Here is a 70,493-nt window from a genome sequence, read left to right on the forward strand (position 1 = left end):
CCCTTGTTCCTTCATTGAATTGACCTCTTGCCCTTTTCCTTGAATGGACCTCGATCGGTTTATTTAGTGGAAGTATATGGATGTGTTGATTTACTGCGTGCGGCGGGTTGTTTTTTAAAGGGTTTATTGTTTTTTCTTCCATCAGGCTGACCTGGATGGATGATGGGTTTTTAAAATATGTTTTAATTTTTAATTTTTCAACTGTGTAGTTAATTTATTTGGGGGCTGTTATTTAATTCTTTTTTTTTTAATTTTTGTATTGTTGTTTTGTATTGTTGTTAGCCGCCCTGAGTCCTTCGGGGAGATAGGGCGGCATATAAGTCCCCAAAATAAATAAATAAATAAATAAATAAATATTGTGAAAATGTGTCGGTGAGATTACTAGGCGATGAGATCGATGATCCACCAGCTGTATCCTTATTCAATCCCGGCCATCCCAAACACAGCAACCTGCGCCCCAAACAGGCAAACCTCCCCATGAAAACAAATACAAATTCTCCCTTCGGGAGAAGGGCAGTATACAAATTAAATTATTATTAAATACAAAAAATCAACTGCCTCTTTTAGCCTGAAAACTAAACAGGATGAGGCTCTAGTTAAGGCGCAGAAAAGAGACCACCAGGGAATTGTCCTGCTATAGATTGCATCTTTGGCTGATCGAAAAGAGAGCCAGATCGGGGGTGATTAGTGATGGGGTGAGATGCACCAGATACAGCACACACACACACACACACACACACACACACAGAGTATTAACACTGTGTGGTTTCTAGAACCCTCCATCTTTTGCAATTTTATAATGATGTTTTACATTTTTAAAATTGTTAATCTTATTTGGTTTTTTTAATGTTTTACTATACAGTTAGTCCTCGGTTTGCAACGGCAACTGAGCCCAGCTTTTTTTGTTGCTAAGTGAGACATTTGTTAAGCGAGCTTTGCCCCATTTAGCCACCTTTCTTGCCACAGTTGTTAAGTGAATCACTGCAGTTGTGAAATTAATAACACGTTGGTTAAATGAATCTGGCTTCTCCATTGACTTCGGGAAAGGTGATCACATCACACACACACACACACACACACACACGGGACACTGCAACTGTTGTAAGTGTGAACCAGTTGCCAAGCATCTGAATTTTGATCACAGGATCACGAGGATGCTGCAATGGTTGTAAATGTAAAAAAAATGGTCACATCACTTTTTTCCAGTGACATAACTTTGAACGGTCACTAAATGAATTGTAAGTCAAGGACTACCTGTCTCCTGCTTGGGTGGGTGGGGGTTGGACTAGATGACCCAAAAGGTCCCTTCCAACTCTGTTATTCTAATTCTAATTCGATTGTACCATTGCCCAGAGCCATCTGTGTGAGAGATGGGCGATTAAGAAATTTGATATATAAACAAACAAATAAATAAAGTCTTTACCTTGGTTTCTCCTGTGATCTGCTAGAGCAGCGTTTCCCAACCTTAGGAACTTGAAGATGCGTGGACTTCAACTCCCAGAATTCCCCAGCCTTCTGGGAGTTGAAGTCCACGCATCTTCAAGTTCCTAAGGTTGGAAAACGCTGTACTAGACCAGTATTTCGCAATCTCAGCATTCTCATGCAGGCTGGGGAATTCTGGGAGTTGAAGTCCACGCATCTTCAAGTTCCTAAGGTTGGGAAACGCTGTGCTAGACCAGTATTTCGCAATCTCAGCATTCTCATGCAGGCTGGGGAATTCTGGGAGTTGAAGTCCACGCATCTTCAAGTTCCTAAGGTTGGGAAACGCTGTGCTAGACCAGTATTTCGCAATCTCAGCATTCTCATGCAGGCTGGGGAATTCTGGGAGTTGAAGTCCACGCATCTTCAAGTTCCTAAGGTTGGAAAACGCTGTACTAGACCAGTATTTCGCAATCTCAGCATTCTCATGCAGGCTGGGGAATTCTGGGAGTTGAAGTCCACGCATCTTCAAGTTCCTAAGGTTGGGAAACGCTGTGCTAGAGAGCTGCAAATCTTGGCTGATCTCAGAGAACCAACCCCTGGTTGAACTTGGTTAGTAGGTGACAGGGCAGGCGGGAGAATAAATAAAAACAAAGGGAAAGGGAAAACATCAGAAAAGGGAAAAAAAGAAACCTCAGAAAAGGGAGAAGGCAGAACGGACACCCCCCCCCTTCATAGTCTTCGGCCCTTGCATGCACCTTTCAGTTAAGTTAATGGGTGGCACTTGATTCAAAGGTGTCTTTAGTAATTTTGTTGCTACTGACATTTTAATTGAGTATATGCCATCAGGTCAGTGCTGACTCTTCACCTAGACCAGTGATGGCGAACCTTTTAGAGACCGAGTGCCCAAACTGCAACCCAAAACCCACTTATGTATCATCAGGGGCCAGGTGGGCGTGGCCCATTGGGTGGGCGTGGCCCATTGGGTGGGCGTGGCCCATTGGGTGGGCGTGGCTGCGGTGGTAACGGCAGACTGGGTGGGACTAAAAAGTTCAATCAATCAATTCCAACTTTGTGAGATCTTTTTTCCCCCCCGCAAGAAGTTGAAATTGATTGATTGAACCTTTTTGTTTTTGCACATGGCGGCGGAGGCCTAAAGCGAAAAGGGTTTATAAAACCCAGCTGAAGGCCTAGGACTGGGGCAATGGTGCGCGTGCCCACAGAGAGGGCTCTAAGTGCCACCTGTGGCACCCGTGCCATAGGTTCACCACCACGGACCTAGATAGATTTTTCTCCAGGAGGATCTGTCCTTGACTGGATCCTTCAGGTCTTCCAACTGTGTCCCTGTCACTGCTGTAAATCTGAGTCCATCCACCTTGCTGTCATCCTCCTCCTCCTCCTCTCTTTCCTTCCTCCTTTCCCAGCATTATAGACTTCTCAACAGAGCTAGGTCTTTGCATAATGTGTTCCAGGGAGGATAAGAAAAGCCAGTAATGGCAGAAAGCATAAGGGCAAGCATAGAAAGTCTCCTGATGCCTTCCATCTCGAATCTCACCAGCTCAAGGTTGACTTGGTCTTCTGTCCTTGCGCGGGTCGGTAAAACGAGGAGCCAGATTGTTTGGGGGCAAGAGGCCGACACTGTAAACCACGCAGAGAGGGCTGTAAAGCATTATGAAGCGGTATATAAGTTTAAGAGCTATTGCTATTGCTGACCCTGCTTAGCTTAGACAAGGTGAACCCAATGCTGCCACCTGCTGAGGCTTTTCTGCTAAAAAGCCCTTCTCCATAGCCTACTACAGTTTCTGCAAGGCCGTTTCAATTATTGGGTCATTCGTGTGATTTTTGCCGGTTCAGCAAAGCGACAACCTGTCATGCTGGTACCTCCATCACCGTGGTGGGCATATGCATCTTACAAACAAGGTGACTGACGGCAATCATCCAATTAGTAGGCTTCCTCTCTCTCCGTGTCTCTGACTCATCTGTCATTCCGTGCCAGGTTTCTAAAAAGCTAGCAGCTGATGGGTGTATTTATAACACCCTTTATGAATAAAGAGATAAAGCAATGGGCGCAGGTGGGTGGAAGGCATCCATGACACCAAGGAGATCAGATCCAAAGGTGAACAAAGTGATACTAGTAAAGGGGATTTCCAGAGTTTGTCTTGAAGCAGGATGGCTTCATTCCCCAAATGTACAATCACCATTCTGGTACAACTGGAACCTTGCCCTATCGTTAGCTTCCTCTGCATTTTCTCTCTGATGTTTTTCCAAAATGAATGTTGTCTTGCAAAAGCTAATTACTGTAGCTTTTTTAAAAAATAAATTGATTATTTCTATTATTTTAATAGAAGCAGATGTGGAGACTCTGGAAAAAGTGTAGAAAAGAGCAACAAAGATGGTTAGGGGAATGGAGACTTAAGATATACGAAGGACGGTTGCCAGAATTATATGTCTGGTCTAGTGAAAAGAAGGACTAGGGGTGATATAATAGCAGTGTTCCCATATTTGAGGAGCTCCTACAAAGACAAGGGGGCAACTTATTTTCCAAAGCACCAGAAGGCGAGGCAAGAAACAATGGTTGCAAACTAGCCAAAGAGAGAAGCAACTTAGAACTAAGTAGAAATTTCCTAACAGTGAGAGCAATCAGCCATGGAATAGCTTGCCTTCAGAAGTTGTGGGTGCTCCATCCCTTTCACAAAGAAACTGGACAGCCACTTGTCTGAATGGTATAGATAGACTTTCATGTTTGTGCAGGGAGTTGGACTAGATGACCTCCAGGGTCCCTTCCAAGTCTGTTATTCTATGTTCTAAGTCAGAGAGAGGTCATAAGCAGGGGAGAACAAAACATGCTGACGACAAATCTGAATGACTTGTGCCAAAGGGAGCTACCCTCTCACTGTTTCTTGTGTGTGTGTGTGTGTGTGTGTGTGTGTGTGTGTGTGTGTGTGTGTTTTGCTGGAGTCAATACACTTGGATTTTCTAGAGACTTTTACCCAACCATTGTAAAGAGCCCTGATAATCTTAGCAACCATGGAACCGAGCAAAAATCCTATTATGAATCAGTAATGTATTTTTGGTCTCATTCCCACAATCTAAGTGCATCATCAAGGAGGTTAAAGTATTGTGGGAACATCATAAAGAGGCCAAAACAGGCTTTGACGTGCACAAGGCTAGTTCCACCAGTTAATGATGTTATATATAGCCCAGTCAATTGCCCCATTTTAATCTATTTGTTGTTAAGTTGCTGGATTAGAAACCAGGAGACGGTGAGTTCTAGACCCAATTTAGGCATGAAAGCTGGCTGGGTGACTTAGGGCCGGCTACTCTCTCAGCCCAACCCACCTCAGAGGGTGGAGATTCTGGAGAAAATAGGAGGAAGAATTATTAGAACAGAGAATTATAGGGCATAGAATTATAGACCTTGGAGGTCTTCTAGTCTAACACTCTGCTCAAGGCAAGAGACTTTATGTCTTATATATCTTATAGGTGTGTTTGCCATCTTGAATGGACCAAATATATATATTTTAAAAAATTGTCTTCATACAACACTAAGCCACGGACAAGTAATCAGTTCTTTATTAAGTCAATTCACTTCCTTGAGTTAACTTAATCCAGGGGTGTCAAACTCAATTTCATTGAGGGCCGCATCAGCATTTCGGTTGCCCTCAAGGGGCCGGATGGGTGTGGCCAGGGTAGGCGTGGCCTACTGGGTGGGCGTGGCTAGAGTGCGTATGGCCTACTGGGTGGGCGTGGCTCTACATCGTTCGCATCAAGGTTGCCTATGGGGGCCTGGGCAGGAGTGGGACAGATCTGAGGGTCTCTGGCAGAAGGAGGGTCTCAGGGCCAAGGCAGTGGGGGCTGTTCCCTCACTGTTTCCAGGATGGCTTCGCGGGCCACATGAAACCACTTCGTGGGCTGGATCCGGCCCCCGGCCTTGTGTTTAACATGTCTGACTTAATCCCTTTAACTAGAAAGTCAGTCTATCAGCTGAGTTAATAGAACACCAAGTCCACAAACTAGCCAACTCTAGTTTAACTTAGAGCGTCAAACAAATCCAGCCCTAGACTTAATGCATGCATTCTGAACTAGGGTTTGTTTGGGGGGGGTAGCACTAAAAATTCTGTACCATCAAAGAGCCACTTATTGCAAAGAATTAGAATAGTAGAGGGAACTAGAACTTTTTCCCCCAAATCTGTATTGGCTGCAAGTCTTGAGCATAGCACAGCCTAAGGGAACAGTTCTCTTGGCTGGGATAAATATTCAAATATTCTTATCAGGCACAAATAAGCAGGTGCATCCACTGAGCTCAAAGCAAGAGTTTATTATTACTACGTCTAATACAGGGGTCTTCAAACTTGGCCCCTTGATGACTTGTGGACTTCAACTCCCAGAATTCCTCAGCCAGGCACAATTCTGGGAGTTGAAGTCCACAAGTCATCAAAGGGCCAAGTTTGAAGACCCCTGCTCTGGGTTTTTATTACTTTTAATGTGTTTTAACCTATTGTAAGAGTTGTGGGCATTTTGTTTAATCTCTTTTAATTTTTGTATTTTGTCTTTTAACATGTATTGCCCTGTTCACCGCCCTGAGTCCTTCGGGAGAAGGGCGGTATACAAATAAAATTAATAAATAAATAAATAATAAATAAATAATACAAGAAGCTAGTCGGTCAAAGCTAAATTTATGCTAGATAAGGGTCAAAGGAATTCATGGGAGGGGAGATGAGTTAGTTCTCTTGTGGCAACACAATAACTCTAAACTGAGGATCTCTTTAACCCTGTTCTCCAACTCAGTTTTGCTCTTCTACACCTCTTCCCCAACGAGCTGGGAGAACTAATCCTAATATAGAAGAGTTGGCAAAAAAAAAAGCATAGTCAGGAACTCCAGGGATATTTTATTTCAGGACTAGCCCTGATGATGTTACCTAGTTTGGGCAATGAAACATCTGCAAGGAAACAAGCCAGCCCAGAGAGCATCAAGGACCCCCCTCATCCCAACCCTGAGCTACAAATATTCTCCTTTATTGACATTTTACTTCATCTCAGCACCACTTAGTTGCAGCTTTTGGTTTCTATCTTCCTGTCTGGTTTTTGTTCGTTAGCAAATTAAATGATTCCTTGCTAGAGGATGATAATGATGATGATGATAACTTTATTGTCGCTTTGAATGTACACCAATCGGCACACATCAAAATGAAATTTCATTGCCTACAGCTCTCAAAGGGTCACCGCCTCCGATATATACTCCTTGTTCGGGGCCCGCTCAAATTTCACATTGTCCATTTTAGTCTCTAGGAATGATGGCAAACAGGACAGATGGAAATGGGGCTCCATGTGGATTAGCCCTCAAGTTAGCTTGTATTCTGACAACCTCGCCTTCTTTCCTTTTTCTGATCCTGACTCTTCCACCTTTTTCTTAAAGAGGCCTTGCTTCTTTTCGCCCCTGGAGCACGCTGCCACCGCCACCAACTCCTCCTAAAGCCTCTCTCTCTTCCTCTGGGCCTGCCGACAGCCTCATCCAGTTCCTTCGCTCCATAAGCTCCAGGTCCTCTCCTCCTCTGCCTCCTCTGGAAACAGCCCTGATTTGCAATACAATCCATCACTGGGCCAGCAGTCAGATCTTGCTGCTGGTAGAACAAATTCAAACAGTGCCAACGACTTTTAACGGTCTCACCAACAGTTCCAAAACAACTAGAAACTCGCCAGGCCAGCAAAGATTGTCGGTCGTATGTCGTATGTTACCTTAGTTGTCCCATAGGATGCTTGTCTCTCCACATTGCTATGTTTCTTGACACAAAGCCCTTCGGTTCCTTGTTCCTTCAGTAAATATTCATGGAGATTCTCAGCCATCCAGGTCAGGATTGTCCCAAAGGCTTTTTCCAAAAGACTTTCTTGGGTTGTTTTTTTTTCCTTCAAGATGTTATGCTCCCCCCCCCCCACTGCAGAAGCTTCAGTTCTAACTGAACATGGGAATGGAAAGATTTATATTCTTTGCAGTCATCTCGTCAGCACTCTGAGGATCCATCATTAGCATTCTGAGAGTCATTGAGCCTTCAGTACAGATAGTCCTCGACTTACAACAGTTCATTTAGTGACCATTCAAAGTTACAATGGCATAGAGAAAAGTGACCTACGACTGTTGTTCACGCGGCATTGCAGCATCCCCACGGTCACGTGATCAATATTTGGCCACTTGGCAAACTTGACTCACGTTTATGACAGGGGTGGGGATCGTGGGATCACCTTTTGCTGCCTTCTGACAAGCCAAGTCAATGGGGAAGCCAGACTCACTTTACAACCGTATTACTAACTTAACAACTGCAGAGATTCACTTAACATCGGTGGCAAGAAAGGTCATAAAATAGGGGGGGACATTCACTTAACAACCGTCTCACTTAGCAACAGACATGTTGGGCTCGCTTGTGGTCATAAGTCAAGGACGACCTGTGTTGCGTTTGTGCTAACAGCCATGCATTGGGCCTGGTCACCTGCCTAAACAAAGAGCGGGAGGGAGGGATGGAATTCTCTTGTTTAAAAGCTCAGTCCTAGAAAGAGGATTTTTCTGCTTTTGTCCACTCTAGTTAGCAGCTTAGCTTCCTGACTTAAACAAAGCAGCCACACCCTACTGGGAACTTGGGTAAAGTGTGGAAGGCTTCTGTGTGATAGGTGATTACATCTGTTTTGTGTAGAGTTACTGTTTTGCATCTGATTTCCCCAGCAGGCAAACCAATACTTTGCTCTCAGTTCTGGCTGACGTTGTAACAGTAATCATGCTAATAGACAGGCGCAGGGCCTCTTTAGGGGCAGCACCTTAGTTTTGAAATGCTCTTGCAAGAGAAGGACCGCTGACTCCCACGCAGTTTTATTGAAAGTGGCAAGTGAAGACACGCCAGTTTATAAAAACACTTACTGTATAAAAAGCTGTTGCCCTAGGACAGGGGTAGGCAACCCTCGGCTCTTTTATGACTCACGGACTTCAACTCCCAGAATTCCTGAGTCAGCATAGCTGCCTGGCTGAGGAATTCTGGGAGTTGAAGTCCACAAGTCATAAAAGGGCCAAGTTTGAAGACCCCTGGCTTAGACCGACATGAAGATGCTAATGAGGTGTAGAAGTTGGTGAGATCCCTTCACTGCACTGCAGAAGACATTGGCCACATCATACATGTCAAGGGTGAACAAGGACAGCTTCTACAAAAGCGGGCAGAAATTCTCAAATGTTGGCGTGATCACTTTGATGGAATATGCAACGAAGAGTTTCCACACACCCTGATCCCTGTAGGCAATGTAATCCAGCGTCCAGTCCAGTCCATCACTTCCACCGAAGTTGCGGCTGCCATTCACACCATGAAAAATGGCAAAGAGACTGGACCAGATAACATCCCAGCCCAAATCTGGAAGAAGATGGGACATCAGGGTGCGGAATTCCTGGCAAGGCTTTTTAACAAGTGCATAGAATGAGATCCCAACTGCCTGGCAGACTAGTGTCACAGTACCCATTTGGAAAGGCAAAGCCGATGTTACTGTTTGTGCCAATTACCGACCAATTTGCCTCCGATGCCACACAATGAAAATCTTTGAACGTGTGCTTGATGACCACCTGTGGAGCATCATCACCATTTCACCAAGCCATTGTGGGTTTGCAAAAGGTCACAGAAGGATGGATGCGATCCATGCTGTCCGGCTGCTGATAAAAGAGGCATAGGGAAAAAAAAGGAAAACAGTCCACATGGTCTTTCTAGACCTAGAGAAGGCATTTGATCAGGTTCTGCATGATCTCATCTGGTACTCGCTACACTCTCATGGCGTCCCAGAGACCTACGTCCGCTGGGTGTAGCTCCTCTACAGCAATGCCACCAGCTCCATCCGCCATGCTGCTGGCATCACTGAACCATTTTCCATCCAAGTGGGTGTCCGCCCAGAGTCCACCCTGTTGCCACTTCTGTTCACGGACATGGTGACTGCAGACCTGCAAATGCCACACCTGTGGACCTTGCTCTATGCCAACAATGTTACGCTGGCTTGCAAGACCCAAGATGCAATTGAGCTACTGGTAAACCAATGGAAGACATGGCTCGACATATTTGGAGTGCGACTTAATTTGGAGAAAATTAAATACCTGGAATGTGGTGTCCAGACAGATGGTACGATCGTAGTCGATGGCACCCCTCTTGTAAAGGCCTCTTATTTTTGTTACCTCGGATCTGTATAACAACTGATGGTGACATGATTCTGGATATCTGGGCATGAGTCAACGCCACCTCGATAAAGTGGCAACAGGTTATTGGTGTCCTCTGTGACTGGAAGATCCTGTTGTACCTTAAATTGAAGATCTACTGCATGATTATCCGCCCAGTGTCAGCCTATGGGGCAGAATGCTGGCCAACAACGAAAAAACACGAACAGGTCCTGCACACAATGCAAATGCGAATGATTGGATGGTCATTGGAGACCACGCGGCTGGATCATATTCCAAACAAAAATATCCAGAAGGCCTTCAAAGTCGCCCCAGTTCCAGACAAAATGAGAGAAGCCAGGCTGCAGTGGTATGGACAGAGCTAGTGTGGAAACCATCATGGGGCAGACACTTGCACTCAGCCGAGAGGGCCAGCGGCCCCAAAGGCGACCAAAAAAGTGATGGATGGACTGCCTGAATGAAGATATGCGAGCCATAGGCTTATTCTCTGCCGATGCTGCAGACCCGATGACGTGGCGGACGAAAGACAAAACTGCAGACCCCGCGATATGACGGGAATAGCACAAAGAACAAATGTCTGTGGAGTAGTTGAGGCTACTTGGGGGTTTGTCTGTGCCCTCAGGGTGACCTGAATCAGAGTGCAAATGGTTGTGGAATCTTTCAGCAGTTCCAGGAAGATTCCACAAGTGGAATTTGCAATCTGATTCAGGGGACCTTGAGGGCACAGATAAGGTTGAAAGTCCACAAGTCTTAAAGTTGTCAAGGTTGGACACCCCTGGTTTACAACATCACAACCACTTGGAGTCACGCAATGTGCTAAGCCAGAGTTCCCCAACCTTTCCGGCTTTGAGGACTGGCCGGGAAGGGGAGGAGAGGATGGTTCTGTGCCAGCAGCAGGCACACGTACATGTCCATTTGCACGAGCAGCAGGCATGTGCAACCACCACTCACCCAAATGGAGTATGCACGCAATTGCCCATTTTTTCGCGCAAGTGGGGATGCGGGTTCATACTTCCCTGCCACTTCTGCAGCCTGGTTCCAAACCACTCAAGGCCTGGTAATGGGCCACGGCCCGGGGGTTGGAGATCTCTGTGCTAAGCTTTCAAAACAAGGAAACTACACTAAGGCAACCAATAGAAACCAGGATGGCATCACACCAGTGGTAGGATTCAGCCAGTTCTCACTAATTTGGCAGAACCAGTAGCTAATTTTTTGTTGCCCAAGCGCAGAATGGACTTCCGGACGCGGCATCCACACAGAGAACCGGTTGTTCACATATTTGAATCCCACCACTGTGTCACACCTACCAGGATAACCTCAGGCATATGGAGTAGATAATGTACTTTACTTCATTAGCCTAATGAGATCGTGATAAGGTGCTTCCTCCCTTGTCATTGCTGCAGACATCCATGAAACTATGCTATTTCCTGCCTAGAGTTATCCCAATTTTTTTTATCTTGATGCAACCATGCTGAAAACAGGGTTTGCATCACTTCAGTAATGGTAATGAAAAGAGCAGAGGCTGTAAACCTCAGGTGGGACAGTAGCCTCCATTGGGGGTCAAAGTCAGCAGCCAAATTCCTTAAAATCTTAACCTGAGTCTTAGATTTAAAAAAGAAGTCAAGTAATGCATATTTAAGGATACTTCTCTGCAGGAAGGGACTGTTTCTGTTCTCCCAGCCTTTGCCAAGTGCTGCCGAGACAGCTCGGGGGAAAAAACCAAGATGGCAGCCACGTTAATGTGTAACGACCTCCCCTTTTTTTATACAGGTACTCCCCGACTTACAACAGTTTGCTCTGGGACCTTTTGAAGTTACAACGACCCTGGAGAAAGTGACTAGTGACCTTTTTTCACACTTAACAACAGTTTGCCGCATTCCCCGTGGTCACATGATCAAAATCCAGATGCTTATACATGTATTTATGAGAGTTGCCAGGTCACGGGATCACATCTGCAACCTTCTGTCAAGCAAAGCCAGTGGGGAAGCCAGTTTCACTTAACCACCATGTTGCCATATTAACAACTGCAGGTATTCACTTAATAACTGTGGCAAGAAAGGTCGTATAGTGGGGCCCAATTCACTTCACAACTATCTCACTTAGCAACAGAAATTTTGGGCTCAATTGTCGTACGTTGAGGGCTACGTGTATTTCTTTTGATTTCATTTCTTTTAACATTTACATAGTCTTAGTATGCTTTAATATGCCCATGATGTTTGATACCACTGTTTCTAGGTTGCTTATTTCTTATGTAAAACATTACATTTCATCATTCCTTGTAAAAAAAATAATAATTCACTACCTTGCATTGCCATAAGAAAGATTTTATCAGCTCCTTTTTCAGGTAAAGAGGTAGATCAGATCTTACAGTATCGTTCCAATTATCCCAGATTGTTTTTATTCCTTTGTGCAGTGCTCTGGGCCATTTGGGAGGTGTAATAATATTTATTAAATATTATTAATATTAATCATCCATCTCTCTACTTGTCTTCCAAAATCTGATCACACTTGAATCACACTATAGGTTTTATGTTCAACACAGATGGTTTTTTTTACTGGGCACTGCCAAGCAGTTTCTTAAAACCAACTAAACTTGTTCTGCACACAAGTTCCGTCTTCCCGATAATAGTAGCGTAAACTATAACAGCAGCATAAAGAGCAGAGCAGAAGAGGTCAAAAAATTCAAGATGGTGGCCACGATGGGAGCAAAGCTAGGCACTTTTGGCACATGTAAAAAAGGGTGAGGCTTCGTTTTCACGGTTGCAGCTGCCATCTTGATGTTTTTCCTTTCCTTTTTCTTGTTTAATTTATTTATAAACTGCAAACCCCAAACTGCAAACCCCAAGCAGAACATTGCATTATTTGAGTACAGTGGTATTGATACAATATCAACTAGAGATTAAAGTATTAATGCTCTAATGCTTAGATAAACCTTTAAAGATAAATGAAATTTATATCAATATGATTTCTAAAATGTCATTGTGGATAACCATAACATGGTTCAAATTGTGTATCCAAAAGTAAATGTGGCATTAATAAACAATATCACACTATTTTTTTATACAATAAAGGGTTCAGTTTTAAGCTTCAAACTTAACACTAAGATCTCCTTTGTGTTGTTCCTTATTGTCTGTGCAAATCAGAGATAAAAAGACCAAGACACCAAAACAAAACAACTTTTTCTTATTAATATCTTTGGCATTCACAACACCCAACTCATTTCATATCAGTTTTAGCCTTTTCTCTTAGTTTTCCAAGCTTTTCACTTCCATCCTCCACCGATCTATTTGCAAACCCAGAAGTACTTTTATTGTCATTCTATGGTTCCAAAAAAGGATGTTAAATTATCGTACCATTTTAAGAACTCCGTGACATTATTTTCCAGTGCCTATTTAATACCAAAAGGAAATTAGGCAATCAAATCAAATTGGCTTAATTGTGTACTTCTTCTATACTTAGTGAGTTAAAACTGGATCCACACTACATACAGTCATAAAGAGCAAATGCTAACTTCACTGCAAGTAAATGCTTAGAATTTGGAAGAAACGTTTTCCAAAAACCAGAGGAATACAGTATTAGTTTCATATTCAAAGCCTTCAAGGTTGGGCACCAGCTGTCAAAGGACAAGAGTTAGCAATCTTGCACCAATTAAAAAAGGCAATAAAAACAGGCACACTAAAATCAGTTTTTTTTAATGTAAAACATTGAAGGCAGAGCGGGGGAAAAACCCCTTTGTTTCCAAGTACTTCAAAAAATCTCAGCAGCGACAATGCGAGCAAAAAATGTTTCTTTTTAAATGATCTTGATCAATATTGGAAAAACTAGGCACAATTACATTGAATAATGGAGGGTTAAGAACAAATCCTGATCTGTAAGCTACATTGGAAACTGGAAAAATATTCAGAAAGCAGCAGAGTAAATAATTATCAAGAGGACTAGATGGACAGCTTCATGAAATCAAGTGGAACCTGGAGGATCCATTTACTTTTGGCAACCGCAGGTCCAGATTCACTGACCAATACAGGAAGTCCTTGACTTACAACTTAAAAGTGGCCATACAAAGTTACCGTAGCACTGAAAGAAGGATCTTAACAAAAAGGACCTCACACTTGACAACGGTCACAGCTTTCCTACGCTCACGTGATCGAAATTGGGGTGCTTGGCAACTGGTGTATTTGTGATGGGGGCAGAATCCTGGGGTCACGTGATCAGCATTTGAGACTTGCTTCTCTCAAGCAGTGGGCAAAGGCGGATTCACTTAAGAACTGTGTGATTTACTTAACAGCAGCATGGATTCGCTTAACAACTATGGCAAAAGGGTGTGAAATCTGGCACGACTCATTGAACAACCTCCTTGCTTAGCAATGGAAATTCTGGCCCTACGCGTGGTCGTAAGTTGGGACTACCTGAAATGCAAAATTCCCCTTTTCTCCAAAGAGAAGCTGGATCACCCTAGCTATCTCCTCCTCCTCCTCCTCCTCCTCCTCCTCCTCCTCCTCCTCCTCCTCCTCCTCCTCCTCCTCCTCCTCCGTATCTTGCTCTCCTTTGATTAAATGTGGAATCTGCTTTAACTTTGATCCTACTGTTTACATTTCCTTCCACCATATAGCAGAAGAATTAGCCTCACCCACTCGCTCTGCTCTTTAAAAAGCATATTAAGTCCTTCTCTGTTGTTAAAACAAGAACAAGAACAAGAACAACAAGAACAACAACAACAAAACAACAATATGCTTTGCAAAATTGGCTGCACTGCAGACCGGACAGCAAACTCCTGCTATTAAGGCTCTGTGCAGCTTTAAAAATAAACGCTGGTCAAGAGGTAAAATGGACTGTATTAAAACAAGATATTTATAGCTTACCTAGGATGAATCTCCAGGGGGATGCATCATATAGACGGGACAAGTTTACTTATCACATTTCTGTACCATTCATTGTACTTGCGTGACCTTCCTTCCTTCCTCCTTTCTTTCCTTTCTTTCTCTGTCTCTTTTTCTCTCTTTTTCTCTTTCTTCCTCTCTCATTTCCTTTCTTTTTCTTTGTCTTTCTTTTGAGCTCTGTCTTTCTTTCCTTTGAGCTCTCTCTCTCTCTCTCCCTTCTTTCTTTCTCTTCCTTCCTTCCTTCCTTCCTTCCTTCCTTCCTTCCTTCCTTCCTTCCTTCCTTCCTTCCTTCCTTCCTTCCTCCAAGCTGCAAACTCAAACAAGAGGCATGAAAAGTCATAAAGCTGAAGATTCACCTTTTGTGTTTCAATCAAGTGACTCTACTATAATTATCCTTAAAAGGTAAAGGTTCCCCCGCACATGCGTGCTAGTCGTTTCCGACTCTAGGGGGCGGTGCTCATCTCCGTTTTAAAGCCAAAGAGCCAGCGCTTGTCCGAGGACGTCTCCATGGTCATGTGGCCGGCATGACTAGACGCCAAAGGCGCATGGAACGCTGTTACCTTCCCACGGTAGTGGTCCCTATTTTTCTACTTGCATTTTTACGTGCTTTCGAACTGCTAGGTTGGCAGAAGCTGGGACGAGTAACAGGCGCTCACTCTGTTACGCGGCACTCGGGATTCGACCTGCCAAACTGCCGACCTTCTGATCGACAAGCTCAGCATCCTAACCCACTGAGCCACCACATCCCTTATCTTTAGAATCATTTAATTGGAAAGAGCCATTCAGTTTATGGAGCCCTATTCTCTGCTCATGCAGAAATCCCACTTAAAGCATCCGTTTTCATTTTTCCTCCCCAGAACTGAAGAATTTTGCATTAATCTTGGTTACATTTCATTAATTTAAGGCTTCTACTGTTCTCGATACATTTTTTTGCAATGGGCTTTTAGGAATTCTCAACCACACAGAGCATCTCTTCTCCACTTTCTTCCCATTGGTCCAAATTCATCAAAATCTGCTTTTTAAAAAAATCAGGATACAAGTATAGTTAGTTTTAGTTGGATTTAATTTCAGGATCATATGCACCCTTTCTCTCAGTTTTCCTGGTGTTTCCCATTCGGGGAAGTTCTCCCTTTTGGTTCAGATCTTGTCAAAGATTGCCGAACCTTGGGAAGAGAAATTTCTCCGTAGGGTTTTAGAATTTCCCAGAACCATGTTTGGTGGGATTAATTTGCATAAGGTCCCTATCATGGAAGGGACGTGGTGGCCCAGTGGGTTAGGATGCTGAGCTTTTCGATGAGAAGGTCGGCAGTTTGGCGGGTCGAATCCCGAGGGCCGCGTAGCAGAGTGAGCGCCTGTTACTCGTCCCAGCTTTTGCCAACCTAGCAGTTCCAAAGCACGTAAAAAATGCAAGTAGAAAAATAGGGACCAGTACGGTGGGAAGGTAACAGCGTTCCGTGCGCCTTTGGCGTCTAGTCATGCCGGCCACATGACCATGGAGACGTCCTCGGACAAGCTCTGGCTCTTCGGCTTTGAAACGGAGATGAGCACCGGCCCCTAGAGTTGGAAACGACTAGCACGCATGATGACCCTATCATGATGACTCCATTCCTTTTAGAAAAAGCTCCAATTGATTTTGGAATCAATGTGGTGCCAGGTAGTCTGGACTCCCAGGAGGGAGGGGCTGCATTCCAGAGACAGTTGGGAGAAAAAGGGTTAAGTATATCTTTAATGAAGCAGTTAGAATAGAATAACAGAGTTGGAAGAGAGTTTGGAGGTCTTCTAGTCCAACCGCCTGCTCAGGCAGGAAACCCTAAACCATTCCAGACAAATGTCCAATCTCTTCTTAAAAACTTCCAGTGTTGGAGCACCCACAACTTCTGGATGCAAGTTGTGCCACTGGTTGATTGTCCTCACTGTTAGGAACTTTCTCCTTAATTCCAGGTTGCTTCTCTCCTTGATGAGTTTCCATCCGTTGCTTCTTGTCCTGCCTTCAGGTGCTTTGGAGAATAGCTTGACTCCCTCTTCTTTGGGGCAGCCCCTGAGATATTGGAATGCTGCTATCATGTCCTTCTTTTCATTAAACTAGACATACCCAATTCCAGCAGCCGTTCCTTATATGTTTTAGCCTCCAGACCTCTAATCATCTTTGTTACTCTTCTAGCTTGCTCCCAGAAATTGTGGATGCTCCATCACTGGAGATTTTTAAAGAGGATAGCCCAGGGGTAGGCAACCTTGGCTCTTTTATGACTCGCGGACTTCAACTCCCAGAATTCCTGAGCCAGCTTTCAGGAATTCTGAAAGTTGAAGTCCACGAGTAATAAAAGAGCCAAGGTTGCCTACCCCTGGGCTAGACAGTCACTTGTCTGAGATGGTATAGGTTCTCCTGTTTGAGCAAGGGGCTGGACTATTTATTTATTTATTTTATTTTATTTATTTATTTATTTTAATTCCATTTATATCCCGCCCTTCTCCGAAGACTCAGGGCGGCTTACAAGCTTAGCAGTAGCCTTCATTCTATGTATATGCCTGCTTATTAGGGCTTTCGCCCCCACCCCAAGCGGCATTATTACAAAGTCAGCTTAATTGCCCCCAACAATCTGGGTCCTCATTTTACCTACCTCGGCAGGATGGAAGGCTGAGTCAACCTTGAGCGTGGTGGGACTCGAACCTGCACTAATTGCAGGCAGCTGGTGTTAAACTAGAAGACATCCAAGGTCCCTTTCTATTCTATTCTATTCTATTCTATTCTATTCTATTCTATTCTATTCTATTCTATTCTATTCTATTCTATTCTATTCTATTCTATTCTATTCTATTCTCTGCACATCTTCTGGAGTCTCAACATCTTTTTTGCATCATGGTGACCAAAATTGTTGCTTTAGTTGATTACAAATTTTGGTGATTGCAACTGTTTTGTGTATTATTGCTACTTTGGTAATTCACTTTATGTCATTTTATTTTATGTCTGCTTTAAAATTTTATCACTTATAGATGTATGTACAGGTAGTCCTTGACATACGACTACAACTGAGCCCAAAATTTATGTTGTTAAGTGAGATATGTGTTAAGTGAATTTTGCCCCATTTTACGACCTCTCTTGCCAGAGTTAAGTGAATGACTGCAGTTGATAAGTTAGCAACCGGTTGTTAAATGAATCTGGCTTCCCCCTTGACTTGGTCAAAAGATTGCAAAAGGGGATCACAGGACCTTGGGACACAGGAACCGGTCGTAAGTACGAACCAGTTGCCAAGCATCTGAATTTTGATCACATGATCATGGGGATGCTACAAGGATCGTAAATGTGAAAAATGGCCAAGTCACTTTTTTCTTGCTGTTGTAACTTTGAATGGTCACTAAATGAACTGTTGTAAGTTGAGGACTACTTATATATTTGTTGTAGGGTTCCTTGGCCTAAAGGCATAGCAAAGCTTTTTCATTTCTTTTATTTGATTTGAACCTAGTGCTCTTGACCTCACTGCCCAATTCAGTCTCTGGAATTTCTGAGCAGCCACGGGCATCTTTAACATGCAGCATAATTCCTCCTTTAGGATGGGTGCTTTTCCTTAGAAGAAACTGGGTCCTTCAGCTGCCATGATGATTTCCTCAAGTTCAGGCAATACGCCAAAATGAAATTAAGGTTAATTGAGCCATGCTTTATTCAGCTGACCATGTTCTGCCCTCAAACACTTGTTCGTTTGCAGTTGGCTTCTTAAACCTCTAATCCAGTGGTTCTCAACCATGGATCACCTTTAAATACCTTTTGGGGCCATGGACCGTGGCCACAGTTCCCCAAGACTTAACTCAAGATTTAGATCATAACATTTCTTCAAGCCTTTGCAGACCCCCTATGATTACATCAATCCCCCCCACCCCCGGGGGTCCATGGACCATAGATTGAGAACATTGCTCTAATCCAATGTTTCTCAATGTTGACAAACTGAAGATGTGTGTATTTCAACTGCCAGAATTCTGGGAGTTGAAATCCACACATCTAGAGGTTGCGTCATTGAGAAATACTGCTTTCTTCTAATCGATCCCACGAAGCAGGGACCATCCTATGCAAATAATGGCTGTAGCCCATCTATCCACATCAAAATGATGAAAATCCTAAAATACCTGGCGGTTAACACAGACTGGATGGGATCTGATCCAAAAAGCTCCCCGGGTCTCCTGTATGCACTAAATGTCCTAAAATCCACCATTACTGAGAAGAGACTGCCAGAGATCAATAACTATCCGAGCCAGCTAAGAGGTGATCTCTTTTTTCCCCTTATCACTTCTTGCTATCTGACCATCTCTTGACAGTAGCTGTGGACTGAACCATTTGAATTTCTAATGTATTATGAAACAATGTCTTTCCTTTGGTCTTTCTTGTAACTGCAGACCCATTTATCCTGAACATTAAAAAAAAGCCTTGGAACTATTTAAGTTTAGTGCAGTCTGATAAAGGAGAAAATTTGTAGCTCAGGGTTGAAATGAGGGGTCCTCGCTGGTCTCTGAGCGTGGTTGTTTTCTTGCAGACGTTTTATTACCTAACCTAAGTAACATCATCAGTGCTAGAAGGGAGTAGTGTTTGTGGGGGGTGGAGGAGGAGGAGGAGGAGGAGGAGGAGGAGGAGGAGGAGGAGGAGGAGGAGGAGGAACATTGGAGTCCTTGGTGGTCTCTGATCTTGGATGTTTGCTTGCAGATATTTCATTACCTAACCTAAGTAACATCAACAGTGCTAGAAGGGAGTGGTGTTTGTGGGGGTGTGTGTGGAGGAGGAGGAGGAGGAACACTGGAATTCTTGGTGCTTTGTGAGCTTGGTTATTTTCTTGCAGACCTTTCATTACCTAAACTAGGTAACATCATCGGTGCTAGAAGGGTGTGTGTTTGTGTTTTGGTCTAAGAGAAGGTAAACGAAACCCCACTTGTAGACAAAACCCCGTTTCCTTCTAACACTGATGATGTTACCTAGTTTAGGTAATGAAACATCTACAAGAAGCAACCAAGCTCAGAGAGCACCAAGGACAGAATTTCAGATCCATATGCTCATGAGATCAGAAAGGTCCCAATTTTTTGGCTTTGCATGGTATCCTGAAGCCTTGTTGCTGCAAACAGCATTTCCTCAACCTGCTGAGATAAATCAGAGATTACCAGTTTACAGTCAATGCGCTTTTCCTCACTGTAGCCTTCAGCTGTTTTTCCCTCATGTGTAGACCCATTGGAAATGAGCTTAAGAAATCTCTATAGCAGCGGTCCCCAACCCCTGGTCCGTGGACTGGCACTGGTCTGCAGCATGCAAGCAAGCGGGTGTACAAACAAGCAAAGTTCCATCCTCGGGATGCAGGCATTATTCAACACCACACTCCCTCTGGTCTGCAGAAAAATCTTTCTCCATGGCACCGGTTGGGGACCTCTGCTCTACAGTATATGGATTTCACTGTCTTCCTTTGCTTAATGGTCTGACATTGTGTCCAGAAGTACAAGAAGTGATGGATGGAAGCTTATTAAAGCGAGATCTAACCTAGAATTAAGAGAAATTTCCTATCAGAGATAGTAATTAATCATGGGAATTATTTGCTTCCAGAAGTTGTGGGTGCTTCAATCACTGAAGGTTTTCAAAAAGAGATTGGACAGCCATTTGTACAGAATGACATAGGGTCTCCTGCTTGAGTAGGGGCCTGGACTAGAAGACCACCAATATTCCTTCCAATTCTGTTATTCTGTATTGTAGGATGTTAACCATTGCCCCTCAATGGCTCGGCTGGGGTATTCTGGGATTTGAACTCCACAAATCGTGAAGTTGCCGAGGTTGGACTCCTTTGTTCTAAACCCTTAGTTTGATGGTGAACTCAATCACAGCAAGAGTCCAACATCCTGAAATCTGAGAAGAAAACTCATTACAATGAATACAATCATTAACCAAAGTTGCTGCTTCTAATTCCATTTAAGGATTAGTTCTAGTACTGAACGTACCAGGATTCAGGTGAGAACACAGCTGTCTTACGCTGTATTGCAACAAAAACAACAACGTACTTTGTGATTCCTTCAAACAATCCCAGCTGTATTAAATGGTTTATTCCAGAGGTCCCCAACCTTTTGGGCATCAGGGACCCGTTCCGTGGAGAAAGGTTTTTCCATGGACCAGAGAGTGTGTGGTTTTGTGTGGTGCCTGCATCCCACAGATGGGGCTTTGCTTGTTTGTGCAGACAGATTGTTGACATGCTGTGACCCGGTACCGGTCCACGGACTGTGGGTTGGAGACCCCTGGTTTATTCCATTGCAGATATATACACAAACTGAGGAAGGAGAGAACCAGATGGAGTTACATAGGAAGAAAGAAACTTCAATGAACAGAATGAAACATAGTATACTAAGCAGTCTGTGCTTAACCAAGGTTAACTGAATAAATCACAATTGGCTGGATTTACCTTGTTCGGTAAGCTGTGGTTTAAAACCACCCAGAGAGAGTTCATACAACTCTCTAAATATAAACGTAAGAATCATTATTGGGGGTCGGCATGTTCTGTGAATACAGAATAATAGAATAGCAAAGTTGGAAGGGACCTTGGAGGTCTTCTAGTCCAGCCCTCTGCTCAATCAGGAGACCCTATACCATTTCAGACAGGTGGCCATCCACTCTCTTCTTAAAAGCCTCCAGTGATCAAACACCAACAACTTCTGAAGGCAAGCCGTTGATTGTTCTCACAGTGAGGAAATTTCTCCTTAGTTTTAGGTTCAATCAGAGACCATTCAGTTTGACAGGTTTGAATGCAACTTTTTCACAACAAGAAGAGTTAATGCACAATTTGGATCATATGGCAGAACTAGACACTACCGGTAATCCTTGAGTTACAACCATAACTGAGACCAGAATTTTGATTGCTAAATAAGATGGTTGTTAAATTTAATTTAATTTAATTTAATTTAATAACATTTATATACCGCCCTTCTCCCTGAGGACTCAGGGCGGTTCACAGGGCAGAATAAAATAGTGAATACAAACATTAAAAAAGAGATTAAACAAATTGCCCTAGTTAAAAACAATATAAATACAACACTAAAAACCCCAAGAAAAGTTAAAAAACAAAAAATAAAATAACCCCAACACTCCCCCTCAGGCTAGGCCGGCTTGTACAAACAGAAATGTCTTAAGATCGCGACGAAAGGAGCGAAGATCGGGCGCCATCCGGAGCTCAACCGGTAGCTGATTCCACAGCTCCGGAGCGCCCACAGAGAAGGATCTCCCCCTGGGGGCCACCAATCGACATTCTCTGATCGGTGGCACCCTGAGGAGACCCTCTCTGTGGGAACGCACAGGGCGCAGGGAGCTTGATGCCGGCAGCAGATGTTCCCCGAGGTACTCCGGCCCCATGCCATGGAGTGCTTTAAATACCGTTACCAGTACCTTGAATCTTACCCGGTAGACAACTGGCAACCAATGCAGCTCACGGAGCAGAGGCGTAACGTGGGAGTATCGGGAGACTCCCAACACCACTCTCGCGGCTGCATTCTGTACCAGTTGGAGCTTCCGAGTAGTCCTCAAGGGCAGCCCCATGTAGAGAGCGTTGCAGTAGTCCAGACGAGAGGACAGAGAGGCAATGAGTTGCATCCAACCTTATGACCTTTCTTAAACTATGGTTGTTAAGCAAATCACTGCAGTTAAATGAATCATATAGTCATTAAGCCAGGGGTACCTCCCCCGAGCAGAAACCTGCTCTGTAGAAAAGCAGATGTGATAATCCATTCAGGAATGCTGGAGGCCTGCGGCTAGAAGTTTAGGAAGATAAAGACAGCTAAAATGTACATACCCCACCGAAACTCTAAGATAGGACATAATAGGATTAACCCACAGATGCCCAAGGGGTATACTCAGACTCAGGTCAAAGTACATGACACAGGAAATACAAAGCCTCAAAGAGGAATAGGAAACGACCTCAAGAGCCCCAGAGGGTATAAAAACCCACTCCCCACCTGTGCTTTCTTTCTTTTCTTCCATCTTTCTGTCTGGCTCTCCTCTTCAATAAACTGCAACCTTTTTTCTAAAGCAGTCGCCATGTTGTTTATTCCCGGCTTGGACTGGACCCTGATGAAGATTTTTCATTCAACACCCTGTTGTGAAGCCATCTTACTGTTCTGAACCAGCCCTCTTCCGGCCTTGTAGTAAGGCAAACCCCTATTCAAACAGAAGAGACTGGAGAGCGTCCAAGGCTGAAAAGCGTTTGCCAAGATTTAATAGTCAATTAACAGAACAAGAAACAAAAACACAGGAACTTGAATCCTCAAGCGGAAGGGTTGCTTTCAGCAACCAGCCCTTCCCCAAACACTCCTTTTATTTAGAGCTCAGGGCGTGGTCTCCCTGTGCCTCCTCCCGAGGAGACCCGCAGCCTTTCTCTGCTTGGTCCTGCTCGACTGCCTCCTGCGTCGGGCGTCCTTGAACAGGACCAGCTGTGGGTCATCATCCTCCGCACTATCGGGCTCACGCAGCTGAGAAGAGGGCCCCGGCTGGGAGCTCTGCCAAGCCTCCAAACCATCATCAGCCGGTTCGTCTCCCTCCTCTCCCTCATCTGAGTCATCCGATACATCGGAGCCGGCTGTCGGACCCACAGGCTGGCCCTGAGTCACAACACTTACATTCATAATACTCCACATCAATGTTTCTCAAACTTAGCAGCAGTAAGGTGTGTGGACTTCAATTCCCAGAATTCCTCCGCCAGCACTCCCAGAATTTACAGACAAAGGGTGCATACTTCCCCATGTCCAACATAGCTTCCACAGTTTTATGAGAGGACAATGCTCTGAAAAATGAGAATAACAGAGTTGGAAGGGGTTGTGGAAGGCTTCTATTCCAACCCACTACTCAAGCAGGAGACCCTATAGTTAGAAAGTCCAGGTTTACTTTTCAGGGTGACACTACTTAAGCTTCATTGTTTCATGTGCTCATTTCTTTGTACAACTATGGAATTCAGGGTAATCTCTTTTTTTTCCTGGCTGAGGAATTCTGAAAATTGAAGTCCACAAGTCTGAAAGTTGCCAAGGTTGGAGACCCCCCCACCCCCCCACCCGGCTTAGAGAGCATCTCAAAGCCGAGGCTAAAGCAGGGCTTTATCCCTTTAAAGCCGGAGGGAACTTTTCACTACGTTTCCCAGAACCCTTCACGGTGCCCTCCGTCGAAACAAAGCGTTCTGCCAATCAACGAGGGAGAAGGAACGCGAAAGGGGGCGGTGCGCGAGGGACGGACCAATCCGGAGGCCGCGGGCATCCTCGAGCCCACTCGGGACTGACGGAGAGAGTAAGATGGCGGCAGCAGCGGCGGCGGTTTGGCGAGCCGGTAGCGGGGATGGCAAACTCCGGCGGCGGCGGCTGCTGCTGCTGTTGTTATGGCTGCCGCTGCTGCTTTGGGAAACCGGGGCGGAGCAGATGGAGGAGTACCTGAAGCGGGAGCACTCGCTCACTATGCCTTACCAGGGTGCCGCCTCTCTTTCCCCCCTTCGCGATTATATCGGGGTGACTTGCTCGGTGGAAATCCGTCCGGTGAAGCCCCTGCCCAAGACAGGATGTTTTCCGCCTTGGAGAGGCTCCACCTGTTGCATCTCTGCCTGTTAGGGCACCGGGCTTTCCCTAGAGCAGCGTTTCCCAACCTTTAGGAACTTGAAGATGCGTGGACTTCAACTCCCAGAATTCCCCAGCCAGCATAGCTGGCTGGGGAATTCTGGGAGTTGAAGTCCACGCATCTTCAAGTTCCTAAGGTTGGGAAACGCTGCCCTAGAGTTACTTTCCTAGTGGCGGGGGGGGGGAGGGAAAATGTTGGGGCTGACCGTGCTGCCTCAGTTGAGCGTTCCCCGTTTTGCAGAATGCAGCGTGCAAAGAAGCCGCGTGCATCTGGGTTGCAGAGTTGGGCGGTTGGCACAGAGTTTATCCAGGGCTGGGGCCAAGAGGTCCATTGCTGGGTGCAAGGAGAAAATACAGTAGGGGAAAGTTTCCTTGCTAATGTTGCTAGCGAAGTGGGAACGTGGTTGCATTTCCACCTGTGGGGGAGGCCAAGCGAATGCAAGGTGGTTGTCTGCTGTTCATCCAGCTGGAGGTTTTGAAATAGGCCCTTTGGGTCCAAAACCTGACCAAGAGGCTGGAGCTGAGAAAGGCAGCATGATGGGAGTGCAACTGCTGGGATTTGGGTGCAGGCTTGGGTGGGTGCAGAGGGGATGTATCCTGTTGCAATTGAGTGGCCTTTCTAAAGACCCTCTGCTCAGGGGGTCCTCCACTTCCATCAGAGTCAAGCGGTTGGCTTCTATTGAAACTTGGCATCATAGCTTTAGCGTCTGATTTCAGGCTTGGCTAGGGTGTTTTGCAACACACAGCTAAGTAGTGTGTGAATTGTGAGGGCCAGAATGCTCCAGACCTCTAGTGTGGTTATTCTGGGTTTGGAAAGAGACTTTTAATGAAACCAAGGCATTAGAAAGCTGGCATACCACATACGCACGGAACCAGCCTTGCAACATGGTCTTTGTTAGCAGCCTGACCTTTGGCTTTGTAAATTTTCCCCAAGAGGTTTAATATTGCCTTTCTGGACAATGTTTCATAACTGACCACGTCCCCCATAATGGCCATTTTGGTCAAAAAGAGGCTCAACCTCTGACGTGGAGACGTTGTTGGGAACTAGCTTTGACCTAGCGAGCAATCTGTCCTTAACATTCTTTGTTTTTCAGGTGTGGGATCTGGCAGTTCCTCACTCTGGGAGCTTATGGGCAATGCAATGGTGATGACCCAGTTTGTTCGTCTCACCCCAGATATCCAAAGCAAGCAGGGTGCTGTGTGGAACAGAGTGGTAAGGCTTAATTGCCTGAGGGCGGGCTCTGGGAATTCATTAGGGCTGGAATAATTGTTAGGTACCTCCTCTGTTGATGTTATCCTGCCTGTAGCAAAAGGAGGGAAGGGTGAAGCAATAGCGAACTTCCTGGGGGAATGAAGTCTTGCAAAAGGGCCTGATGTGCAAAGGTGTTTTACTCTACTCAGTTGGAAGGTGTAGGCTGATACTGGATTTTGCATATTGCATTAAGCCGTAATCTGCTTGGCCATGATTTAGGAAATAAGAGTTGGTTTCACATACCGTCCTTTGGGAAAGTGTCCTTCAGGTCAGCAAATGTTGCTCACGCTTGGCTGAATGTGCTTTTGGCGGATTCTTTTTATCTTTTAGGATAGTGTTTCTCAACTTTATGACGTGTGGACTTCAACTCCCAGAATTCCCCAGCCACCCTTGCAAAGTTGCTGAGGTTGAGAAGTACCAGTAGTCCTTTGACTTACAGCTACAATTGAACCCAAAATTTCTGTTGAGCGAGACATTTGTTAAGTGAGTTTTGCCCCGCTTTATCAAGTGAAGTACTAATACCACTTTACAATGCCTTGGTAAGGCCACACCTGGAATACTGCATCCAGTTTTGGTCACCACGATGTAAAAAAAGATGTCGAGACTCTAGAAAGAGTACAGAGAAGAACAACAAAGATGATTGGGGGACTGGAGGCTAAAACATATAGGGAACGGTTGCTGGAATTGGGTATGTGTAGTTTAACGAAGAGAAGGGTGAGGGGTGACATGATAGCAGTGTTCCAATATCTCAGGGGTTGCCCCAAAGAAGAGGGAGTCAAGCTGTTCTCCAAAGCGCCCGAAGGCAGGACAAGAAGCAACGGATGGAAACTATTCAAGGAGAGAAGCAACCTAGAACTAAGGAGAAACCTCCTGACAGTTAGAACAATTAACCAGTGGAACAACCTGCTTCCAGAAGTGGTGAATGCTCCAACACTGGAAGTTTTTAAGAAGAGACTGGACAGCCATTTGTTTAAAATGGTATAGGGTTTCCTGCCTTAGCAGGGGGTTGGACTAGATGACCTCCAAGGTCCCTTCCAACTTATTATTATCTTTCTTGCCACCGTTGTTAAGTGAATTGCTGCAGTTGTTAAATTAGTAACAGGGTTGTTAAGTGACTCTGTCTTCCCCATTGACTTTGCTTGTTAGAAGGTCGCAAAAGGGGGATCACCTGACCTTGGGACACTGCAGCCGTCATAAATACGAACTGGTTGCCAAGTGTCTGAATTTTGATTATGTGACCGTGGGGATGCTGCAACAGTTGTCAGTGTGAAAAAAAATGTCATAAATCAGATGTCTCCAACCTTGGCAACTTTCAGACTTTCAGACTTACTGTGCACTTCAGACATGGTAGGAAGAGAGCTGTTAGTCCATGGTAGAAGGAGTTGATAGTGCCTTTTCTGCTTAGACATTATATTAAAAGGTATATGTCTCACAAGTAATCTACATTTGCACAACCAACTTGTCTCGTCTTCTCTTCCCCACCATCCCCTGCCTCACCCCAATTCAGGGGACTTTTATCAGCCATTCCGTGCATTTGATGAATGAGCTGCAGCTCAAGAAACTTTATGCCTTTAATAAAATTTTAGTTGGAAGAGGTGCTATCAAATTCATGATTTCATGGAACGCAACTATCCATATATGCTTAGTTTGTTTCCCGATAGGTACTTTGGGGTCTGCTGCAAATGGTTGCATTTGCATTTTGCAAAAGATGAATTTTATTATGGTAACTGCAACTAATAGGATTTTTTCTAAGATCACTGAAGCAGCAAACTTCTGTTTTTAAATCAACCATAAATTCCAATGATTTGAGAATTTATCATAGGATGTTTTGTATCAAAAGCGAGTGGGTTGGATAACAATGTTATGGTATTTGCGTGGGTGTGTCCATGTGTCCATAAGCTCTTACTTGGTTTATTGTTCTGGCTTAGGATGCTATTTATTTATTTATTTATTCGGTTTATATACCGCCCTATTCCCAAAGGACTCAGGGCAGTTTACAAGGCAAAATTTAAAAACAATCCAATATAAAATTAAAATAAATTAAAATAAATTAAGTCTAGCCACAAAAATTAAATCACAATTTAAAAACATTAAACCGCTTAGTCCAGACCAGATAGCTCAAAGAGCCAGGTTTTTAGGTCCTGGCGAAATGAACGAAGGTCGGGGGCAGTCCGGAGTTCCGTTGGCAGTTGATTCCATAGGGCAGGCGCGCCCACAGAGAACGCCCTATTGTGTTTTGTAAGTAAAATACCAGTAACAGAATAACAGGACACAATAACAGAGTTGGAAGAGACCTTGGGGGTCTTCTGTTCCAACCCCCTGCTCAAGCAGGAAACCCTATACCATTTCAGACAAATGGCTGTCCAGTCTCTTCTTAAAAACTTCCAGTGTTGGAGCATTCACCACCTCTGGAGGCAGGTTGTTCCACTGGTTAATTGTTCTAACTGTCAGGAAGTTTCTCCTTAGTTCTAGGTTGCTTCTCTCCTTGACTAGTTTCCATCCGTTGCTTCTTGTCCTGCCTTTGGGTGCTTTGAAGAATAGCTTCACTCCCTCTTCTTTGCGGCAGCCCCTCAATTATTGGAACACTGCTATCGTGTCACCCCCTACTCCTTTTCTCTTTGATTGGCCATACCCAATTCCCACATCCTTTCTGCATATGTTTTACCTCCAGCTCCCTAATCATCATTGTCGCTCTTCTCTGCATTTTTTCCAGAGTCTGTAATTCTTTTTTATAACATGGTGACCCAAATTGGATGCAGTATTCTTAAGTAGAAAGGGACGCGGTGGCTCAGTGGGTTAGGACGCTGAGCTTGTCGATCAGAAGATCGGCAGTTTGGCGGGTCGAATCCCGACGGCCACGTAGCAGAGTGAGTGCCTGTTACTCGTCCCAGCTTCTGCCAACCTAGCAGTTTGAAAGCACGTAAAAATGCAAGTAGAAAAATAGGGACCACTACGGTGGGAAGGTAACAGCGTTCCGTGCGCCTTTGGCATCTAGTCATGCTGGCCACATGAACATGGAGACATCCTCGGACAAGCGCTGGCTCTTCAGCTTTGAAACGGAGATGAGCACCGGCCCCTAGAGTCGGAAATGACTAGCACGCATGTGCGGGGGAACCTTTACCTTTTTTATTCTTAAGTATGTGGACTGGGGCTTAGCGTTTTAACACACAGTGATGGCTTTGTCAAAAAACCATGATTAAACAGCGGCTTAGTGAGGTGTATACCATGATTGTCTCAGAGCCTACTTGAGACACATAAATGGCAGCTTTCTTCATTTTCTTTTCTGTAGAAAGCTTGATAAAACTTGAATTGTGAGCAGAGCTAGTGCAAATGCTTCCCATTGGACTGCTGCTGAGATTTCAGCTGTCAAATCTCAAGGATATTTTAAAACTTTACTACAGACAGGACTAGAGTATAACGTGGTCGCAAAAACATCAGCTTTTTAAAGTCTGGGTCTAATATCCCGATAATCTGCTTCGCTGATTCTGCAGCATTTGCACTTGAGAGAATTTGTTCGTCTTTATCGAGTTGTTTGCTTTCTGGCTCAGCGTGCTGTTCCCTGTAGTTTAATCATGCGAGTTGGGATTAATTACTTTCTTTCTAGCCCTAAATATAGCTCAGCTGGAAGGAGAATACATAGATTATTGGCACAAGGAATTGGAAAAGTGCCGCTTGGTGCTGCTCAGTGTGTGGGAAGGTTGTCCTTTGCAACCGCTAATGTGCAAAAACAGTTGTCACCTTCAGCTCTAATATTTGCAAGCACTTAAAAATAAACGAAGCGTCCGGTAAATGTTTGCACTCTAGCTGAAAGATTCTCTTCTGTCAAGATGGGAAGTAGAAAATGTTTACGGAATAGAATAAGAACATATTTGCGTTTTAATAGGTGTATTTTAGATATTATAATTTTATGAAATGAGATAAAGGAAATTTGGGTTACCTGAAAGTTAATGATGTTAAAGGTTAAATTGGAATACTATAATTAAAAATTAAAATTGGTAAAATTTTATAACAGGACATTGATTGTCTCTTGAGATCTATTAAGATATGTATAAGCCAAAAGGAAAAAAATGTATTTAGAAATGCGATAATGAAATTTTTACTGGATTTTGATATAATTAGAAATTTATTAGTATAAATATGAAATAGCCAATGTCAAGGGAAAGTGAGAAGAAATATTTGATGGTGTCACCTGAGATACTTACTAATGATTGTATTACTGATCTATTGTTTAACCCAATTACCACATTGCCTTCTAAAATGTTATTCTTAACCCTATAAAATCTGATAAAATCTTTTTTTTAAAAAAAAGATTCTCTTCTGTGTCTGAAGACACAGACTTGGGGGAGGAGATGCATAAATGAAATAAAGGCACCAACCTTTTCTCTCAAAGGTGTTTTTTCAAAAGGCACCTGGACTTTGTTTGTTTTTTTTTCCCTTGAAGACCTTTTGCTTCTCATCCAAGAAGCTTCACTGGTTCTGGCAGGACGGTGGTGGGGATCATCTGATCGTTAGCACTCTCTCTGAGAGCCGTTGTGGCCACTCTGTTTTATCTATGATCTTTCCGTTTCTTCCCCCCCCCGCTCCATCCTGTCAGAACTAATTCTCCCACCCTCCCTGTACCAGCCTGCCAGAACAGATGAAGCTTCTTGGATGAGAAGTGAAAGGTCTTCAGGGAAAAGAGCCTTGGTGGAGCAGTGGGCTGATGCCTCCTTAAGTAACACCAGCTGCCTGCCATTAGTGCAGGTTCGAGTCCCACCAGGCTCAAGGTTGACTCAGCCTTCCATCCTTCCGAGGTAGGTAAAATGAGGACCCAGATTGTTGGGGGCAATTAAGCTGACTTTGTAATAATGCCGCTTGGGGGGGGGGAAAGCCCTAATAAGCAGGCATATACATAGAATGAAGGCTACTGCTAAGCACATTTGATTTGTGCTTAGATTGTTAGCCGCCCTGAGTCTTCAGAGAAGGGCGGGTTATAAATGGGATTAAAATAAAAATAAAAAATAAATAAAAAATTGTGTGACTGCAAGACATTGAAACCATTTGTAAGCTGGAAATTGGCAAAAAAACACTGTACATTGCAATCATATGAGTGAAACTGGCCTTAAAAATGAGCGTTCCAGGTGCTCAAAATGTGATTGTATAACTGTGCTCTATATGTGCATTTAGCAATAGCATCAGCATTTAGGGTTATATACTGCCCCATAATGCTTTCTAGTACTCTTTCAGGTGGTTGACAACGTAAGCATTATTTGCATATTAACCCCAACAATGTAGGTCCTCATTTTACCCATCTTGGAAAGGATGGAAGGCTGAGTCAACCTTGAGCTGGTCAGGAGTATCTTGTATCTATGTGTGAAGCGATAGTCATAACTTCAAGGGCAGGACATAAGTAGCTTTTTGGAAATCTTGCATAACTTTGAATGGTCATTAAACAGCTGGCTGTAAGTTAAAAGCTACCTGTGTATCTCGATATCTGTAAATAATGAATTATTTGTAGCTGATCCTTTGCATGAGTCATTTACCAATGGTGTACGGGACAACATCCCCACTATAGACTGGGGAAATCTGGGAGTTGAAATCCAGACCACCTTAAAAGTTGTCAGATCTCAGGAACTCTGCACTAGACTAGAACATTTTCACAAGCTGGCCCTTAGGATTTTCATCTTTGTGCTGAGGACTCTGTTGCCTTGCAGAACCCCAGTGGGAAAGCACCCCTTCCCTTCTTCAAAACCCACCTCGTTAGAGAAATTTCCCAATTCTAATGTTCGCTGTTGAATTGAAATAATTTCATGGTCTGGGATCACAGATTATCCTAAACCAGGGGTAGGCAACCTTGGCTCTTTTATGACTCGTGGACTCCAACAATTCCTGAGCCAGCATAGCTGAGGAGAAAGGGAGAGTTTCCAAGTTGAGCCATGCCGGCTCAGGAATTCTGGGAGTTGAAGTCCACGAGTCATGAAGGGGGCCATAGTTCCCCCATGCTGGCTCAGGAATTCTGGGAGTTGAAGTCCACGAGTCACAAAAGAGCCAAAGTTGCCCACCCCTGCCCTAAACCATAGTTTAAACCCTAGCACATAAACCACGGCATACAAACTATGGTATTTGGGATTCCATATTGGATGAAGGCCAAACCAAATACCGACCCATCTGGTTTGGTTGAATACGTGAAGCCGGCCCTGAACTTGATTGCACCCAGGAAACCAAGCTATGATGTGTGTCTCTTTGTTTAGAATGTGACAGCAATCCGGAACTCCCCCCCCCATAGTTTATAGTTTTTTCTTTGTCTCTGTTTTGTGATATATAAGCTGTTGTACATTCTGAGCATTACACACACACACAAAACTTTTTAGCAGAATTTATCCTGCTTTGAAAGGATCCATTTCCTTGAGGAAGCTATGCATCTTGCCTGCAAAGAAAGTGTTAAATACATTTTTCCCTTAATCAGAAAGATGTTCCATAAGTTGTGGGTGCTCCAACAATGGAGACGTTTTAAGAGATCAGACAGCCATTTGTCTGAAATGGCATAGGGGTTGGACTAGAAGACCTCCAAGGTCCCTTCCAACTCCGTTATTCTGTTAAGCCTTTAATGGCGCTCTCTTTTCTAAATTGCATCTTTTTTTGCTTTCAACAGCCTTGTTACTTGAGAGACTGGGAGATGCAGGTCCATTTCAGAATCCACGGGCAAGGGAAAAAAAACCTCCACGGTGATGGCTTTGCCATCTGGTACACAAAGGATCGAATGCAGCCAGGTAAAGACATTTTCAGATACGTGCCAAGCTTTGATCTCTGGTGCTGCAGCCTCTTGGCAGCAAGCCAGCCCATTTGCTGGCAGATTTAGAAAGATGTCCTTTCCTTGGCTACGAGTATCTTTTATACCTGTTGATGCTTTTCCTTGATTTCTTCAGTGGACAAAAACTTTATAGGGTGCTGTTTATATGAGGTATAAGGACGTTTCCTAATTGGATCCTAAATTGTCTTCTGGCCCAGGTCTTCTTTTGAATTAAACTAGAAACCTTGTGTTCTTTCACCAGTAGGTGTTCAAAAACAAAGGCCGTTGTTAGATATTGTTAAAAGAAACAACACCTCAAAAAGCCTTAGCAAAGTTTGTCCCCAAATTGCTTTTTCCAAAAGACGAATGGACTGGTTGTTTTTTTCCTTTGAAAACGTTTCTCCTCTCCTCCAAGAAGCTTCTTTGGTTCTAACTTGACTGTTGGGCAGTGGAGAAGCTTCTTGGATGCGAAGCAAAATGTTCGCAAAGGAAAAAAAAAGAAGTCCAGTTGCCTTTTGAAAAAAAAGCACCTTTGGGGCAACTTATGACCTGCATGATTGAGAAGTCTCCATAGACACTAAGCAGAGTTTTCTTTCACTTTCTAAAAACCGTTTTTCTCGTGAGGGCCAGGTCCTCCAGAATTTAATTGGGCATGTGCAGAAGAGAATCTTTAAGCTTTTCCACTATATAAAAAAAGGGGAAATTCCGAGGGGTCCTTGGGGATCTCTGAGCTTGCTTTCTTGCAGACTTTCTTGCACTGATGATGTTACCTAGTTTGGTAATGAAACGTCTGCAAGAAAACAAGCAAGGTCAGAGAGCACCAAAAGCTCCTGGTTTCAACCCTGAGCTACAAATATTCTCTTTTAAGGGAAAATTCTTTGGGCTTTTCTAAAAGCATGAATTGATCTCTGGAGAAAGAGCTGCTGGACACATTTTTTTTGTCTGTTCCAGGGCCGGTCTTTGGCAGCAAGGATAACTTCATAGGGCTGGGCGTGTTTGTAGACACCTACCCCAATGAGGAGAAGCAGCAGGAGGTAAGGGCCACCCCGGAATGGCTGTGCAGGCAGCAGCAGAAGGCTGGGGAGGGGGTATTGGCCTCGTCCTGCTCGGCCATCGGAGCTGGGCTAGGAAGACCATTGGCTGCCATGATTGTTTCCAAGTTCCAAATCCTTCACGGCTTGCGAGGAAGATGAACCTTAGGTCGAGAATTTGCTATTGGGTGTATTCTGCTTTTCACCCTCAGCCTTCTACCTGGCGCAACCCACAGAAGCTGGTGAAGTTTCAGGTTGTTTGGAACAATTTGAGTTGTTACGGGGAAAGGGGCAATTTAGGCAGAATGGTGAACCCGTCTCCCCTGGGGTAGAAGTAACAGCTGGCTGGGCTTTGGCTTAATATCATGGTTGTAACAAATGAAACTCTTCAAAGAACTTTGAGGCATTGTTTACCTTAAAGAATCTTTATTCGACTAGCATAGCATCGGCACATACATAGGCAATGCCAAAATCTGAATTCCCCTCCCCTGAGCACATAGTATCAAAGCACAATTCCCTCCTCTAATTGGCAGTCATAAATCACATTCTCCAATTAGTTTGAAATGCAGGCTCTCCCTCCGGTTCTCCAACCCGCCATTTCTTATCATCTCTTATTTCAAAAAAACCTTGGTTCTCACACTGTTGCAATATTGTTATGTCTAACTAACTCCCATGCACATTCCTACTCCCCCCCATCATCTAATTCTAACTCTAATTCTAAGAGTAAAAGATAAGAAGGAAAATGGCTGCATCGCCATATGTTGTCAAAGCAAGAACGTTTGAAGCTGAACTGGCACTAGATAAGAGTCAATGGAATTTACAGGAAGCCAGATTTGGGTTTTTTGTGGCAATGCAATAACTCCGAACTGATGACACGTTAAACTCCACCTTCCAGCTCAGCCTGACCTTCTACTGTTCCCTACTTAATTAAACTAAAAAGGCAGCTCGTCTGCTGTAGAAGTTGAGGTTTTAGACCAGGAGTCAGGAAAACCGAGTCCGGTCTCTCCTCAGTCCCTGTAACACATTTGATGACTTTGGGCCAGTCACTTTTGCTCAGCCCAGCCTACCTTGCAGGGTGGTTATTTTAAAATGTAGAATAGAGTTCTGGGTACCCCACCTTTTGCTCCTTTATGGGAGAAAGGTATTAATCTTTATCGATAAATGAAGTATATATAATTAGTCTTTTTTTCCAAAGGCAGGTAAGATGCAGAGTCTGGTGGGCGCCATCTAATCCGTGGGTGTCAAACGCAACACGTCACATGATGCGTCGTGATGTATCAGGACTTTTTTTGCATTGCCGGAGCTGGGGTGGACGCTGCCCCTGTATGATGCAACCGGCCCATGGCCTGGCAGTTGTGACACCCCTGATTTAATCTATCCCAAAATAGAGCTGTATTAGTGCTGTATGGTAAAATGTCCAGCCTCTGCAACTTTTAAGACCTGTGGAATTCAACTCCCAGAATTCCCTAGCCAGCCATGAAGGCTAAGGAATTCTGGGAGCTGACATCCACAAGTCGCTAAGGTTGGGACAGAGAATGCCGACCTGTTCTTGCAAAGTTGGAAGCCAGAATTTTTCTGCTTGCTTCGGTCTGTATTCTGGTACAAATGACCTTCGTAAGGCAGGAATCTCTCCTCCAGCCCCTTTCTGATTCCACAATCCCCTAGCTTTCCAGCCTAGGGATACTTTCCAACCTTTCCCCTAATGTAAACAGCGGGTTGTGGAGGAGAAGAAGAAGCCCAGGGATTGGATGAAGGAAGATTAAGTCAGCTTGAGACAATCGGTTGGGTGACTCTCTCTTGCTTCTGTCCCCTCCCCTTCCCTCCGGCTTTGCAATAACCATTCTGGATTCTCAGGCCCAGAAGAAGAGGTATTCTTCAGGAAACCAGGTACTTCATATGCTCCCTTTCTAGATCCTTTATTCCAGCCTTGTAGTGTAGGCTTTGCCCATTCCATCTCTCTCTCTCTCTCCTTGCTGCTTGATTCAGCTATCACCTCTGGCAGGTAATGGAACAGCACAGCCTGGTGCAGAGATTGTTGGGCACCCTAGTCTCTTCCTTTCCCTCTATAGACGTGATTGTAAGAGCCATGGTGGCACGCAGTGGTTAGAATGCAGTATTGCAGGCTGACTCTGCCCCACTGCCAGGAGTTCGATCCTGACCGGTTCGAGGTTTGACTCAGCCTTCCCTCCTTGCGAGGTGGGTCAGATGAGGACCCCAGAGAGTCGGGGGGGCAATATGCCGATTCTGTAAATCGCTTAGAGAGGGCCGTAAAAGCACTATGAAGCAGTATATAAATCGACGTGCTGCTGCTATTGTCAACAAGGCATCTCTTTTTTGGCGGCTTTTCCTTGCTTTTTGGAGAGGTGTCTAGTTTCAGTCCCCCCCCCCCCCATTTCAGATTCCTCATGTGGCTGGAGCCAGGAAAAGCAGAGGGCCAAGGGGGTCAAGGGCAGTATTTCTCAACTTCAGCAACTTTGAGATGAGTGGACTTCAACTCCCAGAACCCCCCCCCCCCCACTCTCCCCCGTCATCCTGGCTGAAAGTTCTGGGAGCTGAGGTCCACCAAGTTGCCAAGATATTGCAGGCCTCTTTTCTTTGTCTCTTTGGTTGTGAGAACCTCAACACCCAGATTTCCTTAACCAACATGGCCTATGCTGAGGATCCTGGGAGTTCACTTTCACACCTGGTGGTTGCCTAGTTTTGAGGGTCTTTGTTTGTACTGCTTCCTTCCGGGCCAACAATGCTGCTTGCTCAAGGCTGCAGGAGCCTGGGAAATGCTGTGGTGTGTCCACAGGGCTGGTAGGGAAATGCATTTTCCAGCCCGAGAAACTGGTGGGAGAACGTGCGTGGGGTTCAATGAAGAGAGGTGCGTGGCTTAGTTCAAAGCCTCCATGCGACGTGTAACTAACTTGTGGACCTGGTTGCCACACATGACTGGTTGAGATGACATTAAAAGGCAGCACAGAAGTGACTGGAGAAGTCATTTCAACACACTTCAACACAGCTATGTGGAACACATGCTTACACAGAACCATCCCTAGGCCTATGGTTCCCAGCCTTTCTGGCTTAGCGGACCGGTGACGTGGGAGAGGAACTGGTTCCGTGTGAGCTTCATTTGCGTGAGCGCAGGCCCAGTACTGCGCCATGTCCTCAGGCTTGGGGATCCCTGCCCCAGGCCTTGGGGCCTCTTGCTTGCTTGCTTTCTCTTCTTGCTTTCCTCCTGCCCAAATCCAGGCTGCCTCTGACATTGCAGCCTTTTTGCCAAATGCATTTATAGGGCTGTCACCATCTGGCCAAATTGCTTGCTTCTCAGTTGTCTTGAACTGCCTTGCTTCCCAACACACCTCCTTCTGCTCTTGGCCTCTCCAGCTCAGCTCCATTGCATGCCTCCTCGCATGCTCCTTTCCACTCTGCTGAGTGTGAAAATAGCTGTTTGAATGGAAAGCCGGTCTCTTCCTTCTGTTCCTTCTCCAGCGTGTCTTCCCGTACGTCTCAGCCATGGTCACCAACGGGTCCCTTGTCTATGACCACGAGAGGGACGGGAGGCCGACTGAACTCGGTGGTTGCACGGCCATAGTCCGGAACCTGGAGCACGACACTTTCCTGGTGGTCCGATACGTGAAGAGGAGACTTACGGTGAGTGTCTACAGTCTGCAGCTGTAAGAGCCCTAGTGGCGCAGTGGTTAGAATGTGGTATTGCAGGCTCACTCTGCCAACTGTCAGCAGTTTGATTCTCACCGGCTCAGGGTTGACTCAGCCTTCCATCCTTCCGAGGTCGGTAAAATGAGGACCCAAATTGTTGGGGACAATATGCTGACACTGTAAATAACTTAGAAAGGGCTGTAAAGCACTATGAAGCGGCTATATAAATCTAAGTGCTACTACTGTCTGTCTTCTGTCTACAGTATCTGTCTATTACTGTCTATCCGTCCTTATTATCTCTATCTGTATCTCAAGAACTCTGGTGGCGCAGTGGTTAGAATGCAGTATTGCAAGCTAATTCTGCCCATTGCCAGTAGTTCGATGTTCACCGGCTCAGGGTTGACTCAGCCTTCCATCCTTCCAAGGTCGGTAAAATGAGGATCCAGATTGTTGGGGGCGAGATGCTGACTCTGTAGTAAACCTCTGAGACAGGGCTGTAAAGTGCTGTAAAGCGGTATATAAGTCTTAAGTGCTGTTGCTATCTGGCAGTTGGAACTTCAGGTCCATCTGTACGGGATCTCTTAACTGTCATCTTGTTAAGGCATGGAGCTCTTCAAAGAATTTGTTGGGAATCCTTTTGGAGGTAGTCCTTGACTTACGACCAGAATGGAGCCTGCAGATTACTGTTGTAAGTTGTGACAGTCGTAAAGTAGATCGCCCATGTGACAATCCCGTTTTAACAACCTTTTCTTTTTGCAGCGGCCATTAGATGTGGGGTGTTATTGTCAGAAAACTAGAACTAAACGCCGCTTTTCAGCAAAAATGTTATAAATTGTGGTGATGTGACCACCGGATGTGGCACAGAGCTGTAAACATGGGCTTGGCTGTCAAGGCCCCAAATTGCAGTCATTTGACTGGAGGGTGGGGGGCGGTGGCCGATACAGTTCAGAATCAGATTGTAAGTACCTTTTGGGGGTCCATTGTAACTTAGAATGGTTGCTAAGTGATTGGTCGTAAGCGGAGGACTGCCTGTTTTATTTTTTTCTCTCCCCCCCCCTTTTAAAAAAAATACAATATTGGAAATAGTGTCGTCTAAGTCAGAGGTCCCCAACCTTGGCAACTTTAAGACTTGTGGACTTCAACTTCAACTCCCAGAATTCCTCAGCCAGCCCTGAATTCTGGGAGTTGAAGTCCACAAAGTTGCCAAGTTGGGGACCCCTGGTCTAAGGGACACCCTGGGAGATGCAGAGAAGCACCGTCAATTTATAAGGAAGGAATTGATTTAACTTTTATTAAATAACCTGAAATGAGTTATAATCAGGTTCCCATAATCTCCGGGTAAGTAGTCTTGCTTCCTTGGAATGCAAGCACATTTCCGGTGCCGTTTTTCAGACCTCTGGAGGTTTTCTTCTTGGCCTAGGTAGGATCTTAAAGCTTTTTTCAGACCCATCTTTCCTCTCCCACCCCGTCAAGTTCTCCTCTCTTCGTTCTCCCCTGTCTGAAATTTAACCCAGAAGGAGGTGCCCCTTGTTGGTGTGCTCTGAGTGACAGTTCTAACACTCAATCATCACATCCTTTCCAAGGATTCTCCAGGTAAGCTTTGGAATGGATGCAGCTCGATAGAATGAGTCTTCTCTCGTTTGACTTGAGGTCTTGCTTGATATTGACGGAAAGCACGAATGGAGAGATTGCGTCGACATTCCTGGAGTCCATTTACCCCGCGGATACTTCTTCGGAATCTCTTCCCTCACGGGAGACTTGTCAGGTATTGCTCGTAAGCCCAGCGTAACTGGAAGAGTTTTTTTCCTACTGTTTTTACTTCTGGAGAAGATCCTGCAGAGCTTAAATACTTGGAACCAGGAGAAGGGAACCCGTAGGCAGCTTCCTCAATAGAATGTCTTCCAGATGTGATGAACTTTAGCTTCCACTACGAGTAAACTTCACTTATGACTGTTTGTTCAAAGACCACTCAGCGTTACGATCATGCTGGAAAAAAGAGACTTATGACCGATCCTCACACTTACGACTGATGCAACGTCCCCGAGGTGACATGAATCAAGATTCGGGTGCTTGGAAACCTGTTGGCATTGACATCCTGAGGTCCTGTGACCCTCATTTGCGATTTTCCCAGCTGTCTTCTGACAAGCAAAGTCAACAGGGCAGGCGGCCGGGAAAGCCGCCAATCCTGCTCACCTGGCATCTCACTTAATGACTGCAATGTTTTACTACCAACTGTGGCCAAAAAAAAGGGGTAGAATCAGAGGTGGCCACATGAGGCTTCCCTTTACAACCATACAGTTTAATTTTTCAATCCCAGTTACGGTCCTAAGTCAAGGACTACCACTTGGAGTCTCATGGGAGTTGAAATCCAGAAGTATACTATTTGAAATCCAGTGTTTCTGGAAAATATCAAGAACGGTGGGAAGGGTACTATGAACTCCCCCCCCACACACACAATTCTGGATTTTTCTTCTACAGGTAGTCCTCGGCTTACAACCATAATTGAGCCCCAAACCTATGTTAAGTGAGGCATTTGTTAAGTAATTTTTGCCTCACGTTATGACTTTTTGTGCCACGGTTGTTAAGTGAATCATTGCAGTTGTTAAGTCACGCGGTTGTTAAGTGAATCTGGCTTCCCCCATTGACTCAGCTTGCCAGAAGGTCACAAAAGGGGATCACGTGACCCTCCCAGGACACGGCCACCATCCTAAACATGAGTCGGTTGCCAAGCATTTAAATTTTGATTACGTGACCACGGGTGGGTGGGTGGGGAATGCTGCGATAGTCACAAGTGTGAAAAACGGTCATAAGTCATTTTTTTTCAGTGTGGTAACTTGTGAACGGTCACTGAACAAACAGTTGTAAATCGAGGACTATCTGATGTTGGATTTACACGTTGTGCAAAGTTTTAAGTGAGCACCGTGGCCGGCTTCATATCAATGTGCTAAACCACGGGTTGGCAACCCGCGGCTCCGGAGCCGCATGCGGCTCTTTGAGCCGTCTCCTGCGGCTCCCAGCCGCCTGGTGCGCGCGCACCTCTTCGAACGGGCAGTGGTGCGCGCGCACCTCTCCAAATGGAGAGTGGCACTGCCCGTTCCGAGAGGTGTGCGCGCACCTTTCCGAAGGGCGGAGGTGCGCGCGCACCTCTCCAAGCCGCCGCCGTCCCGTCCGGAGACCTGCCGCGTTCGTCAAACATTGACGAACACGGCAGCTGTGCAAACGGGATGGCGGTGGTTTGGCGAGTGCGCGCGCACCTCTCCCAAGTCGCCGCCGTCCGGAGACCTGCCGACATTTGGGGAGGTGCGCGCGCACCTACGGTCGTTCGGAGAGGTGCGTGCGCACCTCTCGGAATGGGTAGCGGCGCCGCTTCTTGGGAAAGCTACCGCGGCACGTTTGCAGGCTGCCGAAAGCGGCAGCTTTGCAGACGGGCCGTCGTGCAACCAGGAACCGGTTCCATCACACATTAAAAAAAGGGCAACTGTGCGCGTCTGCGCATGCGCAAGAAAAACCCGTTTTGCGCATGCGCAAAACATTTTTTGTGCATGCGCAAAACATTTTTTGCGCATGCACGTGCTTGGAAACACGCACGCGGCTCCCACTTTTTTTTATGTGTGATGGAACCGGTTCCCAGTGGCTCTTTTCCTTTTTCAGGTTGCCGACCCCTGTGCTAAACCAAGGCCAGCGATTTTAAAAATCAGCACAACTTAGTGCAGAAAATAGGGGTGGATTCCAGACAGGGTTTCAAATCCAACCTCAGCCACCGATCTGATTATGCATGTTGTATGAACACAGCCTCAACTCTTTTAATATCAAAAGTCGGAGCAAAATTCAGTAGCCAGCTAACTGGGAAAGAGATTTGGTGAATGGCTCTAAGTCTGGGCTCTTCAAATGTGGCCCTTTTATGACTTGTGGACTTCAACTCCCAGAATTCCTCGGCTGAGGAATTCTGGGAGTTGAAGTCCACAAGTCATAAAAGGGCCACGTTTAAAGAGCCCTGGCCTAAAGCTTTGGTTAAAGAGCCACCTGTATTGGAGAAGATAAAAGGAGGATGTGATGTTCTCAGTGGGACTTCTTTTGTTTGGTGTGTTGTGTAGATGCGATAAGCATTATCCATGAAGAACCAGGCCATCTTGCAACACGATCTTTCCCAATTTTCTGGGAGTTGAAGTCCACAAGTCATAAAAGGGCCTAGTTTGAACACCCCTGCTCTAAGTGGACCCCCTCCTCATTATCCCCCCTCCTCTTCGAACTCAGACAATCACGACATAATTTCTCTGAAGACATACCAGCTGACGGTTGAACGGACACTAGAAGAAGAGAAGCGTGACAAAGAAGTCTTCCTTCCAGTGGTGGAGAACATGAAGCTTCCCGGAAGTGAGTATGATGCTCAGTTTTACCCAATGAAATGAATCGGGGCAGACACAAGGAGACCTGGGGTTTTTTGGGGTTTTTTTAACACAATGCATAATTCAGTTTTAGGATGTATTAACTCTGAGATGTAGAACTGCAGGTTTCAAAGAAAGGTTAGACTGATTTTTTTTTATTTTTATTTTAATTCCATTTATATCCCGCCCTTCTCCGAAGACTCAGGGCGGCTAACAAGCTTAGCAGTAGCCTTCATTCTATGTATATGCCTGCTTATTAGGGCTTTCACACACCCCCAAGCGGCATTATTACAAAGTCAGCTTAATTGCCCCCCAACAATCTGGGTCCTCATTTTACCTACCTCGGAAGGATGGAAGGCTGAGTCAACCTTGAGCCTGGTGGGATGCGAACCTGCAATAATTGCAGGCAGCTGGTGTTACTTAAGGAGGCATTAGCCCACTGCTCCACCAAGGCAAAAAAATGGGGTTAAAAATACATTTGTGGTTGGAGAAAATGACTAAAAAACAAATAGACTTTAAACTAGATTTATTTTTGTCAGGAATAATAGCTAATTATGAGAAAGATTGCCGATATTTAATACTACACGTACTAACGGCAGCAAGAATTCTATTTGCCCAACATTGGAAAAATGAAAACTTACCAGCTGAAGAAGTACTAATTAAGAAAATTCTAGTGTGTGCAGAAATGGATAGATTGACTTTAAAGAGAAAAGAGTAAGAAGACTCAGTGTACTTTAGAACATGGGGTAATTTCCATCTGGCTAGAAAAACGAGTTGGAGAGAAAGGAATGTGATATGTCATTTTGAATATGAGCAAGAAGAAGGCTATTGAGTGCTTAACATATTGTTTATAATAATTAACTATCATCCATTATTTGTTAAACACATGAACCCAGACATTATGCTGTTTGCTAAATATTAAGAATGTTATTTGGAAAAACCCCAACCCCAACCCCACCTTATTCCTAACTCTATAAAAACTAATAAAATCTATACAAAATAAAGAAAGAAAAAGAAAGAGAGAAAGGAAAGGAAAGGAAAGGAAAGAAAGAAAGAAAGAAAGAAAGAAAGAAAGAAAGAAAAAGAAAGAAAAAGAAAGAAAGAAAGAAAGAAAGAAAGAAAGAAAGAAAGAAAGGTTAGACTGATTAATGGCAGACCTAGGGATCAATGTCTACTAGCCTTGAGTAGCCATGGGACTACCTCCAAAGGCCATCTGCTAGGAACCAATGGCTTCCACGGGAAGTTGGTGGGCCGCTGTAAGAAAAGATCTGATAGGCCAGGAGTCCAATCCAGCAAGATACTGCTTATTTATTTATTTTATTTTATTATATTATATTTATATACCGCCCTTTCCCTGAGGACTCAGGGCGGTTTACAGGGAATTAAAAATCAAAACATACAAAAGTTAAAAACCAGTTAAAAAATATTAAATTCACCCTGTACATTTAAAAACCCCAGCTTAGGTCCTTACAACAGCTGGGGCTTAAGGACTGGCACTGTAGGCAGAATACAGTTGTTCCTGGGATGGCGAGGCCTTTGAATTGAAGGGAGCGGATGCTGCATTTTGCTGATGGCAGCGTTCTGTTGGGTCTCTGCAGTGGTGGGTCCATTTCAGGAGACCCACTGCAGGCTGTTCAAACAAGGATCTGCAATGGAGTTTTCAGCAGTTGGTCTTCTTGGGGCAGGGGTCTCCAAACTGCTGGCTGAGGAATTCTGGGAGTTGAAGTCCACAAGTCTGAAAAGCGGCCAAGTTTGGAGACCCCTGACTTAGGGTGTCAGTGAAGTAAGTGCTGTGGAACACCCTAACTCGCATTGGATGCGTGGGTCTTTCTAGCTCAGCACATCCAAGTGGGAGTAGGGAACATCCCGGGTTATCAACAAAGTCACTGAGCTAGAGCTGCTTCTTATAGCTGAGTCTGACCTCTGCCCCTGTCCTTTGCAGTGGAGACGCCGATGGAACCCCTGAGTGGCCTTGCTCTCTTCCTCATAGTCTTCTTTTCGCTGGTGGCCATTGTCTTCGCCATCGTCATTGGCATTATCGTTTACAACAAGTGGCAAGAACGGAGCCGGAAACATTTCTACTGACCCACAGGCTTTCCCTTTCGATTCCTCCAGTCCTCCTTGCTTTCTGGGTAACCATCGGATATCGTTAGCAAGGGGTGAGCACGGAAACAGGCAGCTCAGCTTGGGAAGCCCCCCTTCAGTGGGTCTCTCTGGCTCCTGAAGCTAACAGAGGGCTGACATCTGGACTGGTGGGCTCCTGATGATGGGTGAGATGCCATCATCTCCGCTCTTTCCTTTGCCTTCCTTGAACTAAGCTCTTAGCTCCAGCTTTCGGTGGGATGTGCGAGGCTTTGTCCGCACACAACGGACCCTCTGTTGACTCATTTGGGGGGACATTTCATCCGAGATTTGGAACTGCCATCTTCGGCTCCTCTAGCGGGGTTTGTTGGAAGATGGGAGCTGAGGTTTGGGGAACTGTCAAGCTAGCAGTGAAAAGGAAATTGGGATGTGGTAATCAGCAGTAATGGACTGAATGTTTCTTTGGGATGCCTTAAGTAGCACATTACTGCCTGGAAGGCAATGGCAGAACCCTTGTAGCTTAAAAAACCCCCAAGGCTCTTATCTTGTTCAGCCCAGCAACACAATTCTTTTCTTCTGTTCTTTATAGATCAGGAAAAGCATCATAGTGAAACCGCCATCCTGCTGGATCAACCAATGTGAATCTCTTTGCTCCTTAAGCACAACACTCTCCTCGTCCTTTTCTTCCTTCTGCTTCTCCATTTTTTTCCTCCTCCTTCCCTTTCTCCACTTCTTCCTTCTCCATTTCTTCTTCCTCCTCCTCCTCCATCATCTGTTGTTTCTACCTCTCCATTTGTTACTTCTCCATTCCTTCCTTCTCCTTTCTCCCCATTTCCCCCTCCCATCTCTCCTCCTGACATTTTTGGCTGCCTCAGACGTCTTTGCTGCTGTATGTTCTGGGTGAAATGAGGTGGCCCTTGCCAAAGAGCTGAAATTGTGGTTTTTGCTGGGCTACCAAGTGATTCTTGAATGTTTGAGTTAAGGTTTGGAAAACTGTGAAGCTTGTTTGGCAGCTGGTGGGATTTAGAGCAGGGAGTATTGTTAAACTACTTCAAAAGATGGTCTTCTCCACTGACCATCTTTGCATCATTCAGGAATGAGCAAATGAGTCTGGCTTCCCCATTGACTTGGTTTGTCAGGTCGCAAAAGGGGATCCCGTGACCCCAGGACGCTGCAGCCATCGTAAGTACATGCCAGTTGCTAAGCATCCAAAATTAGATCATGTGACCATGGGAAGGCTGCAATGGTCATAAGTGTGAAAAAGAGTCAGTCTCATTTTTCAGGGACTGTAACTTTGTACAGTCACTAAGTGAATGGCTCCAAGTTGAAGGCTCCCTGTATTAACTTTCATTTAATTTAAAAGCAGTTAGTTAAAAAACGATCTCTGTGATTTGACTGCTGCAAGTTCAGCAGCAACCTTTACAGGAAATCCACATTTCAGCAGTCCCTGAATCTGAAGTTCTTCATCCCTGAGATGAAAGTCCATTTCAAGCCATTCTCAGGTTTTTCTTCTTTTAAATTTCCACTTGCAAAGGAAAGACAATTGATGCCATTGTGCAAACGGCATCAACAATAAGTCATTAATAATTTGCATCATTTGCTCCCCTGGCATTTGGGTACGCATAACGACGTCCGGTGATAACTGGATTTTTTTTTAAAATAGACACGCTAATTGACTGAATTTTCTTCCCTGATGCTGCCTAGATATGTAGAGACAATCTCCTTTTAATTCTTTGATGATGCAGTTGGAAGTTCTCAGTGTCTGGAAGTTAAGGGATTTGACCTTGTATACGTTTTGGAGCTCTAAGATTGTTTACTATTTATTATGTTAGCTTTCGTAGACTATTACCCTTCCTTTTTTTCAGGTGCTCAAGGCAGCATGCATGATGCTCTTACGTCTGTTTTTTCCTCATAGGTTCTGTGAGGTCAGCTGGGTTGAGAGACAAGGAATAGCTCAAAGTTGCTCCCTCCTAGTCAGTGTTTCTCAAGACTGGCCACTTTAATGTGTGGACTCCATTACTGGCTGGGGAATTCTGGGAGTTGAAGTCTGTACATCTTAAAGCGACTAAGCTTGAGAAACACTGCTTTAACCACTGCACCGCATCGACTCTTTCATTTATGAAACTTAGATCTCCTTTTCATTTCAAACCTTCTATGCAACACCCCTTCTGTAACAACAACCCTGTGTGGTAGATTGAGCTGAGACAGTGTGACTGGCCCCAAGGTCATCCATTGGAGAGAGTAAGGCAGAGGACCTTCACAAAGGTAGACCAGATCCGTTATACCAAAGTGACAAAAAGAAAAAAACACGATTTAAATCCAAGAGAAGAAGAAAGCATGCGGCAGATACCTCTATAATTTCCATGGGTGTAAGAAGGAGACACAGGACAGACATGTTGGAGCCACTCATAACTATAGTCTTCCTGTAAGTTGATTCTTCATCTGGTTGACTTTGTTGGGTTTCCATCCATGACTGAATGGATGAGAACTTGGGTCTTGTTGCTCCTAATGCTCTACAACCGGAGTCTTCAAACTTGGCCCTTTTATGACTTGTGGACTTCAACTCCCAGAATTCCTCAGCCAGGCACGTGCCTGGCTGAGGAATTCTGGGAGTTGAAGTCCACAAGTCATAAAAGGGCCAAGTTTGAAGACCCCTGCTCTACAAAGACCACTGCCCATTGGTAGTTGGCAATTCTTGCATGGTCAGATCTGGTACACAGGTATAAAAGGACTCTGTAGTAGAACTGGCTTTTGCCTTATTGAGGTAGCTTCACGGAATAATATTAAATACTTCTTTGTGTCTTGGATCCTGACAATCTGCTTTATTTAGATTAGTTTTAGGTAGAGAGGAAGTTACTTTGAATTGTGTGCCTTGTGTAGGCTGGAAAGCAGGCTTATTGTACTGTTGCTGTCTAAAATGGATTCCATCTTGATTGATCTGACTGGAGTATTCTCACTTAACAGCAAGCCCAAAGCCTGCCACTGATTTCAGATGATTCAAAATGGCGGTTGATTTAGGTTTGGGAGCATGGTCCGACAGCTCAGTTAAAAACCCATGTTCAGAGAGTAGCAAGAGGGCTACTCACATGAGAATAAAGTAGTGCAGGGGTAGGCAACCTTGGCTCTTTTATGACTTGTGGACTTCAACTCCCAGAATTCCTGAGCCAGCCATGCTGAGGGGAAAGGGAGAGGTTTCGAAGCTGAGCCATGCTGGCTCAGGAATTCTGGGAGTTGAAGCCCACGAGTCATGAAGGGGCCATAGTACCCTTATGCTGGCTCAGGAATTCTGGGAGTTGAAGTCCATGAGTCACGAGGGGGCCATAGTTCCCTCATGCTGGCTCAGGAATTCTGGGAGTTGAAGTCCACGAGTCATAAAAGAGCCAAGGTTGCCTGCCCCTGAGCTAGTGCATTGGGTTCTTGGTCCAGGAGGTCCAATGTTGTCCATATGAGTCAGCTTTTCCAGCTTTGTAGGAAACACTGGAAGTGAACCAAAGTGTGTGTTTGGGCTCCTGAGCCACAACAACCTAGAACTTGGGTTTCAATAAATGTCCTTAAAGGAGAAATCAAAATGGGATTTGTTTCTACAGAAACAGCCCTGGAATCCACAGGAAAAGCATGAGCAGAAGCTCATTGTGAAATCACTCAATTCCTTCAATAGAACCATTGCCACATTGGTAGCAGAATTTCCAGAACAACACTTTGCCTTTTCTAAAAAACAAAACAAAAAACCCCATCTTTTTATTTCTGGCCAAACTGACTGAAATCTTATGCGCATCTGCCTATTTTTTTTCTTCATATATGTTTCTGCCTTGAAATAAACACAACTGTGAAATGTATAGTCTCTTCACTGCTGCATGAGCAGATGTGCAAAATTTCTGAGACTCTGAAATGATTCATTTTGACCTTTTGTTCTACCAGGGAATGGCCCTGACACAGAATAAAATATTAGGAGAATTATTAAGGTTGGTTACATGTCTTTAATGTTGATGTGATATTTTCCTTTAAAAACATCAGGAAAGGAAGAGCCAGAGACGGACTAAGATTCTTCAGTGATCCAGACAGACACGATACACAGATAGGTATATGTATGTATAACAGCCTGCCAGTTACACAAGTCATGCTGAAAATAGGAATTTTCATCAATTTATTCTGCTTGGCTTGAAGTATTTAATTAACCTCAGCAACTTTTAAGACGGACTTCAACTCCCACCATTTGCCAGATACCAATAAAGGAGAATATTTGTAGCTCAGGGTTGAAAGGAACTTCACTAGCAGAGATGATGTTGATCTAGTTTGGATAATGAAATGTCTGCAAGAAAACAAGCTCAGGGAGCACTAAGGACCCCTCATTTGCCAGATAGCAAATGAGGGGTCCTTTTCAACTGGGGGCAGTTGAAAAAAAAACATGCACTAACAGATGCCCTCCCATCATTGTGGACAGGAGTGTAAAACTGGAGAGGCGTTCCATGCCTATTTCAATTGTGAATCACCTAACTCCTGGGACCCCCAAGTTTAGGAGGGGGGAACAGTATTTCCTATATATATTCCATTGCCTACTGTCCCCATGGTGACTGAAATACCTGACTGAGCCACTGGGGGCAGAGTTCTCTATAAATCAGATGACTTTGTGTTGCCTTACAGAGCTTGCAGTTCCTCACTAAGCAACCGTTTAAAGTTACAAGGGACCCCCCAAAAAGCTTCTTATGAACTGGCTCTCCTTTTTAAAAGGTATCTCGCAATATTACAAAGAACACCCATCATGTTTGACATGAGTTTACTCTTACTATCCAACACCTGGAAAGTTCAGCGGTCCATCATATTTCATCATACTGCAAAAAGGAATACATTTTGATTTCAGCTTTTCAAAGGCTAAACTATCTAACAAATTGCCAATTTCACTGACAAAAAAAGAGCAAGGTGTTCCTGTTCCATGCAACCACTGCTAGATGGATTATTTTTCTGCTGATACCGAATCCTATTGGCGCGTTCCAAAACTGGCAGAGTTTGAAACGTGAAGATTTGATTAAGGAACCAGAGCAAGGATTTGCGTCTTGTGTTAATTTTTAGAATGACTGATTTGTTCTAAAAATCTGTCTTCCAACAATTTTCTCTTAAAGGGCGGCGGGGGTTAGGGGGGAGAAGATATGTCACTGTTTACGGCAGAGCTGGAGAACCACAGTCATTTTATGACTTGTGGACTTCAACTCCCAGAATTCCTGAGCCAGCAAGGACACTGCTTTTTGAGTTAAACAAGCAGATGCTGGGGTTGACTTTAAACAAGTTTACAATTGAGTACCTAAAGAAAGATGGTTGCTTCTCTATACTTCTCCTGTAAAACGAAATTTAAGAATGGAGAAGGATTGTCAGAGATCCCTAGCTATGTACAAACACATAAAGAGGGACACTCTGTAGCACGAGACTTCTGGCTTGCATTCTAAGGGGGGGAAAGGAGTGCAACTATCTTAACGTTAAAAGTAAATAAGCATCGCCATCTTTTAGTACAGCCTTAAACCTTGCAAATTCCTGTCAGCTAATTCTAGCCACGTGGGCTTATTATGAAAACTTCTAAACTCAAAGCAACCAGAACCTCGGGTGGTGCACTCGTCAGCAGCTACCATGGCACAAGCTGAAATACAGAAGTGGAGCACGGCATGCAGAAAACGGCATGAAATGCATAAATAAATTTACAGTCTTCCTGTAAGGAGGAGAACTTTAAACAATGAGGTATATACTGCAGAATTACGCTTTGCCTTTTTTTCTGTCCAACCCCATCCTAATTCCATGGAAAAATAAATACGCCACCCAGAGTCTCTTTGCTCGCCATGGATCTGACCTCAAGCAGGACGTCGCAGAAGCCAGCTTGTCCCTCTTCTCCGCTCGGGATTAAGTCCAACCAAATGGCAACTTTTCAGTAAATGGTGCACCAGTTACTCCCGTCGCTCGGCATGAGTCCCCCAGTGATTAAAAGAATCAGGTCCACAAACCACCAGATGCCAAGTCCTCCCAGAGTCAGCAGCTTTCCCACAGCTGTACCTGTGTGGCCGAGGCAGAAGCGGTCCACTCCAAAGCAGCCCAAGAAAAAGGAGTAGAGGAGAGTGGTAATGAAGTAGTGTCCAGTGTATCTGGAATACAAAAGTCGCAAAGAGAGGAACCGCATCCTCATAAAGGAAAAATATCCAAAGGAAGTTTAAGGTACCACGCGCAGTACTCCCTCACGGCTATAACACGACACTGTGTGGGATATACGCTGCAGTGATTACAGGTAGTCCCCGACTTAAGAACTGTAATGGAACCTATTGCAGTCATAAGCGTTAAGAGTCATAAAATGGGCCACCCATGGGACCAAGCCAATTTTTCAGTCTTTTTTGCAGTGGCTGCTAAGCAAACCCAATGTCAGAACCCACTCCAATCCACATTTTAGGAAAGAAAAACTCTTTGGAGACAAGTTTGCCCAAGTGGGAACTTTTACTAAAACATAGATGACAGTGGATAGGATGGACAGGATCTGGAAACTGTCTCACAGATCAATACTTTTAAAGTGTCCCCGAGTAAAAACCCCACCCCTCGGTCCATTTGGTCAGTCCCGGATCGGTCAAGTTTCAGGTGTCAAAACAGAACCACCAGTACATTTGCAACATTATTATTTCCTCCCCTTCACATTCCCGTGGGACATACAGACCAGAATTTCCCCCTCTCCCTCTTTCTTTGTTCTTCTTAGTTCAAAGAGTTTCTTCCCTGGTCTTTTGTGATGGCCTCCAGGCAGGCTGAATAAACAAACCTTGCATCTAAGGGATAGAGAGTGGGCAATTAACAACCCTGTCTTCTCTTTCCCTCCTTGGGAATGGCAGAATCCAGTAAGGGGGTGAGATTTGGGTTTTGCACAGAGAGGGAGTTAGAAATGAGATAAAAATGGATTCTGACACCCGTTGTTTGCTATGGGGCATGTTTTGCTGAAAAGTGGAAACACCGTTTTTTGGCAAAAAAAAAATGGTCATAAATCACGGCCATGTGGCTGCTGCAAATGGCTGTAAATGTAAATCGGTTGCTGAGCACCCAAAATGAAGTCGCGTAACCACATAAGGGAGAAGCACCTGTCGGAACTTGGGAACTGGGTTGTAAGTACCTTTTAGGGGCTCCATCGTAACTCTGACTGGTCACTAAGTGATCGATCATACATTGTGGGCACCCTATACCATCCAAGCATGTAATTATTTAGGACTTATCCTTGACAGAAACAAAGCTGTATAAAATCAGCACCTGGAGTTAGAATGGAATTGCTGAATGACTCTTTTCTGAGTCATATTGAATATTTTATTTAATTAAATTGATACTTTACTTGGCCAAATGTGGTTAGACACACACAGAAGTTCACATTTACAGCCCTTTGCAGCATCCTGCAGTCACATGGCCCTGATTTATGACAAACGTTTTGCCAAAAAACAGTGTTTATTTCCACTTTTCAGCAAAACATGCCCCATAGCAAACAATGGGACTGCTTAGCAGCCACTGCAAAAAAAGACTGAAAAATTGGCCCCATTTTATGATTGTCTCTGGTGCAGAAGCTGTCAAGGTACATGCAAAGCAACAGAATAATGATCATCATCATACCAATAAGAGTGGGGAATTAGAAAGATAAGGATAAATAATACTACAGCCACACTATGTGGGAAATACACATAGATACCTACAGCCACACTACATTGGTAAATACATATATGTAAATACTACAGCCATACTACATGGATAAATACACATTAGACAGCACCATGACAATTACAAGTTCAGGTTTTACTGATGAGCAGAGCAGCTCACAAAACCCAAACAAAAAATTAGACCTAACGTGTGCTCCACTTGGCTTCTGGCATTGTCATCCTGCACTGTCAACCGAAACTGCACAAATGTTACCAAGAAAAGGCACTCACTTTATGCACGGCTTGTTCCCACGCAGAAAAGTTCGCTGTCCTGCGCACTCAATGCCATCCAGTGCCCTGCAAAGGACTCGAGTGTGGCTGACGTCACTATATGCTTGGCCACCAAACTGATGTGAGAAGAGAAAATGGCAGAACAAATGGAAGATTTATCGGCTGACATTCCTTGGTTTAGGCAACCTTGGCTCTTTTATGACTCGTGGACTTCAACTCCCAGAATTCCTGAGACAGCGAAGCTGGCTCAGGAATTCTGGGAGTTGAAGTCCACAACTCATAAAAGAGCCGAGGTTGCCTACCCCTGGTTTAGGCATTCCTTTGCACATATAAAGTATCCCTGGGAACTCAAAACGTTCTTTATCCAAGGAAAAGACAACAGGAACTTTTGCCCACCTTGAGACAGCCATAACCTAACTCGTCCCGTGCGCTTGTATTTCCGTTATGGTCCACAGGAGCCTCACAGTCTATGAATTCTTCAGGTCTGCATATAAATCAAAAAATTGAGTTCAGATATGAGAAACCACTCTCCGACGTGGCATTTCTGATAGTTAGTTGGGTGACTTACAACAACTGAGTGCAACATTTTCCGTGGCTAAGCGAGACAGTGCGTTGCGCCCCCTTTTCCAACCTTTCACACCACGGTTATTAAGTGAATCACTGCAGTTAAAGTCAGTGGCACGGTTATTAAGTGAATTTTGTATTCACATGGCTCCGGGACAATGCAACCGGCATAAATACACGCCAGTTGCCAAGTGTCCGAATTTTTATCACGTGACCATGGGGATACTGCAACAGTGATCCATGGCCTGCCACAGCAGATTGCCCATTTGCATCATGGCGGCCACGCCCTCTGTCCGCGCCCTGCAGCATCATGGGGTGGGAGGGCGGAGTGTGGTTGTCGCTGTCCGGCTGCCATGTCCTTGGATGCATTGCTCTACGCAGGCTGCGCCTGGGGCGACTCTCCTCTGGGGGGAGGTGTCTGCTGGTGAGGAGGGGGCCATGGGGTGTGTGTGTCGGGGCTGGGGCGACGGCATGCGTGCCCACAGATAGGGCTCTGAGTACCACCTCTGGCATGCGTGCCATAGGTTCGCCACCACTGATCTAGAGGTCCACCTATTCCCACCGTCTGTTTTAGAGGACACCGAAAATAAATGAAGCAGTGGGTCTCTCCATGACCAGACCTGGCTGCCTCCAGATGTGCTGGTATTACAACTCTTAGCATCTCCCATACGCTTGGCAAATGGATTCAAGAGTTTTAGTTGGCCTCAGCAGGTCTGGAGAAGGTGATTAACAAGAATCAACTTCATTCAGATCATGGCACATGGGTGCATGCAATCTGCTTGCTGTTTCTATCAAAATGACAAGCGGCAGCATCCCGTCACTTCCATGCCTTTCGGACAGATATCATGACATGTATGCAAAAAGATGGAATTTGCCTTGCAGTAGCTCAAACTGCTTTCATTAAATTAACCCACTGATAGCCTGCCAGCCCTACTGATGGTAGGCTAAAATGTGATTAGATTTACCAGTGGCTCAGTAAGGAGTGCAAACGCAGCTTAACAGGGTTGATTCCATAATTCATGGTTAAGTCAGGATACTTGAGATACTGGTTAATACAGGTGAATAGAACCCTAACTACTTTCACTCAATACACTGAATTAGTCCATCACATTTTTGCCTTTCTAATAATTAGCTTACATCACTGTTTTCAGCCTTGGAGATTTTAAGATGTGGGGATTCAATTACCACATCTTAAAAGTTGCCAAGTCTGAAAAACACTGGCTTTCAAGTTAACACGTATTAAGATTTTCTGGGCTGAACATGCTGATCTGTAAACATAAACTCTTTGCACGACATATCACACCACAGTAGCTGGTGCTTCCACTTGTTGTACTGATTCAAGACAGCAATTTGAGCAAACCAGAGAACTTTGCAACAGCATGAATTACTGGCTGGTGGAGGAAACTACAGGTAGTCCTTGACTTACAACAGTTCATTTAGTGACCATTCAAAGTTACGACGGCACCAGAAAAAGTGACTTAGGGCCATTTTTCACACTCAAGACCATTGCACGGTCACGTGACTAAAACTCAAGAGGCTTGGCAACTGACCCATATTTGTGACGGTTGCAGTGTCTTGGGGGTGTGTGTCACATTGCAACCTTCTGACAAGCAAAGTCAACAGGGAAGCCAGATTCACTTAATAAATCCTGTCACTAACTTAACATCTATCGGGGTTCACTCAACAAGCATGGCAAGAAATGTCGTAAAACAACATTGTGTTAGAGAGGTGCGTGAGTAAAATTCAATAGGAAACTGTTAGCATCCAGGACTTGATACATGATTGTATGAATGTAACGAATGGCAGCTATAATCTGTATTAATATTTCATTTGTAGTTTTTTTCACATCATTCTGTGTGTAAAATGGTTACTGATTATAATAGTGTATACACATACACATTTGTTGTTGTTAACTGCAAAGTTGTGTCCGACCCTTTGTGACCCCATGGACAACGTTCCTCCAGGCCTTCCTGTCCTCTACCATCTTCTGGAGTCCATTTAGGCTCATGCCTACGGCTTCAGTAACTCCATCCAGCCACCACATTCTCTGTCGTCCCCTTCTTCTCTTGCCCTCAATCTTTCCCAGCATTAGGCTCTTCTCCAGTGAGTCCTTCCTTCTCATTAGGCGGCCAAAGTATTTGAGTTTCAACTTCAGGATCTGGCCTTCTAAAGAGCAGTCAGGGTTGATCTCCTGTAGGACTGACCGGTTTGATCGCCTTGCAGTCCAAGGGACTCGCAGGAGTCTTCTCCAGCACCACAGTTCAAAGGCCTCAATTCTTTGGCGCTCAGCCTTTCTTATGGTCCAACTTTCACTGCCATACATTACAACTAGGAAGACCATAGCCTTGGCTATACGCACTTTTGTTGACAGGGTGATGTCTCTGCTTTTTAGTGTGCTGTCTAGATTTGCCATGGCTTTCCTCCCAAGGAGCGTCTTTTAATTTCTTGGCTACAGTCCCCGTCTGCAGTGATCTTGGAGCCCAGGAAAATAAAATCTGTCACTACCTCCATTTCTTCCCCATCTATTTGCCAGGAATTGACAGGGCCGGATGCCATACACATACACATACATACATACAAGTAAATAAATAAATGAATGTTGTAAAATGGGCCAAAATCCACTTAACAAGCATTTCACTTAGCAAGAGGAATTTTGGCCTCCATTGAGTTCATAAGTTGAGGATTACCGGGAAGGACTTTGGTTGTTGTTGGGTGTTTTTTTTTTGTTTTGGTGCTAAAAGTAAAGGTAAAGGTTCCCCCGCACATGCGTGCTAGTCGTTTCCGACTCTAGGAGCCGGTGCTCATCTCCGTTTCAAAGCCAAAGAGCCAGCACTTGTCCGAGGACGTCTCCGTGGTCATGTGGCCGGCATGACTAGACGCCAAAGGCGCACGGAACACTGTTGCCTTCCCACCGGAGTGGTCCCTATTTTTCTACTTGCATTTTTACGTGCTTTCGAACTGCTAGGTAGGCAGAAGCTGGGACGAGGAACAGGCGCTCACTCTGCTACGCGGCACTCGGGATTCGACCCGCCAAACTGCCGACCTTCCGATCGACAAGCTCAGCGTCCTAACCCACTGAGCCACCGCGTCCCTTTTTTTGGTGCTAGCCATGTTTAAATCTAAGGCTGGCTGGAAATTTTATTTAATTCCATTTATATCCCACCCTTCTCCGAAGACTCAGGGTGGCTTACAAGCTTAGCAGTAGCCTTCATTCTATGTATATGCCTGCTTGTTAGGGCTTTCACACACATCCCAAGCGGCATTATTACAAAGTCAGCTTATTGCCCCCAACAATCTGGGTCCTCATTTTACCTACCTCGGAAGGATGGAAGGCTGAGTCAACCTTGAGCCTGGTGGGACTCGAACCTGCACTAATTGCAGGCAGCTGGTGTTACTCAAGGAGGCATCAGCCCACTGCTCCACCAAGGCTCTTTTGCTCTATTGCACCCGAGATGCAATACGGGACCCTGCCCCGAACAGGGAGGCCAGTCTAGATGGCCTCTAGGAGCCCTTGTAACTCCATGCTTCTCTGGCGCGGCCTCCTGGGGAGGAAGAGGCGCGTCGCCCACCCAGAAGTGCTGAGAGTTCACCTCTACAAAGCCTGGGGGGGGCAGCCTTACCCCCATTCTGCAAGGCCAATTTCTTTTTTCTTTTTCTTAAAAAAAGTTCAATAGCCCCTCCCTTCGCCCCTCCCCCCGAGGCCGAGGCCCCGCCCACCCGTCCTCACAGGTGGTCGCAGAGAATCAGCGGCGCGTAGGGGCCTCGGTACTCCCAGGCGGAGGCGGTGGCTGCGTGAGGCGGCCGCGGCTGCCCCTCGGCCTCTTGCGCGGCGCCGGCGGGGCTCTGGGTGGCGTTGTGCTGGTGGGTCCGGGAGACCCCCTGTAGCAGGAGCAGGTTGCCCAGCAGCAGCGCCGCCTGCCCACACAGGAGCGCGTAACAAATCGGGCCCCCGGCCGCCATAGCGGAGACGGCGCCCTCCCGACTTCCGGCGAGGCCGCTTCGGAAGTACTTCAGGCTGGCGCCCTTCCGGACCAATCGCGAAAGCAGTTCGTCTGAAAGGGCGGGCTGTGGCCGCGGCTCTGTCCAATCAGAGGCGAGGCTTCTCAAGCGTCGTCGTCGTCGCCGTACATCAGGGTTTTTTTTAAACTTGGCCCTTTTAGGACTTGTGGACTTCAGCTCCCAGAATTCCTCAGCCAGCGTGCCTGGCTGAGGAATTCTGGGAGTTGAAGTCCACGAGTCCTAAAAGGGCCAAGTTTGAAGAACCCTTGCCTTATGGCAGGGGTAGGCAACCTGGGCTCTTTTATGACTCACGGACTTCAACTCCCAGAATTCCTGAGTCAGCTATGCTGACTCAGGAATTCTGGGAGTTGAAGTCCGTGAGTCATAAAAGAGCCGAGGTTGCCTACCCCTGCCTTATGGTAAAGCTGCCAGAAATGCGCTTTGCTGCCATCTAGAGGCAATCAGAGATTTGCAGCCCAGGTCCTGCACCTGAAAGGTGAAAGCGGAACCATTCAAGAAGCTCTTTCAGCCATCGCTCCTCCTACTTTCTCGAACGCAGCCCCGATTGGTCACAAGGCTGCTCCCGGCATCCAATAAGGAAAAGCGGTAAAAAAAAGAATGGCGCTTCTCAGCCTGGCCGACAGGTGGCAGCAGGCGCTGCCACTTGCTGGAGAAGAAACAAGGTCGTGATTTATTCAAATTATGGACTTTGCAGAACACGTGGAAACAATGCCTGGTGTGATGGGCTATGTTGTGCAAACAAACCCTTACGTATGGCTTACGCCCAGAAAATTATGTTAAAAGCCAGTGTTTTTTCAAACTTGGTGACTTTACGATATGCGGACTTCAATTCCCAGAATTCCCCCTGCTGGCAAGGAATTCTGGGAGTAACGTCCATCCATCTTAAGCATTATCAAGTTTGAAAGACACGAAGTTAGCTTAAACTAAATGAGGATGTACTATAGCTGGTGCAGCATTCATAAATGGACAAGGTTCCTTCTTGGCAGTGAGAACTTGATCAGCATGTATCAAGAATCACCTGGGAGACCTCAAGGCTTAATGGTAGGTATTTTATTAATGAACGATCAAAGAAATGAAATTTTGGGTACCCAAAGAGCGGCATCCGTTGAAAGTGATTTGAGAGGTCTGGAGAAATCTTGTGTTTGATTAGCTAGGCTGCCGCACGCAGCTAAACGGAGGGCTGTTCTTGAAGGAAACATAAATATGGTAGTGGGTCCAAAATCAGCAGGGTGGCTCCTGTTGCTTTGTGGGTTAGGTTTCTGTTGTTAGGCTCGAGACCAAATGCAAGGTGCTTGCAACTGTTGATAAACTTTTGTGTGGCTTGGGCCTCTTGCTTGAAGAAGTTATTTCTTTTACTAAGTAGCTGGTCAAGGACTAAGAAATGCATCTTTTGGCTTTGCGGATGGCTGTTTGGAATCCAGTAGTGTCAGGGCCTTTTTTGGTGGTGACATTAACACTGGAATACTCTTTCCCAGCCTAGTCAATCAGTATTATTGTCCAGGAGCAAATCTGGGGTTCCTTTTCCTGGCGCAAGAGCCAATCAATGAGGTAGGAGCGAGGAAATTGGAAATGTATCACTTTATTTCTGAACAGAAATACAGTATTAACCTTGTGAACTCTAAAGCTTCCTCCTTCCGTTGTGTATTCAAGATGCACAGTGATTAATAGTTATATCTTACTTATACGTAAGGGTGTAGGTCTATATGCATATGTTGTATATAGTAGGTTTAAATGTGTGTTATGCATGTGTACAGAGTGAGCGCCTGTTATTCGTCCCAGCTTCTGCCAACCTAGCAGTTTGAAAGCACGTAAAAATGCAAGTAGAAAAATAGGGACCACTACGGTGGGAAGGTAACAGCGTTCCATGCGCCTTTGGTGTCTAGTCATGCCGGCCACATGACCACGGAGACGTCCTCGGACAAGCGCTGGCTCTTCGGCTTTGAAACGGAGATGAGCACCGGCCCCTAGAGTCGGAAACGACTAGCACGCATGTGCGGGGGAACCTTTACCTTTATGCATGTGTACACTTTGAGAGCAAGCAACTAAATTTTATTTTTAATGTGGGCCTTTGTGCCCACAGTAAAAAATGACAATAAAGGTTATCTAATATGTAATCTATCTAGAAGCAAAGGGGCTCTCTGTTAGCAAACAAGAGACCTGGAAGAAGCACTGAACAGGACTGGCCTATCTTTATACCTCAGGGTACAGGAAATTCAAAACAGGAATGCAATTGGTTGGTTACAACTGTTCTGACTTTCTGTGCAGACAAGACGGGAGCAGACTTGAAAGAATTGAAAAGAACACAGGTAGTCCTCGACTTACAACAGTTTGTTTAGTGACCATTCAAAATTACAGTTGCACTGGGACTTATGACCATTTTCAGTTATTACCTTTGCAGCATCCCCATGATCATGTGATTAAAATTCAGATGCTTGGCTTTACCAACGGAGGAAGAGTTAATTAAAAAAAAAATCTTCGAGTGTGCAGAAATGGATAGAGTGACCTTGAAAATGAAAGAGAAAGAAGATTCAGTTTATTTTAGAACATGGGATGCCTTTTATCATTGGCTAGAAAAACGAGGTAGAGCAGGCATGTCAAACTCGTGACGTCACATGATGTCGCGCGACAAATTGGGACTTACCTCCATTACCAGCAATGGGGTGGGTGCGGTTTTGGCGTGATGCATCTGGCCCGCGGGCCAGCAGTCTGAGATAGAAAGAAAGGAACTTAACATGTATTAGCAAGTTAGACGTTGGAACCCAGACAATATGTTGCTGATAAAATATTAAGCACCTGTGGTTATAAAAAGTTAATAAAAATATATATTAAAAAAATCAGATGCTTGGCAACTGGTTCATACTTATGACAGTTGTTGTGCTATGTGATCCCTTTTTGTGACCTTCCGACAAGCAAAATCAATGGGGAAGCCAGGTTCATTTACTAATCTGGTTACTAACTTGTCAACGACAGTGATTCACTGTGGCAAGAAAAGTCGTCAAGTGCTGCAAAACTCACTTATGTACCTTTTCAAACGAAGTGTCAGGACCCACCCCAAACCATGTCTTAGGAAGACAAAATTCTTGGAGTCAAATCTATTCCAAAAAGAATCTTTACTATGACATGCTTGGTTGTAGGAAACGAGACAGGACTTAATATTATTCCACGAAGTAAACCCTTATAAAGAGTTCCCGGTTTAACCCCCCTTAACCCCATTTGGTCAGTCCCCCATCCTTTCTCTCGTATCATCCATCTCGTGGGAAAAAGGAACTTAGGACCCTTCATGTTTATTGCTGTCTTCCGTGACAAAAGCCAGATGCTAGCCCCCCCCCTTTTGTTTCCCCAGTTCAAAAGTCTTCTCCTTTCCTTTGAAATGCCTAATACCGGCTCAATACACATCTATTCTCTTCTCTTCGGGAGATGGCAGAATCCATGGAATAATGTTTGAAACATTCCATTTATGAATATGATATAAATGGATTCTGACACGAAGTGCTTTCAAGGTTGGTATCTCAGGGCTTCAGCGTTTTTATTAGCTTCTTCCTTGTAGTAGCCTTGTATCCTTACTGCCCATTTTGATTGCTGGCATCGTGTTTGTTTTAAGTTTTTGATGATAGATTTTATTTCTCTTTTGGGTTTTGTAGCATCTTGTCATTTGTAGGGGGCATCAGTAAGTTATGTGGTGGCTGTCCAATCTCCTCGCTTCATTCACAAAATTTGACAGAACGTGTTGTTCAGTTAGCATTGCATTCTTACAACCCTCTTGCATTTCTCCTTTGCTTCTTTCCATCCTTTTGTTGTTGTTGTTAATGTTGCTGCTGCTGCTGCTGTTCTGGGGAAAAAAGACCCAATGTAGCATGGTTAGTTTTGAATGCCTCCCCTTTCAAGCTGTATTTTTCTTGGCAGATAGAAATTTGGAATTGTATTGGAGTTGTTCTACCAAAAGGATTGGTTTGCTGCTCTAAGGAAGACATTTTCCAAGTAATAACATTTTCAGAGAATATTTTCATGTGCTATACCTGTGTGTGTGTGTGTGTGTGTGTGTGTGTGTGTCTCCTCAACCTTGGAATTCTGGGAGTTGAAGTCCACAAGTCTTAAAGTGCCCAAATTTGAGGACCCCTGTGCTATACCATCTCAGTTACATTAAATTATACCTGGTGAACTAGATTTTAACTGCTTGGGGAGAACACAGTAATTAATCATCCTGATACCTTTGTCACTAAGTCCAATAACTGTGTAGAGGGGCTGTGTAGTCTTAGCAGAAGCCACAAGTGGCACCCGCAACACACAACTTTTGATGTTAAGTTGCCTTTTTATAGTTTGGAAAGTAAACGAAAGCAATAAAGCGGGGGTCTTCAAACTCAGCCCTTTTATGACTCATGGACTTCAACTCCCAGAATCCCTCAGCCAGTGTGCCTGGCTGAGGAATTCTGGGAGTTGAAGTCCATGAGTCATAAAAGGGCTGAGTTTGACGACCCCTGCAATAAAGCATCTGCTGTCAGGAGCAGAGCTTTCCTTATTGGGGTCTTTAAGCTTAGCTTCATTAGGAGAAAGCAGGAGTAGGGGGATTCTGGGAGTTGAAGTCCACACATCTTAAAAGACCCAATTAAAAAAACTACCAAAATTAAAACTACAAAGGTTGAGAAACCTTGAAAGGGACCAATAATTCCTTCTTGTGTCCACTAGGAACTGATATTAAGAGTTACTTCAGGGACGTGGTGGCTCAGTGGGTTAGGATGCTGAGCTTGTCGATCAGAAGCTCGGCAGTCTGGCGGGTCAAATCCCGAGTGCCGCGTAGCAGAGTGAGCGCCTGTTACTCGTCCCAGCTTCTGCCAACCTAGCAGTTCGAAAGCACGTAAAAATGCAAGTAGAAAAATAGGGAGCACTCCGGTGGGAAGGTAACAGCGTTCCGTGCGCCTTTGGCGTCTAGTCATACCGGCCACATGACCACGGAGACGTCCTCAGACAAGCGCTGGCTCTTCGGCTTTGAAACGGCCCCTAGAGTTGGAAACGACTAGCATGCATGTGCGGGGGAACCTTTACCTTTACCTTTACTATGGTATTTCTAGGCTGACGTAAGGTATCTCTTTATTAGGGCAACTAGCCATAGGTAAATTAAACTTGCCCTCCTACCGGGAAAGAGCCACCACCCTATTTGAGGGGCCGTCAGAGAGAGGAGAGAGAGGAGGGGGACAATCCATTTTCCAAAGCAGAACCAGGAACAATGGATGGTAACTGTTCAAGGAGGGATTCAACCTAGAACAGGGGTAGGCAACCTGGGCTCTTTTATGACTCATGGACTTCAGCTATGCTGACTCAGGAATTCTGGGAGTTGAAGTCCATGAGTCATAAAAGAGCCCAGGTTGCCTACCCCTGACCTAGAACTAAGGAGAAATTTCCTAACGGTGAGAGCAATTAACCAGTGGAACGGCTGGCCTCCAGAAGTTGTGGCTGCTCCATCCCTTTAAGAAGCATGGGCAGCCGCTTGTCTGAGCCGATATAGGGCAGGGGGTCTTCAAACTTGGCCCTTTGATGACTTGTGGACTTCAACTCCCAGAATTCCTCAGCCAGCCCTGCTGGCTGAGGAATTCTGGGAGTTGAAGTCCACAAGTCATCAAAGGGCCAAGTTTGAAGACTCCTGATGCAGGGTCGCCTGCTTGAGCAGGGGGCTGGACTAGACGACCTCTAAAGGTCCCTTCCAACTCTTGATATGCAAAGCCAGCCCTCTAAGCCGACTCCTCCCCGGGGGAGATCCCGGGACGGGGAGGCCCGCCTCGCAGCCTCCAATAGCCGGAGCGTCCTGGAGCTCCGCTCCGTCGGCGGGGATGCGGACAGCTGCGGGCGGCCGCGGCTTTGGGCTGCTGCTTCTGCTGCTGCTTTGCCCGGCGGCGCTGAGCTTCCCGGCCGAGCAACCCGGTGAGTCCCCCTCCCGCGCCCATCCCTGGAGCCGGGAAAGCCCGCGGGGACGGCCCGTCTCTCCCGGCTGGCCGAGCCCGGCGCTGCCACCTTCGGGCAGGTGGGGAGTGATAGCCGGACCGGGCCGAGCCGGGCCGAGCCGAGAGGGGGCGGTGGGCTTCCCCGCAGGGCGCCCCGAAGGGCGAGCCAAGCAAGCCGCGGGAAGGGGCAGAGCCGCGGGGAGCCCCCGGGTGCGCGCCCCGCTTCCCGGCTGGGCGGAGGATGCTCTGCCCGGGGATGCCGGGCGGGGGGGGGGCGGCGGCGGAGGGGGGGAAGGGGAAGAGGCCAGCCGGCCGCGAACGCCTCGCCTCGGCCCGAAGAGCCCCAAATTTGGCTGGGAAGCTCGGCGGAGGCCGCCCCGCTCTCTTCCAGCCCGGCTTTTATTTGGGGGGGGAGCTGGAGCTGGGGGGGGGGGCTGGAGCTGGGAGGGCTGGAGCTGGGAGGGCTGGAGCTGGGGGGGGCTGGAGCTGGGGGGGCTGGAGCTGGGGGGGCTGGAGCTGGGGGGGGCTGGACCTGGGGGGGCTGGACCTGGGGGGGCTGGAGCTGGGGGGGGGCTGGAGCTGGGGGGGGCTGGACCTGGGGGGGCTGGAGCTGGGGGAGCTGGAGCTGGAGGGGCTGGAGCTGGGGGGGCTGGAGCTGGGGGGGCTGGAGCTGGGGGGGCTGGAGCTGGGGGGGGCTGGAGCTGGAGGGGGCTGGAGCTGGGGGGGGGGGCTGGAGCTGGGGGGGCTGGAGCTGGGGGGGGCTGGAGCTGGGGGGGGCTGGAGCTGGGGGGGTGGTTGAGCTGGGGGGGCTGGAGCTGGGGGGGCTGGAGCTGGGGGGTGGTGGAGCTGGGGGTGCTGGAGCTGGGGGGGGACTGGGGCTGGAGCTGGGGGGGCTGGGGCTGGAGCTGGGGGGGCTGGAGCTGGGGGGGCTGGAGCTGGGGGGGCTGGGGCTGGAGCTGGGGCTGGGGCTGGGGGGGCTGGGGCTGGAGCTGGGGGGCTGGAGCTGGGGGGGCTGGAGCTGGAGGGGGCTGGAGCTGGGGGGGGGCTGGGGCTGGGGGGGCTGGGGCTGGGGGGCGGTCGGTCTTCGCTGCCCCCGCCTCGGAACCGCTTCCCCGGCTGCCTTTTGGCCCTGGAGGAGGAGGAGGAGGAGGCTTTGGAGAATCCCCCTTTGATCTCGCGCCGCGATTGAGCGCGATGGACCGAGGCGGATCTGGGCGTTGAGGCTTCTTCGCTTTTCCTGCTGCGCTCCTGTGTGAACGCTCGTGTGAACGCGGAGCGGGGGTCCTGGGGCACAAAGCGGTCCAGGAGTCTGAAGCAAGCTTGGAGCTGCTGTCTTTGCAGGGAATAGATTGACAGGGGCATCTATGTTATAAACAGATCAACCTTTTGAGTAAGTGAAGGACGTTAGAAAAGGTTTGTGTAGCAAGAACACACACACACACACACACACACACACACACACAAACCCTCCGTGACTGAAAGTGAGAGTCAAAGTCTGCACCTGGCTGGAGAATTGTGGGGGTTGAAGTCCACACATCTTCAAGCTATTAAAGTCGAGTGGGGAAATGAAAAGGCTTGCCTCCAGAAGGTGTGGGTGTTCCATCACTGGAGGCTTTTGAAGAAGAGATCGGACATCTGTTTGGAATGGCCTGGGGTCTCCTACTGGAGCCGGGGGTTGGACTAGAAGACCTCCAAGGTCCCTTCCAACTCTGCTATTCTGTTAAGCTCCTTCTAGAAAACTCCAATTCCATAAATAGTGGAACAAATTATATGCTGCCAGGGGAGTGAGTGACACACACAAAAAAAATTAACACTGCCAGGGATCTAAACCAATTTGGGCCTAATTCAATAAGTGCTAGGAATACTGTACATTTCCCCATAAACATGAACTGTAATCTTAAGAGCATTGTATGATATCATCTTCCTTTAAAATAAGCAAGCTATAGTTCAAGCATTGCGATGTTGGGCATTTCATGATATTCACACACACAAAGAAATAATTTATTGAATAATTGATATACTGGGAAATTGCAACTCTTTAGATATTTTTTTGTATTTCTTATTTGCTTATTTGTGTTGTACTTTTTTTTCATTCTGTAATGTTTTCCAAAAGGTTTAACAAAAATAATTTTAAAAAGACTTTGAAACTAGGTGCCTAAACGACGGAACACAGTGGGCAGAAACACAAGAATGCCATTTGATAAGTTAGGGATTTGGAGATCTCTTTAAACTTTTACGGGCGGTCAAGCTGGGTGAATTTTACAAGCAAAACTTTGCAACATTTTTACATAAGGTTATAATCAGAAACAAGAACATACGGTAAATCTAAACTTGTTCCAGTCTTGTAAAGATTGTTCAGGGAGAGATTTTTAAACGTTTCTCTAAAATGAGCAGAAAAGAGGAACGTGTTTGCTAATCTCTACAAGCCCATACCTGCCCTCTCCCTACAGGAAATAAATCCTGTATAGCGTACTATATCCATCCAGGGTAACTGAGAGCATTTTGGTGCGCCAAGACATCCTTGTTTGTGGTATGAAGTAGCCAAAATCAGCAAGATAGCGTCTGTTGTATCTGCCATCTTGCCTCTTCTGAGAGTTTTTGGGTCAGGTTCAGAGCCCTTGTCTGCTTCTTTCTATCTCTCCAAAGTAAACCCTGGGCTTTTGGCTATTGGGATAAGGAAAGTTATGCCCTATCTTGAGACACAGTCTTCCTCCTTGGATTTGACAGATCCCTGACTCTGTTAGCCTCCAGGAAGGTTTGAAGACCAAGTGTGCATGTTCTGAGAGGTGGTTCATCGTGGTAGGCCCTGATTGTGGCTTGTCAGGTCCAGGTCCAAAGATGACACAGGTTCATAAATAGCAGCTAACAGTTTGAGGAACTGATTCATTTGATGCAGAACTTGGGGGTGGGGGTGATGAAGCAACTTGCTTGTTTCAAATTTCAGCTTTTGCTGAGAACATAACCTTTACCCTTTTCATCTGCTCAATAGAAAGGAAAGAACAAAAGAGAAGCTCAAAGGGAAAGTAAGTGTGGGCAATGTGCATTTACAACATTTTGGATGTCAGGCAAGGAAAGTAACAAGGTTTCCCCCCCCCCCCCCATTTTAGTGCTACTAAATGTGTTGAAATTCACTCTCTTTCCCAGGCAGTGTGACCTGGAGTTACTTATCTGATAGTGATGAGACTGAGATCATATAGATTTCCACTGCTAAGCAAGTGGAAATGACTTTTGCTCCATTTTACGACCTTCCCCAGTGACTTTGCTTGTTGGATGCTGGCTGAGAAGATTACAAATGGTGATCACGTGATCCCAGGACATGGTCTGAATTTTGTTCCCACGACTGTGGGAAGGCTGCAATTGTTATAAGTGTGAGAAATGGTTTTAAGTCCTTTTTTTCAGTGCTCTTGTATCTTCGAATACTAAATGAATGATTGTAAGTTGAGAACTACCTGTGTAGGAAGCTATTACATTGGGTAGAGTAGCAGAGTTTCTCAAATATCCATAGATTTAAAGAACTTTCTTCTTTTTCATATGTGTCTGTTGCCCCAAGTAATAGATGAGATTTAAAATGTTCCCATTTCTGGCTGGATGTTGTCCTGTATTGAAAACGTGCAGTTGGACAAAGAGGTGTAAAATAATTTTGTTTGTTGCTGTTAGTTGCAAAGTCATGTCCAACCCATCGCGACCCCATGGACAATGTTCTTCCAGGCCTTCCTGTCTTCTACCATCTTCTGGAGTCCTTTTAAGCTCACGCCTACTTCTTCAGTGACTCCATCCAGCCACCTCATTCTCTCTCGTCCCCTTCTTCTCTTGCCCTCCACCTTTCCCAGCATGAGGCTCTTCTCCAGAGAGTCCTTCCTTCTCATTAGGTGGCCAAAGTATCTGAGTTTCCGCTACAGGATCTGGCCTTCTAAAGAGCAGTCAGGGTTGATTTCCTCTAGGACTGACCGGTTTGATCGCCTTGCAGTCCAAGGGACTCGCAGGAGTCTTCTCCAGCACCAGAGTTCAAAGGCTTCAATTCTTTGGCACTCAGCCTTTCTTATGGTCCAGCTTTCACTGCCATACATTGCAACTGGGAAGACCATAGCCTTGACTATACACACTTTTGTTGACAGGGTGATGTGTCTGCTTTTTAGTGTGCTGTCTAGATTTGCCATGGCTTTCCTCCCCAGGAACAAACGTCTTTTAATTTCTTGGCTGCAGTCCCCGTCTGCGGTGATCTTGGAGCCCAGGAAAATAAAATCTGTCACAACCTCCATTTCTTCCCTGTGTATTTGCCAGGAATTGAGAGGGCTGGATATAACATTGTTTAATGGATGGAGGAACTGCTCGTTTGGTTATGGAAGGCATTTGACATGAATTCGGTTTCTTCAATGTATTTTTGTTCCCAGTATATTTGCTGCATGGGATCGGTCTGTTTCCATTCGTTCCCAGAATTTTCCAAAGAAGACAAAATGTCTCAAAATCGGCACGAGAAGGACGAGATACAGAAAAGAGTTTATTACCAGATGCCAAAGTTCATGGGAAACTATCCAAGCCTGACTTCCTAGAAATGAGATCACAAATCAGATTACCACCTGTTCGATGTGCAGTCTTCCCAAACATCTTTCCCGGGGATAAGAAAGAGGAGGAATTAATGTGGCTTAATGTCAAGACGTTGAGCTGCAAAAGTGTAATCCTTCTCATTTGAGGCTTCAAGCTGTCAGTTTGGTAAGCTGAGTGTACTCTCTCAAGGAGACTTCATTTATGCTGCCTCTCAACAAAGATAACATGTTCATTTTTAGTGATAATGAATCCCGAATTCCCAGATTTCTTGAAAAACAAAAAGTTGGCCGTTCAAAATAGTTCTAACATCACGTTTTTTTTATTTTTTCTGTTGCAGTAATATTTTCTTTTTTCTTGAAGATCTTTCATATTTTGAAGCTAGTTTTCTACCAGCTGAGCATTTTTGAGGGTTACACTTAGTGAGCAATCGTTTCGTTTTGTTCTTGTTTTGTGGCGTGTTGTGAAAAAGCGAAATGGGGACAGCTGTGTAGCCTTTACAAAAAAAATCACTATATTGATATATTAGTAAAACTCTCCAATCTGTGCTATAGTTGAGTGAAACAGGGCATCATAAATAATTTTTTGAACTAGCGTACGTATCTCAAATGGGCTAGCTTACACAATATGTCCAAAATTAATTAATTATTTAATTTCTTTTTAATGTTTGTATTTTGTATTCTACTTTTGCCCTGTGAACCGCCCTGAGTCCTCAGGGAGAAGGGCGGTATAGAAATATTATTAAATTAAATTAAATTAAAATCTGGGATACTCCTCCTCCTCCTCCTCCTCCTCCTCCTCCTCCCCCTCCTCCTCCTCCTCCTCCTCCTCCTCCTCCTGTATCCAGATCAAACTTTAAACTGCCAGAATGAAGCCTCCTTTGTGGCTTTGTCATTGGCAAGAAATAAGTCATTATCAATACATGTTTCTGGTAGTAACTGACACACCAGCAGATGGGCCGAGCTCTGCATCTCTCCGCATTCACACAGTATGTTGTTATTCGCTAAAAGCCTCCACTTGAGCATATTGGTTTTACATTTATTGACTCCAACTCTCAGTTTATTCAGGGCCCTCCAGGCAGTATATGGGAGGTCAGATCCTTCAGCCAGATCCTCGTTTAATGTTATTCCTTGCTCGCTGCTCTCTTTCCTCCATCTTTTCATTCGATTTTGTTCTTGTGAACAAAAATGACTCTTGTGAGATTGAAATTTGGCAAATTTGTGGTCAGTTCAAGAGTGCCCCATTGCCACACCGTCGTCTGGAGGCTCAATAGAACAGTCGTCTGGAGGCCAAGTAGACCAGTCCCACCATCAGCTGCTGGAGGGTGGTCTAGCTGTGGTCAAGCCAGCAGGAAGTGCTCTGACTGCTTCTCTGTTTAGGTAAGGAAATATCTCTGAAAGGATAACATTACGGTTCATGGGTTGCCTAGTTCGTTCCTAATTCTAGCCTCTGTGTACAGTAGATCCCATCCAGGTGTTAAAAATGGTGCTCATTAGCTTACGTTTTTCATACTGTAGATGCAAAGTGCCCAGATCTGTTTATTTCACATTTCCTTTTTTAGGATTCTGATATGTCTCATGGACTTCAACTCCCAGAATTCCTGAGTGCTGAGTGTTGCCTAGTCCATAAAAACTTCTCATTCAGAAAGCAATCCTTGAAGGAATCATGCTGGCTATTGTCTCAATAAGACCTTTCTAATGCGGGAAGCCCTTGATTTATGCTTGTGCAGGTGGTCCTCGAATTACAACAGTCCGTTCAGTGGCCGTTCAAAGTTACAACGGCACTGAAAAAAGTGACTTATGACCGTGTTCACACTTACGACCGTTGCAGCATCCCTCCCCGTGGCCACCTGATCAGCTTGGCAGCTGATTCATATTTATGACGGCTGCAGTGTCCCGGGGTCATGTGATCAGCTTTTTTGACCTTCTGACAAGGAAAGTCAAGGGGAAATCCAGATCCACATCACAACTGTGTTACTCATTTAACCGCTGCAGTGATTCACTTAACAACTGTGGCAAGAAAGGTTGTAAAATGGGAGCAAACTCACTTCAGCAATGTCTCACGTAACATAAATTTTGGGCTCAATTGTGATCGTAGGTCGACGACCACCTGTAATTAAGCCTGGCGATTACATTGGTAAGTCATGACTGTTAGGTGTAAGCAACGAGGTCCACATGTGTAAGGTTTAAGCCATTTAATTCAATATAATCTGGCCATAATACAGGAATTTCCCCAGACAGCCAGCCTTTGCCCGTGTACAGATAAATAAGGCTTTTTGGAGCTTTAGGCCAGAGGTGTCAAACTGCCGGCCCACAGGCCAGATGCATCATAGCAAAATCGTGCCCACCCCATTGCCGGCAATGGCAAAAAAGTCATGATACGTCGTGACACATCATGTGATGTTGCGAGTTTGACACCCCTGCTTTAGGCAGAGTGAGTTCTGGATCTCTTGCAGGCACAAGGATTTGAGGCTACTTCTGTGCTTAAGGCCTCCCCCCGCTTCTTGGCTGGCTGCTCCCCAACATGACAGTTGTAAGGTGTGGCATCCTGTGACTGACCCAATTTTACAAGCTGCTTTTTCAGTGGTCATTAAATAAATGCTGCAGTTGTTCTCTATGGGTAATTTTTTTTGGCCAGAAGCTGGAACTAAATGCCATTCCTGTAACTGTGGAATGTTGCAAAGGGGCATAAATGTGGTGTTAACATCCAGCTTGAGAATCCAAATAAAACTCCAGGTACATTCCGTTTCCGAAAAGCTTACTATTTTTTGAATACACTGCAAGGATTATGTCAAAGTAAAACTAACTCTGAGGTTCCAACACCAATTCATAAACTTAAACAATAATTTTCCCAACCAAACCCCCTGACTTTGTAATAATGCCGCTTGGTGTGTGTGTGAAAGCCCTAATAAGCAGGCATATACATAGAATGAAGGCTACTGCTAAGCTTGTAAGCCGCCCTGAGTCTTCGGAGAAGGGCGGGATATAAATGGAAATAAAATAAATAAATAAATAAATATCTTACGTAACCCGTATCAACAAGTTCAGTTTGTTATGGGAACCGTCTGCTTCAAATCCACACCTGTTCTGGTGTCCTTGACAAGGCTTCAGACTCCCACGGTCTTCAGCTGAATTGAAGTAGTTTTGTTTCTTTTTCTTACCCACTTGAAAGTAACACCTCCCCCCTTAATCTAAAGGCAAGTTGAAACACAGAGGCACGTAGCTTCCAAAGTTTCATCCTTGACATGTGGACTGGTTGCCGATCGCCATAATGCACTTCTGTGCCTGCAGGGAGTGGTTCAACCATTAGAACTTCACAACCTGGTCATAAATTCCATTTGGGTGACCCGTTGTAACTTCAACCAGTTGCTAAATCGGGTTTAGGACAATGTACCATGGCCAACTCGCCGTGGGACAACTTTCTATAGGACGCTTCAATGTTGTACTGATTGTTTCATTCAGTGACTTTTATTGTTGATGATCATGTTTTTGTCAAAATTATTGTAACTTTTGTACACCTGGATTGATGTTCCTTTATTTTATCATAATTGGCCATGGTTCTGTTGACATTAATTTAACTTTTGTATTTGTCGAATTGTCCTGGGACGAGTTGACCTATTCCATGTTAAACCAGGGTCTGGAGACTAAACCATATGATGAACGCTTGAGGAAACTGGATATATCTAGTCCAGGGGCAGGCAACCTTGGCTCTTTTATGACTCGTGGACTTCAATTCCCAGAATTCCTGAGCCAGCATGGCTCAGCTTGGAAACTCTCCCTTTCCCCTCAGCATGACTGGCTCAGGAATTCTGGGAGTTGAAGTTCACGAGTCATAAAAGAGCCAAGGTTGCCTACCCCTGGTCTAGTCTAACGAAGAGAAGGACTAGGGGTGACATGATAGCAGTTTTCCAGGACTTGAGGGGCTGTCACAAAGAAAAGGGGGTTGACTTATTTTCCAAAGCACCAGAAGACAAGAAGTAAAGGATGCAAGTTCATTAGCGATCCAACCTAGAACTAAGGAGAAATTTCCTGACAGAGAGAACAATTAATCAATGGAAAGGCTTGCCTCCAGAAGTTGTGGGTGCTCCATCACTGAAGGTTTTCAAGAAGAGACTGACAAACATTTGTCCAGGATGCTATAGGAGGTTGGACTAGAGGACCACCAAGGTCTCATCCAACCCTATTATTCTATCTTCTATTTATCTCGCAAGCTCTGATCTTCTGGCGATTTAAAAGCCAGAGCATTCGCTTTACAAGCTAACATGTCCTCTTCT

The 70,493-nt window shown here is 45.4% G+C and overlaps 3 protein-coding genes across 7 annotated transcripts in view; 2 read left to right on the forward strand and 1 right to left on the reverse strand.

The window, feature by feature from the left end:
- Window positions 1-23,758: 23,758 nt before the first annotated feature.
- Window positions 23,759-47,075, forward strand: LMAN2L (lectin, mannose binding 2 like). Of its 4 annotated transcripts, none has more exons than XR_014493126.1 (10): window positions 23,759-23,935; window positions 25,173-25,291; window positions 31,962-32,079; window positions 33,051-33,133; window positions 34,985-35,017; window positions 36,605-36,766; window positions 38,423-38,537; window positions 41,027-41,146; window positions 43,100-46,562; window positions 46,625-47,075. XR_014493126.1 is itself a non-coding variant. In XM_083368211.1 (9 exons), exons 1-9 carry the CDS (start codon window positions 23,764-23,766, stop codon window positions 43,240-43,242), a joined length of 1,065 nt encoding a protein of 354 aa, XP_083224337.1. In that variant the 5' UTR covers window positions 23,759-23,763; the 3' UTR covers window positions 43,243-47,075. The 4 variants fall into 4 exon arrangements, 2 of the variants coding, with proteins under 2 accessions (XP_083224337.1, XP_083224338.1); XR_014493127.1 differs by having other exon boundaries at window positions 43,100-43,316; window positions 43,829-47,075; XM_083368211.1 differs by having other exon boundaries at window positions 43,100-47,075.
- A 128-nt stretch (window positions 47,076-47,203) lies between these two features.
- On the reverse strand, window positions 47,204-55,700 carry TM2D2 (TM2 domain containing 2). 2 transcript variants are annotated; one of them, XM_083368217.1, is made up of 4 exons: window positions 55,453-55,700; window positions 51,558-51,645; window positions 51,162-51,277; window positions 47,204-49,361 (listed from the first exon to the last, which is right to left on the reverse strand). In XM_083368217.1, exons 1-4 carry the CDS (start codon window positions 55,683-55,685, stop codon window positions 49,148-49,150), a joined length of 651 nt encoding a protein of 216 aa, XP_083224343.1. In that variant the 5' UTR covers window positions 55,686-55,700; the 3' UTR covers window positions 47,204-49,147. The 2 variants fall into 2 exon arrangements, with proteins under 2 accessions (XP_083224343.1, XP_083224344.1); XM_083368218.1 differs by having other exon boundaries at window positions 47,204-50,024.
- An 8,800-nt stretch (window positions 55,701-64,500) lies between these two features.
- The window catches only part of ADAM9 (ADAM metallopeptidase domain 9), a gene marked incomplete at its 5' end in the record, with an annotated part of 35,587 nt that continues 29,594 nt past the window's right edge, over window positions 64,501-70,493 (forward strand). The window contains one exon of the mRNA XM_083368856.1: window positions 64,501-64,525. Within this exon, the coding sequence (XP_083224982.1) occupies window positions 64,501-64,525 (25 nt within the window). The remainder of the gene's footprint in view (window positions 64,526-70,493) is intronic.

This window comes from Vipera ursinii (genome assembly GCF_947247035.1).
Source record: "Vipera ursinii genome assembly, chromosome: 8".
Lineage (NCBI taxonomy): Eukaryota > Metazoa > Chordata > Lepidosauria > Squamata > Viperidae > Vipera > Vipera ursinii.

Excerpts from the sequence above, each read along its gene's own strand:
- LMAN2L (XM_083368211.1), top strand. The coding sequence starts at position 23,764 with ATGGCGGCAGCAGCGGCGGCGGTTTGGCGAGCCGGTAGCGGGGATGGC. Across the intron at positions 23,936-25,172 it reads GCTCACTATGCCTTACCAGG|GTGTGGGATCTGGCAGTTCC; the intron begins GTGCCGCCTCTC and ends TTTGTTTTTCAG. Across the intron at positions 38,538-41,026 it reads CCTCACGGGAGACTTGTCAG|ACAATCACGACATAATTTCT; the intron begins GTATTGCTCGTA and ends CTTCGAACTCAG.
- TM2D2 (XM_083368217.1), bottom strand. The coding sequence starts at position 55,685 with ATGGCGGCCGGGGGCCCGATTTGTTACGCGCTCCTGTGTGGGCAGGCG. Across the intron at positions 51,278-51,557 it reads TAGGTTATGGCTGTCTCAAG|TTTGGTGGCCAAGCATATAG; the intron begins GTGGGCAAAAGT and ends TTCTCACATCAG. Across the intron at positions 49,362-51,161 it reads GGGAACAAGCCGTGCATAAA|ATACACTGGACACTACTTCA; the intron begins GTGAGTGCCTTT and ends TTTGTATTCCAG.